Raw genomic sequence first — 72,089 nt, 5'->3', positions numbered from 1 at the left:
AAGGTAATACTTTGCTGATTAATTCTAACAGTTCTGCCATTGTTTTGTCTCAAGATGCACACCAGTAAAGTATTTTGTAAGTTATATATTTAAAAACTCCTTAAACGTCCTAATATAAATAAGACCTAGTCCTGGATTCATCTAAACTCTTTCTGGGTAACCAGACCTAATATTTTAACATTGTTATACATAAAACCATGTGTTTATTTTTGATACATTTTTTGAACCAATTATTATTGTCTCATTATTGTCACCGTAAATGCTTTTTCCCATTTAGCTCTATTTTTATTACCAAAAAATATCTTTTTACTTGATTATTATTATTACTTGATCATCATAATTTACCAAAATAACTGTTAGTAAAACACCCAAGGATTGGTTAAAACATTTTAAAATAATGTGATTTTTGTTCATTAAAATGCTATTTTTCTTCATATATTTTATCATTGGGGATTTCTTAAACCCTTGTATGACGTTTAAGGTGAAAAATTTAATATCAGCAAAGTGTAAAAATCTTGTCTAATATTATTATCGTGAACCCAATCTCAGTCATCTTGTGGAGCAAGTGTCTTGTCACACCTCTAGAAAATACATCTTGTTTTTTGTCATAAAAGATAAAAGGTTCTAAAAAAATAAACACATGGATACATGTACACTGGACTATAAAATTGGACTTCATTTTCGTGATATAGGTCTTAAATTTCATTCATTATGGCCTTAAAAAGGTGTTACGTTCAGTGTGTTTTTGTTTCGCTCCCTGCTTTTCCTTTTTCTGTCACTCTGCTACATCTTAGGTTCTGTTCATTGGAGCATCTTTCTGTCAACCATTATCTACGACCAATCTGATGGCTTCTGCCGCTTTAAAAGGAGGCGGGATTTTGTTGTCGGAATCACGAGAGCACCTGCAGCAAGCCAACCCGCATGTGGACATCTGTCCACTTGCACGAAAGCCTTTTGTACTTAATGTGTTTTAGTTTTTGTGTTTGCTTTTGTCCTTTCGATTTATTTTTGGTCATTTGTGTTGATGACTATTAGCGTGAATTGCTTCTGAGTTTGATCTTAGTCGCTGTACAACTTACCCATGAGTGCACTTGTTAAAAGGACGAGTAAATACCTGTGTCAAATCACAATTGTTTCCAACTACCAAACCATTTTGTGAGTACTTATACTGGAAGCCGAGCGTACATGGACAGAAAGATTACCCATTTGAAGCTACGTGAATTGTTGTTCATTACCTACTTTGGGAAAAGGCGTAGGTAAGCCTTTGTTATTTTCTAGTATTCTCTGTTAGAATTTAGTTAGGAGTGATTGCCGTTTATGTATTTTTGTTATTAATTAGGGAGTTTAGTTTGGGCGTCGCATACGCCGAAGATTTCGGTTTCTTTTCTACATTTTCTTTTGGTAGTGAGTTCAGTTAGGGGTATCAGTTATTTGGGGTTTTGTTTTTGATTATTTCCTTTATTTGGCGTCACTCACCGTTTTCCCTTTTCCCGTTTAATTTACCCTGGAGCACGCGTGTGAGTGCTATTAATAAACCCATGATTCTTCTTACAATTTATCCATTGTCTCTGGTTGTTTATTGTTATACTGTGTGGGTAATATCTCCTTTGAATGTTGCGACAGCATCCCCTACTAACTACATCTAGCACGTAACAAAGGTCTTAAAAAGTCTTAAATTAGACTTGGTGAAACCTGCAGAAACCCTGAAGACACTTACAAAATACTTGCAAGACACTAACTTAATACTAAACTCTGATTACACATGAGATTAAGCGAGTATCTGGCAAACTCGAGCGTCTCTTTTATAATAAACCCTTTAGACGCATGTGCAACAGGCACTTATTTTGACAAGACACATGATGCACATGGTTCACACAAGGCGGCAAACACATATTTCGAAATGATGAGCCACACACGACAGCTAAATGCATGTTGTGATGAGCTTCTCGTCAAGCGTCCTCGAAAAAGTCGTCACCGACCGCTAGGGGTGTGCAAAAAATCGATTCACATTTGAATCGCGATTCAAGCATTGCCGATTCAGAATCGATTCATAGAATTCCAAAAATCGATTCATATATATTTTTTTAACGCCGTGTGTTACTATTGTCCTGAAATTAGTTTATCTCGGTATTCCCATAGATGGCGCGTTGAAGTCACACTGATGCCTGCACACTCTTGTCACAGTGTTTCCCCACATATTGCTGTGCAGCGCTGCCCAGGTTAACAAGTGCCCAAGTATACCTGGCATCAAATTTTGTCTTTTTTGTTTTTCCGTGATGATGTCATTCTTTAATAATGACATTTTGTGTGCGACATAATGAGTTCGGTGTGCGTTCACGTGCTCTGTTTCTCAATGAATTGGGATGCGACGCGAACAAGCTCGTGTCACATTGTATCCTTCATTGTATCCTTTCTGAACTTGAGCAAAGTTTTACCATTAGAGGACTTCACGGAGCACCCGCGGCCCATATGGTTCCGGGTTTGTATTTGAAATGGTCAGTCGGGTCCGGGTCAGTCATAGTGTTTTTTTTTTTTTATGAAAATATTTTAATCGTTATTTGCATGATATATATATATATATATATATATATATATATTTTGCAAACAGAAAAATACAATATTTACAGATGAGCAAAAAATACAAGTACAAAGACCAACAAAACATACATAACATAACGGCCAGTAGAGTGTGTGTGTGTGTGTGTGTGTGTGTGTGTGTGTGTGTGTGTGTGTGTGTGTGTGTGTGTGTGTGTGTGTGTGTGTGTGTGTGTGTGTGTGTACCTATAATAGATATGACAGTTGAAATTGTTGAATAAAGGAGCAGAAGTATAACAGACGTAATTAGGAGTAAATAAACAAATAAACAAAATGGATAAGGAAAGTGATAATAGCAATAAAAATAATAATAATAATAGTATCAATATTAATAATAATGAAAAATCTATTAATATGAAATGGCAGATAGTAGTAACCCATACACATGCCCCGTTAACCCTGTCTATGTTGTTTTTTTTTTTCTTTCATCATTATGTTCAAGCATTTGTTTGTGTCAACTAGAGTGCAATGCATTAAAAAAGCAAGGCGTGCAGCATGGAACCAACCCGGTGCAAATCCGAGGCTGCCACGCTCAAGCCTCACTTACCCTATATGTGTTGTATTTTAATTTATTTATTAGTATTTTTTATATATATTTTTTTGTGTGTGCTTAAAAATTTTTATTTTAATTTTTAAAGCTTCAAATGAATGTGTGTGTGCGCACCTTGTCTAATGTGATGCATTAAAACCGCGAGACATGTGATGCATCGGCCGGAGACAAGAAATGCCGGGTGAGAGGACAAACAATGGCGCGAAAGCCCAGGGTCCCCGGCCCCACAACACACCCACCTACAAATAATGACATTCGCACATTGTAGGGATTGATATGCCATAGCCAATATTGGGTGAGAAAGAGAGAGTGAGTGAGAGAGAGTGAGAGAGAGATTTAAGTATAGTCTTAAAAGTATTTTATATATATTTGATATTAGTCAAAGTTTCTATCTCTTCCTGACCCCCTCCCCTCAATCATATATGATGGTGTGTCATTGGGGATGGCTTCAGACAAAGAAGGTCAGTAGATTTAAGACGGTTGGAAGTTAAGGAGAGATGACCAAGAGGGGTGTAATTCTGATGTATTGTTTTGAGTTGAGATAGACAAGTTTTCCATGGAGATGTACTCTATTAATAAATTTTTCCAAGTTGTAATGTGTATGGTGTTCCTTGATTTCCAGTTCATGAGGATAGTTTTCTTGGCGATAGTTAGGGCCACTAGGAGTAATTGAGTGTTTATATTGTTTAGATTAATTATAGATATGTCACCTAATATACAGAGGGATGGAGACAGCGGGATGTGACATCCCAAAAGGTTGGATAGTGAGTCAGTAATGTTTTCCCAAAAAAATTTAACTGAGGTGCAATGCCAAATAGCGTGTAAATAAGTGTCTGGGGTGTTTTGTGTGCAATGTGAGCATGTTTCCGAAGTGAAGCCCATTTTAAATAATTTCCGTCCAGTTAGATGATACCTATGAAGTACTTTATACTGTATGAGTTGTAAGTTGGCATTTTTTGTCATGGAGTATATATTTTTGCAGATTTGTGTCCAGAAATCGGCATTGGGAGAAATAGATAAATCTGATTCCCATTTAGCATTGGGTAGGCTTAATGTGTTGTCTGATTTGGATATTAATTTATACAATTTGGAAAGTAGTTTTTTGGGGGAGGATATATTAATTAACTCAAGGATTGGAGGGGGAAGGTCTAAATTAATTGTCTGAGTGTCGATTTTTGATTGAATAGATGATTTGATTTGTAAATATTCTAAAAAACGGGTCAGTCATAGTTAATTACTCTGGGTCCCGAGTCTGATTAATATTGTGTGTAACCCGAGTCGAACGGAGAGTGGCCGTGAGCGCTACCGCGCTAAAGCTGGCTCTTTTCAATTATTATTAATAAACCATATATTTTCTAAAACCTATTGCAATGAACGAGCAAAGCACAAGATGACTCAAGATTTACAAAACGCAAAGCTGTAATGTAAAGTCCACTGTCACTGGGACAGCAAGTAGACTTTTGAATCTGAAATAATGAGTGGATTTAGCTTTTTTTAATCGGCAAGAGAGAAATAGAAAGAGAGGCACTTTTCCTGCTTCTGCTCTATCTAATAGAAATAATAACCATTATAACACCACTCACATTTATAATCTATAGACCTGCACTGTCTATCATTAATATGCTATATTATTGTATTTAATAGAGTTTGATAAAAGGGGTCATCTAATTTCTTCATATCAGTTTTTATTTTTGCATAAAGACATAAAGTAATTTCAAACTACATTTAATTAGTTGTGTTTATTTTCTTTAAAATTGTATATCTACTACAATCAGTCACATAGGAAAAAGTAAACTACATTTACATACTGTGAATCGTTTTTGAATCGAAAATCGATTCTGAACCGAATCTTGAGGCTAAAAATCGGAATTGAATCGTGAAATTTTCTGAATCGTGCACCCCTACCGACCGCCAATAGTTTGTGTACCCATCAAGTTAATAAATTTGGTCAATCTATGTCGACTTGGCAATGCATTTCTAGGAATGATATATTTATGTATGCAGGGCTCAACAGTAACGTTATAATTGGATTTGGAAAGTGAAAAAAATGTGTTACACTCTGTACGTGGTGCTTTAATCCACCTCCCCTTATGTGCCCCAGGTCTCACTATACTGGTTAAATGGTTACGGTAGGACAATTAATGCACTGTTTATAAGTAAAACTATTGTCTGTATTGTGATATATTGTGTAAATAATTTACTTTATTAAAAAATAAAGTTGTCCTCCGAAGAGGGGGGGGGGTGTTGGCGGCCCAAAAAAAGGAAAGTGAAAACAAATGTACTTGCCTGACAGGAAAAGTAGCCTGATGATAAAGAGTTCCAAAAAAGATCACACTATTGCACATTCCACTGTTTAAACGAATAGGTTGAATGATTAAACTGGTGTTTTCGACTTGAAGTGATGCTACGCAGACAAAGTACTGCTAGAGCTATTAGAGAGCATACAGCTGTGTGCTATGGAATTGCTTTTGTGGTACTTTGATTTTATATTTAGGTTTGGGTGCGGTTCACATTTTAATTGGTACAGTACCTGGAATTCGGTAACAGTACCTTTTTCAGTACTTTACTTTCTGCGTAATAACCAAAGCATTTATTGCAGTCAAAAAGCAAGTTCAAACATCTAAAATGTAACATTTTGCTGTTTATTTAGAAAAGTTAGTAACAAAAGTTAATCTGTTCACTTTTCAGATGGAGCATGAAGACACCGGACCTAGTTCTGCACCACCACAAACTCCCAGCGATTAAGTGTAATAAAACAAAAAAGAGTTTTCTGTATAAGCCTATGTTTAAGAATTTGTTCCAAGTTTTTACTTATCCCTATGGAATTTATGACTAATTAGTTTTAATTTTGTAATAATTTTTTTTGTGTTCAGTTAATAATTACTTTTTGTAATTCATTTGTACATGTTTGTACCTTGTTAATAAAATATGTTGAGAGAATGGTTCAGACACATTATTTTAACATAAATATTAAAAAATGTGGGCATTTTAATGTTGACAGAATGTTTAAAATAAACGGCCTTGAAATGTTATATTGATAAAATGTAGGTGAGAAGAACGTTGCAGGAACGTTATGCTAACCTTGAAAAACTAGACACTTTAACGTTCTTTGAATGTTCCAAATAAACGTTCATAGAACGTTAGCCTATATTTTTAGTTAATTTTAGGGTTCAAGAACGTTGTAGGAACGTTCTGTTAACCATAAAATAACGTTCTAGCAAAATTAAGCAAACTGGACATTTTAACGTTCTTAGAATGTTCCAAATAAACGTTCATATAACGTTATATTTTTAGTTAGCTTTAGGGTTCAAGAACGTTGTAGGAACGTTATTCTAACCATTAAATAACGTTCTAGCAACGTTAAGCAAACTGGACATTTCAACATTTTTGGAACATTCCACATAACGTTCCCACAACCAAAACAGAACGTTAGGAAAACGTTCTCGGAACATAAATTGGTTAGCTGGGTCTGGTGTTAGCAAACCAGCACCAAAACACAACATATGCTGGTCTTGCTGGTATGCTGTTTTTTTTCAGCAGGGTTAACAGCATTTTGGGTTAAAAAATAACCCAGCCATTTTTAGAGTGTGTGATGATATTATATAGCCTACCAGATCTTTCAGAACCTACTGAAGCAAATTATGTTCTCAACATAACAGTTTGATTTTAAATAGTTTATTATGCTAATAATATGCTATCAGCAGTTTAAAGCATAGATTTAATACAGGCTAGATTGTAGCTATTATTATCTTTGGTAGACCCAGTGGCCATGATGTTAAAAAGAGCCTACATTTCCGCTAAGATGATCATATAAAATGCATATTTTATAAGCATATCACAAAGTTTCAGAGTTTAACGTTGTTACGTGATGGTAATAAAGAGTTAATTGTCGTCAGATTCCTCCTCCTACGTAACACTGTTTAGCCTACATAAACAAACCTGAAATATTTATTTGCGCTCATCTTCAGTTCAGCAATTGCGTCGGAGGTTTCGCGCGCAGCTCTTCAGAGATGGACGTGAGTCACGGATCCTCGGACACATTTTCCGAAATCATCGAGCTAAATGTTGGAGGGCAAGTTTACGTTACGCGGCATTCAACTTTACTCTCCGTGCCCAATTCTTTACTCTGGACCATGTTTTGTCAGAAAAAACCAAAGGAACTTACGACAGACAGCAAAGGACGCTTCTTTTTGGACAGGGACGGCTTTCTGTTCAGGTATATTTTGGATTACTTGCGGGACCAGACTCTGGTGTTGCCAGATTTCTTTAAGGAGAAGGCGAGCCTGCTTAAAGAGGCAGAATACTTCCAACTTCAGGAGCTGGCGAAACTCCTAAGACCGGCGGTCACTAAGGAGAACTCCGTCAGCGAGGAGGTGTGCCAGAGCGACCCGGAGGAGGCTGCTCTCTCCAGCGAGCTCGCTGGCACCGGCCTTCGCTCACCGACTCTGGAAGCGAAAAAAGCTGGCTACATAACCATCGGGTACAGGGGGTCCTACACCATAGGACGAGACATCCAACAGGATGCCAAATTTCGACGCGTGGCCAGGATAACCGTGTGCGGCAAAACGTCTCTCGCCAAAGAAGTTTTCGGGGACACACTGAACGAGAGCAGAGACCCAGACAGACCCCCGGAAAGATACACCTCTCGGTATTACCTCAAGTATAATTTCCTGGAGCAAGCCTTTGACAGGTTGGCAGAAGTGGGCTTTCACATGGTCGCATGCAGCTCCACGGGCACCTGTGCGTACGCGAGTAACGACCCCAGCGAGGACAAAATCTGGACTAGTTACACCGAGTATGTGTTTTGCAGGGAGCAATAGGGACTTTCGTTTGGACATTTTGTAACTGTTGCTTCACTTGTTTGAAACGCACCTTAATCCGTTACGCATCACGAAAGTGCAACGATGTCAACATGAGAAATATAGAACTCTGTAAACTTTGAGAAAGTTTTATGTCAAATATATATTGTGTAAGTAACGTTTTAAGAACAAACTGATCTGTTGTCTGTTTCCTAGAATACAAACATATTTACCAGCCACAGATGGCAATGTTTAGTGTTCAGAGACTGGGAGAAAACATAAGCCTACATTAAGTGATATGGCCTTATAAGAAGAAGAATACATAAGTCAATCTTATAGCATTCACATGTCTAATACTTCATTGTATCAATTGTTTATTCCTAAATTTATCAGTTTCCCTCATATCATGTGGAATTTTGATCCTCATCATTTCTTTAGACTCTAGAAAACTCACATAGACTCTAGAAAAAAGGCTGGGTTATTTAACCCAAGCATTGGGTAAAATACTGACAAGGTTGGGTAAAAATAACTCAGACATGTTTATATCTGAGCCAACAATGAGTTAAAACAACCCAGCATCTTAAATTACAACCCACTGGGTTGGGTTAGTCCCTTTTTGACCAAAGCTGTGTTGAAATTTTTTTTAGAGTGAACTTAAGCTCAAGGAACACAATAAACAATGTTAGAATTATTATATGTCATTCCTATAATAATCCATATAGACAGCAACCTGTTGCATAACAAATCTATACCTACCCCCTGCTTTCACTAACCCTTTACAGTTTTTTTCGATTGCTAAACGACAGTGGGCACAACTGGAGCTACATGTGCAAAACTCTAACTACAGTCTGCACTACCAAAAGTCACCTGAGCACAACTCTTAACATATGGCTCAAAACAGCTCCGTGCAGCCAAACACTAAACACAACCCTCACTGAGATAACACACACTGTCACTCACAACACACTGAGAGGAAAAACACTAACATCAAACACCAATACACAAAATACTAACTTTATATCTTTACAGTTTTAACAATTTCAGTGATGTCACACCAAGTAATGTTTTCTTTAAAGAATGATTTATTTATTGATTTATCACAATATTTTTTTTAGAACATCATAATTTTTTAGGGTAAATGAAAATTAGCAGTTTGCTTCAGTTGTCTGTAGTAATTTACGGAATTACAGTAATGAGAAAAAAGGTAGAAACTTAAAGTACATGAAAGGTAATATTATATATAAATGAAATATATATATGAAATTGGAATTTATATTTATATGAAATTGCAATCAGCAGTTTTTGAAAGGCACAAGGCTGAAATCAATTGTGTTTTGAATGTGTGATTCACAGTTTTGACAGCAGTGTGTTAGCATTTGAACAAAGTGCTGTAAATCCACAGTGTTGTGCAGGTTGTGATTAAAGTCATGGAATAAGTGTGTAAAGTTTTGAAAACTGTGTTCAAACAATGAAAAACGAACTAGAGTTTGGTCCACATGAACTGCTGCTGTGCAGACTGTAGTTAGAGTTTTGCACATGTGACTCCAGTTGTGCCCACTGGCGTTTAGCAATCGAAAAAAACTGTAAACCCTCTCATTGATAAGATCATGGTGGTTTTTGGTGTTTGTTTGGTGTCTAACGTATCACACCTTTACCTTTAAATCTTCTGTCAGCTTTACACAGCATAAACAAATTATAAAAGACATATGTTTGTTCAGAGACTCTGAATTTGGTATAAGATGATATTTGCTGTGAAACAAATGATTTAAGTGACACATTGTACAGTAAGTTACTGCAGTACACAATATTATGTTACAATTTTCTGAGACGAGCAGATGTTCTGTCACAAAGCATTGCAGAAACAGTTATATATGGTACCGAAACACGTTTTTATGGTAATGAAACAGTTAGTGTGCAAGGGCTCTAAAAGGAGATGTGAATGTGATTGTAGAAGAGACATTGTCTGGCCTGAGGAAACGAGGAGATGAAGTACTGTATTAAGAGACAGAGAAAAGGAACTAGGCCTGCCTCTGCTAGGAGTTCTGTGACTGTGCCCACACATAGACTTACTGTTTTACCTTGTTTTTTTTATATATATAAACACATTTTTTCTAATCTTTTAAAAACCCACTTTTTTATACAACTGTCATGAATTTTGTACAGTGTATGACTGAAAATGCAGAGCACCTGGGGTGTGTGTGTGTGTGTGTGTGTGTGTGTGTGTGTGTGTGTGTGTGTGTGTGTGTGTGTGTGTGTGTGTGTGTGTGTGTGTGTGTGTGTGTGTGTGTGTGTGTGTGTGTGTGTGTGTGTGTGTGTGTGTGTGTGTGTGAATAACACAAGGACAGTAACAGATTCTGTCTCTGGAGGAAGCTGTATAAAGAGAAAGAGAGAAATGAGCAGCAAAAAAAACAGAACTCAGAAACTCAGCTTTCACTTAAACACAATACACGCAGCAGTGCTAATGATACAGGACAAATGATACGAGTGCATTAATGTCAGTAAACTTATTTACATGGCACAAAAGGTTGCGTGATGGTTTTCGGATATAGTTAGAAGTATGAAATATTATTAAAATGGTATGGAAACCATCAAAGTCTATGAGAGGCCCTCACTAACATAGCAAAACAGAAAAATAATCAAATCAGTGTGTAATTGTGAACATCAAAATTGCAGCATTGTCTTTTAAAATATTAACTGTATTTGATGATTACACTGCAGTCATTCTACTAATAATAAATTACTAAACAGCTTGAAGGCTGTTGCATGCAACACCAGGGCTGATTGACTTCACAGTTTTAACTGTTGGTTCCTTCTTGATGTCACTTACACAATGACACACCATGATTACATTTTAGATGTTCCTCAAAACACACAAAGTCCTTCCTTGTGTTGTGACTGCAATGAAAGTAGATCTTTCCCCTTCTTCCAAACGCAGGAATATAAGCCTTAAATAAAAACAGCTTGTTAACAATAACATGCCTCATTATTGACTACATGTGCTACAAGTGCAACATTGCGTGTTAGATGGTGCTGCACACATTTGATGATAAACTACAGTAGAATTATGTTCTAAAAATAAAATAAAAAAGACAAAATGTCAAATGTCCATTTATTTAAATATCTCAGGGTCTCTTGTTGCTTGTAACAATTTAGTCGAATACTCTTGTCTCTTTTGCCAGACCAGATACATATACTGTGGCGGAGACAGCAGATTGTCCAGGTCAGTGCGTTCCTTGGGAGGCATTTTTTTATTCCGTCTATTTGAACATATTAATTTATTTATTCTGCTATCCAAAATAGGTTGTGCAGTAACTTGGAAAAAAATCACTCTGCTGTTTTAGATAGTGTCATGAAAAATTTTATCTTTACTTATTTTATCTTTACCAATTTCTACTGTTTTATGATTTGAGCATTTATTGCTGTTTGTTAAGAGTTTTATGGTATAAGCTGCACAAGTTAACAAAGCTAAATTTTTCTGTCTTGACCTTAAGTTTAGTTGGCTATGTGATATATAGTGATGGATAATTACTTCTTATTGTTCAGACTTAATGTTCTGTACAGTGGTAGAAATAGAAAGAACTGTGAATAAACAGGATGTATATGTGTTTTGCAAAACGGAAGTAGCCGAATATAAAATATGTGAGTGCAGAGCTTAAGTTTGCCCTTTCTCTGATCAATCTGAATTGTGCATATGAAAGTGCCTCTTTCAAGATATTAAAATCATTTCAAACTGTATTGGGTTCTGACTATAATTTTTCATGTGTTCAACAAGGTAAAAATTCCACAACAATGAGCGATGAGGATGGGATTGCAAAGCTGATGGACAAAATAATTGACTGATCATCCCAGATTAGCGAACCGGCTCTACCCTGAAGATTCAGGGATAGAGGATTATTTCTAATGAAGTCTACACTGACGTGATCCCAATGAATCTGATGTATGAATTGGATGAATAAGTTGAAGGGTGAGTGAATTCCGAATTGTCTGAGTTACGTAGAGACTGCGTAGGACTAGCTATCCAAAATTGTTTGGCGTGTAGAGACTAAACGGGAATTCACTAGACTGTGTGTCAAAAGAGGGGATGATGATTGCTCCACTAAGGGTTTTTCTCCTTGCAGAAGATGACTGCCACAGATATGTCTTACACACACAAAAAAAGTGTTCTCCCTTTGCAGAAGATATCATAGATATGATTAAAAACATGGGCAGAGGAGCGGTCAAAAGGAAGGCATGCATCCCATTCTAGAGGGGCCCTTTGACCATGTGATGTTTCACATCGTCCAAAGACAAGAAAATATTGTCTAGTACTGGTAGACATGTTCTTAAATTGATAAAGAAGAAACTGGCAAACCTTTGTGAGGAAACAGGCCTGATATTGGATACAGGCACTGCCTGTTGTCCTGATGTACACGAGAATGAGAGTAAGAGACAGGACCAAACAGCATACAAGATACTGCAAGACCCCCACTGTTTTGTGGGTTGTTGTCAAAATATCTGTTTACATGTCAAAGCAGCACTCCCGGGGCCAGCTAAGGGGCCATTGCACACCATTGTGCCAGGAGATTTAGTAGTAATCAAGGGTTTCAGGAGGAAGTAGTGGCGAGCTAAGCCATGAAAGTAGCTGATTGTGCCATTTGGGTGCATGCAACCATGGGCGTTGGAAGCCAACAAAAAGTGGGTGGGTCCCCTTGTCAAGGCCCCATATAAACAATTTAACCTACTGCAGATTTGATTGTTATATTCTTCTAATTAGTTTACTTTTAATTAAACAACGGCGTTTATTGATATAATTAATAGTTAATTGATATACAAAATAATTTGTGAGATGTATGCTATTTCATCATGTAAGCAAAGTTAACAGCGATTACAAGGTATTTCGTTTCATTTCTTTAAAGTGTTTTATGCATCGTCTGTACGTAGTCATAGCTCATAAATAGGCGGACTACGAATAAACCACGTTTAGCCCAGAAATAACCATGAATTTAATTACATGTTGTTTTGCCAAAATGATTTGTGAGATGTATGATATTTAATAATGTAAACAAAGTTCAAAGCAATTAAGGTATTTTGTTTCATTTCTTTAAAGTGTTTTATGCACCGTCTGTACTTAGCCACTATTTAGCTTACAAATAGACCGACTACGAATAACCCACGTTTAGCCCATAAATAACCATTAATTTAATTACATGTGGTTTTTGCCAAATAATTGTGAGATGTATGGTATTTCATTGTGTAAGCAAAGTTAACAGCGATTACAGGTTTGTTTAATTTTTATGCACCGTCGTACATAGCCACTATTAAGCTCATAAATAGACCGACTACGAACAAACCATGTTTAGCCCAGAATAACCTTGAATTTAATAAAATTTTGTTTTTGCCAAAATAACTTGCAAGATTTATGATATTTCATCAGGCATGCAAAGACACCAATGAATTTAAGATGTTTGGTTTTATCTGAATATCTGCTGTCACGCATAACATTCATTATTTGACCATATTTCAAAGATAAACAAAATCCAGTTACAACTCCGAACCGCTAGATGGCAGCAGTACACAAACACGAGGCCAAATCTCGCGAAAAAGATTTACGCTGTTTGAAAATCAACAACATCAGCGAGCAGCCAGGAGGAAAGCAATCTACCACACTCGTTTGGTCTTGTAAGTGTTTTTCTATTATTTTATTTTACATGTGTTTAAAATTGATTTACTTTATTTGTTGTTGGAATCGCTACATTCATGCGGGTAACTTAACAGTATAACGTAGTAAGTAACCCATGTTTTATAAAACCTAAACAGTACAACCTGAACACAACGTAATAAAATAGTGGAGGTAAATGAGTCTATGTAACGTTACACTGAAGATTAACATGAGTGATTTGTAGGCTGCTTTTTAGTAACAGCAGTAACTTTAACTTAGTAGCTAAGTTATTACTGTGTTGCTTACAGTAATGTAGGCAGTTGTGCTTTACAATTATGCATGCAGAGATAGATTGTGGGGGGAAGCTATTTTCCATATGGATTTAACTTACAGGCCTTCAGTTTGTTGGAAAAAAAGAGTTTTATTGTGTTAGTGGGGGAAAACTTGCAGGTCAGTGGGCATTAACCTTTAAGGTTGGTAAACACTTGTACACTGAAGCATACAATACTGTACAATTACTGACATAGGCATGTGCTATTCAGGTGTTAAAGGTGTGCGAAACTGGAGGGAGAAACTTGAGAGACCGTGTCGGTAGAATGCTGGACAGGTAAATTCTATAAACATGCAATATTAATCAGACATTGTGGTGTCAACACAGACTTTCATGTAGTCACAAAAAAAAAAAAAAAAATATGTCAATCAGCAACTGTTGACGACATTGTCTTTTGTATTTTAGAGTTCAACATAACTGGTGGTGGTCCACTGTAGAAGCAAGCATTTGAAAAAAACATCAGTTCTCAGTTATTAAAGGTAAGTGTGTTTGTATGTAGTTTAAGGCTGAATGGTGTTTCACAAAATAATACTTTTAATATGACATTAGGCTATGTGAGGAGAAATTGACGACAGTCCGGTACTGCCTTAATATTTTCTAATCATTAAAAGCCCCAGATTAAATTACTCTTTGCCGATACAACAGTTAACTCACTACAATATTGTTTAGATGTTTTATTTTTAGACATCTGACAGGTTTTATGTCCATAAGATTGTATTGTGAATATTTTATGCTTGGCATCTTAAAGGGCAGGGTATTTGATTTTTAAAAATACTAACTTTAGCCTACACGCACCAACCAGAAGCACACTCCTATCTCATTAACCAGTAAGACTGACAAAGTGAATAACATTACCAAAATAACCAACATAAACAACTGTTTTTAATCCGAAATAAATACAGCACGTTTAGAGATTTGAAAAGATAAATATCATTACATTAATTCGTAAAGGAACACAAACTACATAAGCAACACGTTTCATTAAAATACAATCTGAATCCATCAAAATAGAATCACACTGCATACCTACCTTTCCAAAAGAAACACTGCAACGCCCCTTTCAGACCTGTAGCTGTTTCCATCTTGCAGAAAAGCAGTGAACTTACCAATGTTAATTTGGGTTTTTGCTCTTTGCTCATCCCGATGTTTTTTTGTTGTTTCAAAATGTCTTTCGTTTTTTTAGCTCCTCTGTCAATTCAGCAGGAAAGTTTATTTGATTCTCCCTATTTTTACAGAGCGTGAACAGGTTGTGAAGTGGCATGCAAAACACGTTCACAGAGAGGGGCAAAAATTTAATGCGTCCAATTATGGGTCGGAATGAGATTTTGGCAGTATGATAACCGTAAGCAAAAATACCACGGTGTTGTGGTATTGCCATTGTGACACTAAAATGTGTTATTTTCAGATGTCTGCGTATTAAAACATCAACTTTTCAAATGGAAACAATACATTTTAATTTTAAGCAACAAACAACGTTTATGCCAGGTAAAAATAAAGCCTTTAAATTATAATATTCTTTCAATTGTAAATGTAAACATGAATTCAATTACATGATTTAATTCACTTTGTGTAAACACAGTTCATACATTGAAAACGGTATCACAGAAAATTTTTGTGGTTTTTAAAAAAAATCTCGGTATACCTTGAAACCGTTAACTGGCCCATGCCCACGTCCAATTATTGCATTCAGTCGGGGTTCAATGATTTGTTAAACGTTTTTTGGTCCTACGCCTTTTACAGATGACACAAATATATAAAAATACACATTTAGACCACTTAACGTAGTGATTGCTATCAAGACTTGAGGAGACTTTCAACCAGCATAACTAAAATGTTTCTGGATCAAAATCAGATACCCTGCCTTTAAGCCTCTTTTGCTAGTTCCAAAATGTAATTAAACACACGCAGAGAAACATGCACTTGTGTTTGTAGTAATGAGAACAGTATGATTACTGTTGTTGACCTGTCAATATTTATATATGACTTTTTCAAAAGAGAATGACTATCACATTTAACATAAAGCAAAAATACTTGTCTCATGCATTCTTTTCATATTTGGCAGATGCTGTGTTGAACAACTTCCCAGCAGCAACAGAACTGGAAGTGAAGGATGCAATGGGGGCATTTCAAACAGACACCAGGGAGGATGGGGGGGTATAGAAATTAGTACAATTAATATGCTGAAGTGAACTTAAGATAGTTTGTAAATGTTTAGATGTTATTTCATTTTTAAAATTGTATTTTGTTATTTATGCTTTTATTTTGTTACTGTTTTTATTATTTTTGTTAAAAGTAGTCTTTCTTCATTTTGTCTTATCTGAATTTCTATTGTATTAACAATATTTTTTGTAATAAATTGCATGATTGCATGTTTATGAGAACCTTTTTTAATGGATTAAAAATAATTATTTAGCCATTCTTTTGTTGTTTATTAGACACACACGTGTAGTCGTTTAATAGCCGTCTATTTAACGGCTAGTCTATTCTTGGGCTATGATAGACGTCTACTAGATTTTCACTGACAGCCCAAAATTAGCCTTGATTTAGCCTAGACCCACATTCACCGTCTAGACGTATATATGTAGACGTTTAATAGCCGTCTATTTGATAACTAGTCTATTCTTGGGCTAAGATAGACGTCTACTAGATTTTCACTGACAGCCCAAAATTAGCCTTGTTTTAGCCTAGACGTGAGGGGGGTGTTTAGACGGCTACTAGACGTCTATTAGCCGCAAAATTGCTTGCTGGGCAGTTCCGAGCAGACCTCTAGTGCAGCATAAAACACAATAGACTTTAATTTTATGGCAGTGGTCTCAAACTCCCGGCCCGCGGGCCATTTGCGGCCCGCCCTCCCCCTCTCTGCGGCCCGCGGCACCTTCCAACAATATAACATAATCTGGCCCGCAGAAAGATTTTTATTCACTTTGTTTCATATTCATTTCATTTTTACTTTAAACGTTTAAGGTTTCGTTCACATGTCGCATCTAACAACGCGCGTTAAAACAAGTCAAGGCGTTTCTTACTTTCTAAAGTGCTTGGGAGCGGAAGTTGCGTTCCGTGGCGTGGGTCGCGTCACCCGTTGTTACGCAGCCATGAGCCGCGCACGCTCCTTGATTGCGAGGATAAGGGAATGCGTGATCGGACTTTAATTCCTCATCTGAACCTTGCGTCAATCATATCATTGTCATCATGCGATCAGTTAATCTGGTCGGGACTTTGTATTCTTACTTCCGGGTGAATATCAGCTGTTACTCAGAGAGCTGCGGTGGGACTCATATCAACAAGTCACAGCTTCTAATGGAGACACCGCATAATATGAGGCAGAGCCGTAGATGTAATGCAACACATAAACTACAGATAAGAAAAATTGCCATCAAAGTGCCCAGGTTAAAAGAGGAAAGATGAGGAGAAACATACAGAGGATAAAAGTATACTGATATATATTAATGAAGTATAATATATTATTATGTAGCTTGCTATGCAATTACACCTAGCAGTATTATATTTTTTCTGTTTAACTAGCTTATGTAACATTGACTACCCATTCAGAAGTTTTAGGATCACTTTCACTTATTCATATTTTTCCACATATAATAGCAAATTCATTAAAACTGTGGAATAACAAAGATGGAACATAATAAAGTCAATGATATGACTGTAAACAATCCAAAATAAATCAAAACACAAACATTTACTGATGGTAATTTTTTATAATAGTTTATGAATGTATACAGAAATTTTATTTGTTAGTTTAGTGCAAGGTTTTAATAGGCCTTAGTTATTAAAGAGAAGGTTAAGAAATTATTTACTTATATAAAATAATGTATATTTAAAAGATAAAAGCCACTGCTTTTATTATACATTAAATAATAGAATTTTAAGTCAATTTACAGAAATATTGTACTTTTTTAACCTTAAAATAGCTCTGCGGCCCTCCGATTAAATGTCAATCTCAGAAATGGCCCCAAGCCAATTTGAGTTTGAGACCCCTGTTTTATGGACTCTAAAGTGAGTCAAGTGACATGGATTTAAGGAAGCAGCGTGGAAGGTTAAGGTTTTAGCTGAAACGCAGAACAGAGTTTATATATTAGGGCATTCCTTGAATGTATTTGACTGACGGTGCTCTGACAAGTATATGCTAAATTAGAGAAAAAGTGGGTCCATTATCATTGGTCTTAAAAAGTGGGTGGGTCTTGTCCCACCCACATATAATGGTTCCGACTCCCATGCATGCAACACACTGCAGAAAGGTCAAAAGCGATCCAACTGTGGAACCGCGCAAAGAACTATAGCCACTGAAAGGATGCATAGGAGGAACACACACACAAGGAACTATAGCCACTGATTGGAGAAGAGAATACATCAGGATCATCAGGAAACTGCTGTTGTTATTGTGCACTGCTGTCATTATAAGGGCAACTGCACAAGAGCTTATTATTATGTCACCTATTCGCCTTGAAGAAACGGAATGCAGGATTGATTACATAGTAGGGGAGATCGGGGCTGGTTGTCTCACGGGTTGGTTGTCACACTGCTTATTCCAGACATAATACATGGCACTGTGGTACAATTTTGATATCAATTTGTTAGCCTTTAATAGTTTACTCATTTGCACTTGTAATTTTGCTAAGCAGACACAAAACATTGAGGTGAGGAGAATTTTTTTTTATTTTTATGGGTCAGAGTACATTTTCATGTTGATGTTGTTTTTGTGTTGAGATCTTGGAAGATATTAGTCACTCAAAAACAAAACACTCATTAAAAAGCCAACAGTAGTAGCTTTATTTTGAGTCGTCTTTTAGCTATCAAGTTAAAGCCGTGTGGCAGCTAGCTTAGGATGCATAGCTGCCAACTCTCACGCATTCACCGTGAGACCCACGCAATTGACCCCATTCTCACGCTCTCACGCCACACATCCATTTTCTCACGCAGGCTCGTGCCCACCATTGGGATTCCCATTGAGTTTAATAAAAGACATTAAATAATTGAATAAAAATACCTAACTGTAAATACTGTAAAACGCCTATCTCTATCTGGCGTGCCTCAAACAGCATAAAGCACTCGTCAAAGTCAAAATGATGCGAAGACCAATCAAATCAGTTAAACCAGCTAAACCAGTGCTCGCAGTACTGACACTTTTATATTTTAGCGTACCTTCACTGTCTTTTGTGTGCCACCACTTCTCATGTTGCTGGTACTTTGCTGCAAAGAGTCAAAGAGCATTTCACTTTATGTGGTGATGCACAGGAAGTTCGGCAGTGATGACATCAGAGTACCGCGAGAGCAAGTCGAAATGTTACAAAAGGGTCCGCCTTTACCTTTGCTCTCGCGTTATTCTGATGTCATATGCCGATCAGTCAGCTCCGCACCAGTCGAACACACAAAACGTCAAGGTCTGGATGAAAAGCAGAGACCTGCCCGGATTCCACGCACGCAGATACCCTCAGAAAACAGCAATTTTAATCAACCATCACTCGCGTGTGCATGTTTGCAAGCAGTACAAGCGTGCGTGATGTTTGCGGTGACAGGTTTTAATAAAAGAGAAAAAAGTCTATAAAGTCTATATAAACTACTCATTTGGTTTATTTGATTGTGACAGTCCCTCTATCACCAATCACAAATCATCACTTTACGCTTCTCTTTCTCAGTGGATAAATTGAATCAAAGCTGCTTTTATCTGCAGTTATACATTTTACAGAGACCAGTATTCATTAGATTTTAAGAACTTTTTTGCCACTTTTATCAGAAGGAAAGCATAATAGAAGTGAATAAAATAATAGTAAAGACTCTAATCTCAGGCATTTAAAGCTCACGTAACACACGCTGTTTCTGCATTTCTGATATTAATCTGGAGTACCTATGGAGTAGTATGACATCCTTAATATCTCTGAAGAGTCTTTAGTTTAATCAGATTTATAAAAGAAAGATTAGCTTTACCGAATCTTTCCGATAACGTACGAAAAAATGAAGAAGGAGGAGTTATAACACGGGAGGAGCGAGTACGAGTCATGCAACACTATACAACACTGTTTTAACTTATGATTCACTACTTGTTCGTGTCATTTATATAATATACACGCGCCTATTTCCAACATAAGACAGAAGTCTTACTTACCACGTGTAACTCGTCATGAAAATCCACCGCATCAAACACACACACGCAAAACTCCGCTGCTAATCCGGATAATAAACTATATCCATTGTTTCCATAAGGCTGGATGTCTTCTCCTTACATCCAAAAACACACTTCTTGTTGTGCCATTGTTGACTTTTGAAATTAAACAAAGCTGAGTGGCGTGATAAGCTGTTAGCAAGCTCTAGCGTCTCCCGCTGACTGACGGCTGGGCGGGGTTTTCCGGGGGAAGTTTTCCGGCGGAAGCCCATATAAAGAAGTGATACGTATCGAAAACCCCTGAAACGTCATTTAGAACCGTAATCGAAAAAAATTAGCCGAAACTTGTACGAACCCTGGCGAAGTGCATTCGGCACAGAAATACTCTGAAACACGCCCAACTGCATTTTTGACACTTTGCCTACGTTTAGCAACTCTATAACTGTGTTAATAAGTCAGAATGCTTGAAATACCATCAAACCCCCCCTTTAAACTCAGTAAAAGCTTTTATTTCAATTTAATTTCTAAAATATGATTCAATTTGTATTGTGAACCATTTTAAAGCAGTCTTTTCCAACTATTTAACACAGAAATAGCTAAAATCCACACTATTATCAATTGGCAAATGGTTAGGATAAAAAATTATTACCACAACCCCCCCCCCCCCAAAAAAAAAATCTCACTCCAAGCTGAACTCAGAAGTTGGCAGCTCTGGGATGTTTGTCAAGAAGTCAGTCGGGGATGGTCGTCTCATAGCTTGTGGGGTTGGTTATCACATGTGAGTATTGGACATGTAGACCTTTTAAGACTGTTTGTCTGTTTGTTTGTTTTTGTTTGCTGTTAAAATAAAATAAATAAAGAATTAAATAAAGAGGTTTTAACACTTAAAATTGTTTCATTTTATTTCTCAATACAGTAGACAATTCAAGTAACTGATCACCCACTTTAATCCCATTGTTTAAACATAATGGGCATTGATGACAACTAGGGGTGGTATTCATAATAAAACTTATTTGCAGTTCCTAGCTTAAAAAACTAAAAAGTTACACATTATCTTTTCAGATCCCAATTTATCACTGAAATCCTATTGAACCTCTATAGGGACAACCAACCCGTGATGGGGTTGGTTGTCACATTGTGTCAGAGTGTCTTTGATGGTTAATTACTTCCTGTAACAATACATTCGAAAAGTAAAAAGTATACACATTTAAAGCCAAGACCCCAAGTTTTCATTTCATGTAGGAATTACTGCTGTAAGATTTTTTGAAGATGAGCAATTCATGCATGAGTAAAAATTGTGACAACCAACCTGGTCTCCCCTACAAATAATAAAGCAAAGATCCACACACCAAAGAGCTCCCAATTTACAGGATTTTATTAAATGACGTTTAGGGTCTTTTCGGTATAGTAAGTATAACACAGCTGCCCTTTTATAGTCCAGGTGTAATTTGATTACATTTATACAAACACCTTTACATCCAAAATTATATCGTGCCCATGTACAACATTTACCACAGCATATAAAAACAATTACATATACATGTCAACCTATTGACCTATTAGCCTTGACTGTATTGAAATAGTAGCCATCTAGGGCCAACCAGTAAATCTAGGGTGGTGTATTACAAATTGACATTTAAATTTTTGGGAAAGGCGTAGCCAATACCTATGGGAAAATTCGATGTATTTCTGTAGTATGTCATACATGGGACCAGGGGCCTCATTTACAAAATGCTTCGTAGAAACCATCCTACATTAGATCTTACGATCATTTATCAAAAATGCGTATGTGTGAATCATAAACCAAACGTATTGAACTTGTGCAAAACTGAGCAGTTTCAGATCTCCGCCTTTAAACGATGCCTTATTAGTGTCATAGACATATAAAAGAGCGCTTGTCAATGTTTAAACCCAGTTTTGAGGAGCAAAGAATGGCTTATATTTCCTGCTGCAATCGGACAAGCAAAAGTGCGTAAGTCTGCTCGGACTTGATGTGGCGCTAAGCACTTTTCCACGTCAAAGACAGTTTTTATAAATATGAACTTTGCCGTGGATTTTTGCGTACGCACACTTTACGATCAAATCTGAGCGTACGCACGCTTATAAATGAGGCCCCAGGTGTAAGCTTATATAGACAGAGAGGAAGACACAGAACGTTTTGAAGGGGGAGTTAAAAGGTATGGCCCAACAGGAGAAAGTGATGAGGGATGATTGTAATAGGAAGTGATGATTGAAATGAGTGTAAAGATTAAACAATAAAAGGTGTCCATGTCAGGGAAAAATCGTGGTGGACAATGGGAACAGATTATGGACAAGAAGTAATAATCACTGTAGTTAAAAGTCACAGACTGTTCTTGAAAACATGAGAGATGAACTGAGCCAGAAAGCAAATGGCTGGAGGAAGAGCAAAAACAGGAAGTCAAGCAAAGAAAGTTATTCTCAGATGCAAAAGAAATAAAGCTCATGCATTAGGCTTACTACAGAAAGAGGAAATGAATTTTAAAAAAGAGATGGTGGTGTTTGCAGATGTCACACAAATTAAAGGCATCCCAAGTAAAACGAGCTGATGTTTTACAGTGCTCACCTGTGAGATGGAGAGAACATTTTAAATGTGTAGTTATCATGAAACGATAAAAGGGAGAATCTTCATGGAAATTTTTATGTTTTTATCTTTACTAATTTCTACTGTTTTATGATTTGAGCATTTATTGCTGTTTGTTAAAGAGTTTTATGGTATAAGCTGCATAAGTTAACAAAGCTACATTTTTCTGTCTTGACCTTAAGTTAATTGGCTATGTGACATATAATATATATAATAACTGTCTTACTGTTTGGACTTAATGTTCTGTACAGTGGTAGATTTCTAAAGAGCTGCGAATAAACAGGATGTATATGTGTTTAGCAAAACGGAAGCAGCTGAATGTAAAACTTGTGAGTAGAAAGCTGAAATTCACCCTTTCTCTGCACAATCTGAATTGTGCAGACAGAAGTGCCTCTTGCAAGATATTAAAATAATAACTGTATTGGGTTCTGACTGTAATTATTAATGTGTTTAACAAGGTAAAAATTCCACAACAATAGTCAGATTGCACACACTGTCTAATGATCCTACACAAATTCAGAAAAACTCATAAAAATATAGGTTCCTAAAAGTTTATTTGTTGGGCTGTTTTGGTCCATGAAGAACCTCAAAGGGGTAATTCACACTGATCAAACGAACGCCAACATACACTGACATTTTAATTTACAGTTTTTACCAATTGCTTACACAAGTTTTCAAAACTAAGTCTCCTTTATTCAAAACTCTACACACAATTCTCAAAACTGCACACACAAAATGCAAAGTAGCTCACATCTCCTTCAAAATGCAAAATTGTATTCAAAATGCCATAAACACATGTCAGAATCAAGCATTTGCATCAAATGGCAAACACTTCTTTCATAATTATTTGATATACCGTATTAACACTGCTGTTCTAAATCTAAAGCTCTTTGGTCTTTCATGGGCTTATATCTACATTTCAAGACACTGTTCTACACTGTAGAATCTACAGTGAAAGAAATCTGCCGAGAGGGGTAACAAGTTCACTGGAAACACCAATGCAATGTAGAAACAGAAATATTTATAAGTCCAAACATTACTGTTGTATACATTAGCATACAACAAAACTATAAACATTTTCAGTTTTTTATGATTGCTTACACACAAAATCTTTTCATGTCACATGATTTTTGATTTTCTCACTCAAAGTGCAAAACTACATGCCAAATCTTCAAAACCATAAGCCATTTCTCAGCCTTTGACTTAGTTTTCAATTGCATAAAACACTTTCTTCAAAACACTACACACAATTCTCTGTCTAAAACACAAAGATCTATGAGGAAGTGACTTTGTGAAGTACGTATGCGTTATTCGCTGGCACTACCCAAGCTGGCTATGTACTCCGGTAAGAGAGTCGCTGCAACCTTGGTTTTATTCAACAGATTTATTGACATCCCATTCTAGCAGGCAAATACAGTGCTTTGTGGTAGTGCAAGTGTTTGTGTGTGTGTGTGGTTTTCTGTAAATAAAGAAATACAGAATATGTAAATATAACCTGTACCTAACAAATACACATATATACAGATTAAAGATTAATAAGTAACTACTCACTCTGCAGTATAATATTATATGCAATAAATAATTGCTATACAACAACTAAACAATACTGAGTAGTAATGGAAATTAACATAGTCCAATAAAGTAAAGAATGCAATTATATCTATTGGTCACTAGATGTCAGTCTAAGACCACAAATGAACATATTGTCAATATGCAGGTGCAACAGTCACGTGACAGACTAGTGGCGCAAACGGCACAATGAAATGCACTTCAACATTTACATAAGCAAATACCATTGCGAGTGCAAAAACTGAACTAATCCTAAACAGGATTATAAATAACAAATGTACAACATGTTACTAACATGCATAAATCAAGGAATTAACTATTGTTTCTAAATTATATATTAACAGCAAGTTATTATCATTACAGAAGACGTGAGCATGCTGAACTATAATTAATAGAAACACTATTATGTTAACTAGACAAATAAAGATACATGCAATACCATCATTGACATAATCTTGTGCACTTACGTTCTCAATAACGCACACGGCAACACAACAGAAAAGTATACAAATAACATGCAACTCAGGAGCAGCTGTAATCGTGTCTGCAGCGAACTATAAAGTAAAATGGCGAAATTGCCCATGTGCACAAATGCATGAGTCTAAGCAGTGACGTCAGCTCATCAGTCCAGCAGGGAGTTTTCCACAGCCGCCCCTGGATTCGTGGGACGAATGCGCAGTAACAGTAAAGTCACTGCTGGGCTAGGAAGAGCTAGTATCTTCATTGTCAGGCATCCTCTGGAGCTCTATCAGTTTGGCGACACGACGTGTGTAAAGTTTCCCTTTGATATTGATCTCTGCAGTGCGAACCTTGCCATCATCGCTGTGAATGATCCGTGTGATGCGTCTGACCGGCCATAGCGCTCTCGGGAGCTGTGAATCAACCACCATGACGACAGCATCTACAGCTAGGTCTGATGTTGAGTTCCGCCACTTTTGACGTGGTTGGAGCCCAGGGAGGTACTTGTGGGTGAACTGACCCCAGAAATGGTCAGCGAGTACCTGACTGTGTCGCCAACGGCGGCATCCTAACAGATCACTGGAGCTGTACACAGCTTGAGGCAGCGAAGCATCCCGCCGCCCCATGAGCAGAAGATTAGGGGTCACTGGATCAGGGTCGGCAAGATCCGATGAAGCATATCCTAATGGCTTGGAATTGAGAATTCCCTCAATTTCAATTAGGACGGTAAGTAGGACTTCCTCAGGGATAGCCTGGTCTTTCAGGATGGTTTGGAGAGATGCCTTCACAGATTTGATTTCCCTCTCCCATGTTCCACCAAAGTGTGGACCTAGAGGCGGGTTAAATCTGAAGGTGATGCACTGTGTTGCTAACTGTTTCTTGAGCGATGGTTCAAGAGCCTCAAATGCCTCCTGAAGCTCCTTGTCCCCACCGCGGAAGTTGGTGCCTCTGTCGCATAAGATCTCGAAGGGTTTTCCTCTTCTTGCGATGAAGTGGCGGAGGACAAGAGAAATGAATTGGTGTCCATACGAGGCAGTAGATCAAGGTGAACACACCTGGTAGTAAGACACTTGAACACAATGCCCCATCGTTTCTCCTGTCGCTGTCCTATCTTGACCATATATGGTCCGAAACAGTCCACTCCAGTCGACCAGAAGGGGGGCTTATTGAGTCGGGGTCGAGCGGCTGGGAGGTCTGCCATTTTAGGGATCACCGGTTTACTGCGCCACTTGCGACACTCCACACACTGTCGCTGTTTTTTCTTAATGGCTTGTCTCCCTCTAAGGATCCAATAGGTCCTTCTGATCTCGGCGAAGATTCGCTCAGGCCCTGCATGGAGTAAACGATCATCATAGTCTCGCACCAACAGCTGTGTAATGGGGTGATCAGGCGCAAGAACAATAGGATGAACTGAGTCCTCAGGCAAATCCTCTGCTTTACGAAGACGACCCCCAACTCGGATAAGGCCTAGAGTCTGGTCGTACTCTGGGGAAAGTGGACTGAGATGACTGGTAGGCCGGATAGGGTGAGAATGCTGCAGTGTGTTAATTTCCTCAGGGAAGCTTTCACTCTGCGCTCGCCTAAGAAGGACTACCTCCGTGTCCAGTCGGTCTGAAGCAGACATAGGGAGTGCTGCCGCCCCATGAAGGGACTGGTAAGTAGCCTGAAGTAGGTCAGACCAGGTATTGTACTGTGATGGGTCAGGAGTAGATGCATCAGAGACAGTCAGCTGTGTGGACTGCTGGCCATTGAGCAGGATGATCGTACAGGAAAGCTGGTCCATTCTTCCAGTGGGTAGGTTGTGTCAGCTGATATAGTGAATTTCCCTGTGTGATGTCATCCGCCGGGTTATGCTCAGATGAGACGTACCTCCAGCTAGTAGCATCTGTGAGCTCCTGTATTTCACCTATACGTGTCCCAACAAACACCTTATACTGAGACGAGTCAGACTGTATCCGGCTGAGTACAGTTGTAGAGTCTGATCACATTGTTGTCTGCCTAATAGGTATGGTGAGCTCAGTATGTAGCAGTTTGGCCAGTTGAGCTCCAGTAAGTGCAGCACTGAGCTCCAAGCGAGGCATGGAGAGCTGTCTCCGTGGAGCAACACGAGATCTGGACATAACGAATGAAACATGAATGTGTCCTTCATCACCTTCGGCACGCAGATAGGCGACAGATCCATACGCCTTCTCCGAGGCGTCACAGAAGATATGCAAGTCCACAGGAGAGTGATAAAGATCAAATCCGCCTGGCATGTAGCACCGAGGCATGCTAATGTTATGTAGATGAGACAACTCGTTCTCCCATGACTGCCATACAGAGAGGAGTTCACCGGTGATAGGCTCATCCCAGCCTTGCTCATTCCTCCATAGAGCCTGGATCAAGACCTTAGCCCGCGTGGTGTAGGGAATAATGTATCCGAGTGGGTCATATTGAGATGCTAACACTCTGTATACATTCCTCAATGTGGGCTCCATGGCTACTGCTTGGCGGTGCTTGTAAACAAAGGTGTCAGAGGGGCAGTGCCACCGGAGACCTAGTGTTGACTCCTGGGGATCAGCTCTGTCTGCAGTCAGCCACAGCTCGTAGCCCTCTGATCGTGCCTCGGGGGGAGATGAGCAATGACCTCTGGTTGATTACTCGCCCATTGTCTCATATCAAATCTCATATCATCTTGTCAATAAGCTGTTTTGCTTGTGATTGGGTACGAAGAGACTGCAGGCAGTTATCCACGTAAAAGGCGTTGATGACAGAGTCCAGTACCTCTTGATTGCCGGAGCTGTTGTCCTTGGCGTGCCGCTGCAGTGCGTATATAGCACAGCACGGACTGCAGGTAGTGCCAAAGGGTAGGACACGGCATTCATAGATATCAGGGTTACGGTCTCTCTCCATATCCCGCCAGAGGAAGCGGAGAAGTGGTTGATCTTCACGTAGGAGTCTGATCTGGTGGAACATCCCACGGATGTCCCCGCTTATGGCGACTGGATACTCCCTGAACCTGAGGAGTACACCCAGTAGTGTTGAACCAAGGTTAGGACCAGGAAGCAGGGTGTCATTAAGAGCAAGTTGCTGGTATTTGAATGAGCAGTTAAATACCACTCTGGCCTTTCCATTGTGGTGAACAATGTGGTGAGGAATATACCACGATTCATTGGATTGACTTGCCTCATCACTACTGATCTTCACAACGTACCCAGCCTTCACCAACTTGTGTATTTCCTCCTTGTAGACCTCAGCTAGATCTGGTCTGCCGACCAATCGCCGCTCAGTAGCTCTTAGAAGGGGCATTACTGCAGCTGGAGGAGCATGTAGCCTGGGTGACTCTGCTTTACGTAGAAGAGGCGTAGCATAGCGGGCTACTCCATCTACTGTGACTCGAATAGTTTGTTTCTCCAGTGTGCTGATAGCTACCTGGTCTTGCTTAGAACGCACAGCTTCCTTTTCAGATATGTATGGCAACGTGTCGGTTTGCCAAAGCCTTTCAACGTGCTGATGCAGGTCTTGAGCAGAAGACAGGAATGCTGTGTGTAGACAGGAGGCTTCTCTGGTGGGGTTCTGTAGGAAGTTGGTCTAGTATAGCCACCTGGAGGTCCCATCTGTACTGGACATACTGGAGTGATCAAATGAGGATGATCGGAACCAATGAGAAGCATGGGCTGTACTCTATTGAATCCACGTATTGGCACTCCACGCAGATGGTCATACCTCTTCTTTAGGGACTCCACTGGACATGACTGATCAGTAAGACTCAGCTCATCTGCGGTAAAGGCATGGTGTATTTGGTATTTCACCTGTTTGTTGGTCTGAGACGACACCTCAAATGATACAGATCCACCTTTAAGTTTCACAACATCCTGGCGAATGGTCCTAAGGGGCAAGACTTCTTCCTCCTTGTAGAGACCAAGATGTTTGGCAGCAGCTGGAAGGATGATGGTTCGTTCAGAGCCATCATCCAATACAGCATGGGTATCCAGAGTCCTGCCTCCATTGTGAAGCTGAACAGGGACTACTTTCAAAAGGACACGACTGGAGTGGCTAGCCTGGCCCACTTACACCATACTAGAGGTAGTGCTAACTGTGAGGAGTTTTCCAAAGATTTGCTTTCCTTTTCCAAACACAACCAATCAAAATGCTACACTTATTCACCAGGGACCGTATTCACAAAGAATTTTAAGGCTTAAAGTAGCTCCTAACTGGCGAATTTAGGAGCAACTCCTAAAAATACTGGGCGTGTCACTCCTAAATTTAGGACTCCTAATTTTTTTCATTAAGAGTAATTCACGAAGCATTTTAGCCCTAAAAGTAGCACCTAAGTCTGGGACAGCTTAAAAGAAGTTGAGAGGACTCCTAACTCACTAAGACCTATTCACAAAGGATCTTAAAATACCATTTTAATGCTGATCCTCCTTAACATGGACAGTTTCACCAACTAAAAAGCATTGCACATAACACTTAAAAGCACGCTTTAATGTAAGCATATTGTTTATGACATTTGTTTCATAATTCATTACATTCATGATAAGCAGGAAGTTTTTTAGAATTACATGAAACAATAATGAAATTAAATATTTAATATTATAGGCATACCTGTTGCCATGCTAGTCTGTTTAAAGGCTGCAATCTCAACCCTCTACTGCGATTGTTATGCATACCACCGCCTCTCGCAGTCGTCCGGGGTCCGCGACACAAGCGGGAATGCTGCATTGATCTGCAACAAATCCTCTCCCCAGTGATGCGCGGGTTGATCCGAAATGAGCGGATGCCTGCGGTCACCCGCGGTTACGAGTCATCCAAAAATATTTTTTATGATATTCGGGTCGCGGTCGGTCGGGTCGTTTGAAATAAAGATGGCAGTTAACTTTTTTAAACAATTACTACTTTAAAAAAATGCGGGCCAGGGAGCGGGTCAGGTACACTATTTATTTTTTATTTTTTGCGGTCCGAGTTGCGGGCGGGTTAGTTGAAAACGTTGGTCGGTTGCCGGTTGGTTTTTTTACATTGACCCGCTCATCACTTTCTCGCATGTCTCACGCTTAGTTTTGCTTGATATCTCAGTGCCGAATTTCCCTTTTATTACGTTTCTTTTTTCCAGCACCAACTGGGCCAGCAGCAGTAACTGATCCTGCATCCATTTGGGCTTTCTTTTCCGTTTTGGCGAGTTCATAATCCACCATCATTTATTTTTTACATTAGGCTTCTTTAATATGGGCAACATTTCCTTGCTTTAAGTAGTCTATTTAGGCTAATAGGATGTCAATTAATCAAGCAAGTGTTAATACAATGTCGTTTTTTATTATTAGGCAATTGGCGGTTTTCATTTGGGTATTAGGCTACCTTGATTTAATTTAATTCACGACTTTTCTTTTATATGCATTTTGATGGCATTACTATTATTATTTTGTGTAGGACACAGACATATTTAGGGCCCGAGCACACCAGTGTGAGGACCCTATTGTTTTTGCTTCTTTTTCTTCTCCGAAATGAATTGCATTTTTGAGGGCCTAAACATGCTCGAAAACTCATGAAACTTTGCACACGTTTCAGAAGTGACGAAAATTTACATGTGGTATAGGCGTCAGAAGTGGGCGTGTAGAAATGGCTCGATAGCGCCACCTGCAAAATTTCTTGAACACGTCAATATAACAATAATCAGGTACCATCATAACGCCACCTGCTGCACACAGGCGGTGTGGCACATCAATTTTTCTTTGAATATCCACCTACATTTACCCACTTTAATTCATATCCCCCTGGTTCACTGCTTTACTAAGACCATAGGGTGGCGGTGCACATGCGTGCGAGGGCCCTTCCATCGCTGCTTGCAGCTTTAATTCGATATTGTAATTCCATGATTTGGTGCGTCTGTATTATGTTCCGCATGACAGCCCTGTCATCTAACAACCAATAACCGTGGTCATTGCGAGGCAGCTTACTAAAGCTTACTTTTTCCTCACTAAAAGTAGGTCTGAAAGGCGTTGTGAATAACTTTTAAGAAAACTCCTAGCTAAAATCTTTTAGTGTCATTTAGGAGTACTCTTAGTGATAAGATAAAATGCTTTGTGAATACGCCCCCTTGTCACACAGACACACTCCTCACATGTGCAAACACTAATTGATTAACTGATCACTAACCAATCACTGCTTTACTCTTGTAACGGGGCGTGCTTTGAAGAAAGCGAGTGAGAAGGAGAATCCATTTGCAAAAGGTGTTTATTTGAAAAATCCCAAAAAGGGCCAGCAAACATATCCAATAAGGGTGATCCAAAAACGTAATCCAAAACAGGCACAAGGTCAAGGCAGGCAGAGTTCAATCAAAAATCCAAACAAACAGGCACGGGTCAAACACAGGCAGATACACAGGCAGAATACAGAAAACAGAATACAGGAACAGACTACAGGTAAACGGGTTGGTTGGGCTAAGCATTTATCAGCCAGGAACAGGTGAACAGGAAGTGACTTATATACAAAAACAAACAGGAAGTGTGAAATGTGACATGGCATGATGAGTTTCAAAATAAAAGTCCAAACAGAGCAGAGAATCAAAATACAAGTACAAATAACAAAAATACACAAAATACAAGACAAAACCTTACAGAACCCCCCCTCTAAAGGGCGACTCCCGGAGCCCAACATTCAAATTACAAAGTCCAATAGAGGGTGGGCGGGCGGGCCAGGACCTCTTGGCAAAGGCAGGGCAGTTCATGAGAGGTCCTGGGTCAAGAGGCCAGGATGGTCCAGGGTCGTGGGGCCAGCATGGTCCCGGGTCATGGGGCAGATGAGGACCTGGGTCATGGGGCAGGCTGGGACCTGGGTCATGGGGCAGGCTGGGACCTGGGTCATGGGGCAGGCTGGGACCTGGGTCATGGGGCAGGAATAGACCCAGATCACAAGGAAAGGGAGGATCAGAGTACACTTCGGCCTCCGCCTCTGTGTCCTCTGCCTCCCTCCTGTGTCCGGGTACTACCCCCCCCCCAAAAAAAACTTGGAAGAGCTTCCACAGACCAGGGTGACGATATTCCAGATGGTGGAGCCGACGAATCAGACGAGCCAGGTGAGCCAAGTGAATCAGATGAACCAGATAAACCGGGTGAGTCAGACGGGACATGTGAATCAGGCAGGACAGCTGAATCAGATGAGTCAGGTGGGTCAGACGAATCATGTGAATCAGGTGAGGCAGATGAATCAGATGGGACAGGTGAATCAGGTAAGCCAGATGAACCAGACGGGACAGACGAATCAGAGGAGTCGGGCAGATCAGAGGAGTCGGGCAGATCAGAGGAGTCGGGCAGATCAGAGGAGTCGGGCAGATCAGAGGAGTCGGGCAGATCAGAGGAGTCGGGCAGATCAGAGGAGTCGGGCAGATCAGAGGAGTCGGGCAGATCAGAGGAGTCGGGCAGATCAGATGAGTCGGGCAGATCAGATGAGTCGGGCAGATCAGATGAGTCGGGCAGATCAGATGAGTCGTCGAGTGGTTCAGGTTCAGGGTCTTGAGGAACCTCGGGAACAACATAGCAGAAGGCAGACCAAACGAACCACAGGGCTATGGCAAATTCAGGTAATATACTGTCCAGGAGACATACCTCAGTGGTAGTTGGTTCGGGCATGGCGGCCATCTTGATCTCAGGTGCTGGGTGACTAATAGCCCTCATAAGTGCCGGTGTGGTGGTGATGATGGCCCTCTGAATTACAGGTGCAGGGATGACGGTAATTCTCTCACAAACAGGTGCAGAGACAGGCAGGATGGCGGCCATTTTGGGAACAGGCAGGATGGCGGCCATTTTAGGCACAGGCAGGATGGCGGCCATTTTAGGCACAGGCCGGATGGCGGCCATTTTAGGCACAGGCAGGATGGCGGCCATTTTGGGAGCAAGCATGGTGGGGGCCATTTTAGGAACAGGCAAAACAGGCATGACATGGCGTGGCGTGTTGTGAATAGCCTCTGGTTTGCTATCCACAACACCCACCGTGAATTGAGAGCCACACAACAACAGAGCGTGATCAATGTAATGTTCCAAAGTCCAGTGTGGTGTATGGAGTGGCATGGAACGGGCAATATCACGATTTAATCCACAGTAAAAAATTTCTTTCAGGAAAGAGTCTTTGAAATCTACCTGATGTTGAAGTTCACAAAACTCTTCCACAAACTCCTCAATAGGCCGGTTACCTTGGCGCAGACAAACAAGTCGATCAGCTGGAGTCATGCTGCTGGTGGGAAGTTTCCAACCTCTGCTGGATTCCGGTTTGGGCTGATTAATCTGTAACGGGGCGTGCTTTGAAGAAAGCGAGTGAGAAGGAGAATCCATTTGCAAAAGGTGTTTATTTGAAAAATCCCAAAAAGGGCCAGCAAACATATCCAATAAGGGTGATCCAAAAACGTAATCCAAAACAGGCACAAGGTCAAGGCAGGCAGAGTTCAATCAAAAATCCAAACAAACAGGCACGGGTCAAACACAGGCAGATACACAGGCAGAATACAGAAAACTGAATACAGGAACAGACTACAGGTAAACGGGTTGGTTGGGCTAAGCATTAATCAGCCAGGAACAGGTGAACAGGAAGTGACTTATATACAAAAACAAACAGGAAGTGTGAAATGTGACATGGCATGATGAGTTTCAAAATAAAAGTCCAAACAGAGCAGAGAATCAAAATACAAGTACAAATAACAAAAATACACAAAATACAAGACAAAACCTTACAACTCTACAGTAGTATAGAAAGGCCTATAAATAGGTCAAAGGTCAAGATTACCTGTTTTGGAAATCTGCACCCCCTGCCAATTCCTGGACCAGGACCCCACACACAATTTACTGTATTCTACTGTAAAGAATATACTTTTGGTTGAAATGTTTTTAGTTTTGTTGTATGCTAATGTATACAACAGTAATGTTTGGCCTAATAAATATGTTCTGTTTCTACCCTTACGAAAAAGAAGTTTATTCAAGTTTGCTATAAGTATACTTCTTTTAAACTTAAAATAAGAAAGTATACTTTCAGTTAACTTTTTATGTACTTCTCTAAAATGTACTTTAGGTACTTTTCAGAAATATACTTAAACTGTACTAAAGTAGATTTTGGCGGAACCAAAAGTGGGAGAAGAGGTTCCGCCCGGACCGAATTTGACAAACACCGGCACTTCCGGGTATCCCCGGGCAACCCCAAATCACGAAATCCGCTGCAGGTGTTTGGAATGACGCAGCGACCACCGATTGGATGAGTTAGAAGGTGAGGAGGAGTATAAAAAGAGTGTGGAAATGCAGGAAGAGGCACGCGATTCGGGGGAGAAAACGCTACGAGTGAGTGGTGAGTTGGAACACAGAAGTGGAGTGAAATCAGGCTGAAGCTCTTGTGGATACGCTAAATGCACGAAGAGAGAGGACACCGACGATCGTCACAGGGGTGAGAGAAACTGTATGTGCAGGAAATAATACTTACCGGTTGTGTGTGTTGCACTGAAGGGTTGGCTGAAGAACGTGCTCAAGCGAAGCCTTTGCCGTGTCTCTGTACGTGGTGAGGACCTGTGAAGAAAGGAAGGAGAGAGGGAAAGAGTATTAACCTCTTAGACGTCGAGCCAGCCTCCCCCCCACTCTGGCAAATGGCATACCCAAAATAAAAAGGCTGTTGCTCATGCAACATACTGTCTACAAACATAACCAAGGTGTCTTTTGAAAGCTAACACTTCAAATTTCACTATTAGAAATGCAGAACTGTTCTAGCAATAACTATTTCATAGATATGGCATCAGAAATACAGCGTTCAAGATTTTTTCTCTTTTGAAAAATTTCCATTTTTACATTTCTATGGCAAAATAATTAACAAGCCAGTGGTAAATGAGCCTGAAAATATAATTGATCTACAACCACAGGTCTTGACAGTCTATTTTGAAAATTTGAAGTTGATACAAGCAAAAATGGGGTTTTTACAAGCTTTTTTGTTAGTGTATGTCAGGGTGTCTTTCCAAAAAAGCCACTTGGAGACTCCAAAGGGACACTTGGTTACCACCTTCTACATTGAGGTCTAACATGCTTATCTGACCATTTCCACACATTTTATTCTTGATTTAGTGTGTGACAGAACAATATACACTGTTTTTCTGAAAAATACTAACTTTATAGATGTATTTTAAAAGGCATTTATGGGCATTTTCTCTGTGTGCTACTTGAAGCCTCCAAAAGGACACCAGATTACTTACTCATATAAAATGAAACAATGTCTTTATTCACTTACATAATTTTGCATGGTTTAGGAAAATGTACAACATTATAGAACAAATTAAATTGTATGCATAGATTTTTTTATGTGTTTACAATATAGTAGTCATCAACAACCTGTGATAAAAAAGTATTGCACGTAGCTTGGCAGTGCTGGGACATGATTCAAAAATACAAAACTATTTACAAAGTATTGCACGTAGCTTAGCAGTACTGTGACATGAGTCAAAAATATAAACAATTTACAAAACAAACTATTTACAACATGTTGCACATGGCTAGGCAGTGTTGATACTTAGGTCCAACGGGACAAGCTGATTATGAAACTCAAAAAAGCAGTTTCTGTTTCTGTTCTGGATTATGGCTATCACAGTAATGTACCATCAGGCCTGCTCTATTCATACACAAAATTCACACTTTAAGATTATGGCTATCACAGTAATGTACCATCAGGCCAGCTCTATTCATTCACCAAATTCACACTTTAGGATAATGGCTATCACAGTAATGTACCATCAGGCCAGCCCTATTCATACACAAAATTCACACTTTAGGATTATGGCTATCACAGTAATGTACCATCAGGCCAGCTCTATTCATACACAAAATTCACACTTTAGGATTATGGCTATCACAGTAGTGTACCATCAGGCCTGTTCTAGTGATGCCATTTGCACACATTCACAATACTCTGTCAACAGTCTGCCTCAAAGTACAGTTTTTTTCTAAATAAACATGCACAAAACAGCATTGTATTTCACCTACCATAAAGTACTGGGTGAGTCAGATGGAGTAGACTCTATCTGTGTCCTTTTCTTTCCTCTTACCTTGGCAGCGGTGAAGGCAGGTGAAGATGTTTTAGACAGGCAGGAAAGCTTTGTCTGTGGTCCAGAGGCCTCTGGTAACCACTCTTCATCAGAAGTGTCAGCATCCCTATTTACATTTACAAATATGTTTAGAAATGCATCTTCTAATGCAACTGATAATATCATACAGTAGAACTATCACACATTCACTGCATATTCCTCCCATTTACGCAATAAGAACTTTTTACTTTTACATACAGTAAAACATGTGTCATATGCTTTACATAATAGTGTTTCTAAGTGATGACGCAATAAGATCTTTTTACTTTTACATACAGTAAAAAATGTGTCATATGCTTTACATAATAGTGTTTCTAAGTGATGCTAATGGCTACAACAAACTGTATTAGAAACTCACTTTCTACTGTAATAACAACTTAGAAAGAGCTTGTTACATATTGCGCTTTTGCGCATGTAAGTTACAAGTCTTCCTTCAAATACGTTATAACATTATATCGCTATATCAGCAATTGAATAACACCGTGATTACACGATGCATCAATGCACTCATAATGTATAATAGTCAAAGTAATAAAACGTCTTTCACTAAATAAATGTAATACGAAGTAAGAATAATACAGTACAGATCGCTGAAATAGTTATAAACTTACCGAAGACCATCTAAAAACATTTCCTCTTGTTCCGTGTCAACACTGGAAACACTTTCTTCTTCGGAATCCTCAACATTTTCTTCATCACTGCTTCGCATAAGTTCTTCCAAGGCAGCAGATGGAGAAAAAAACTTCTGTCCACGACGCTGGTCCATTGTAAGTAGTGCTAACAAGCAGGTGAATCTCAAGGCCTTATGTGTCACGAGCACGAGTGTGTAACTTTCTGGAGAGCTAATGTTTACGCACATATAACAACACTGTAATATGAAAGCCATTATGCAAATCTGCACATGGGCGTATCCGTCATATCATTAGCTACACGTCACAAGACACTACATGATTTCAATTGGTCATTTGTCCATTTTTTTTTATAAAAAACTGTTGCATACGCACAAGCAAACGCTACCTGGAGCACACGCCCCCTTTCACTATTTTACAAGTTTGCGAGGGTAGTTTTTATCAGAAATGACTTGAACTACTTGAACTAATTTTGTTTAGAACACTCTACTAGATGCGCTGACGAGTTTGGATTTATCGGAAAATGTGTTAGAAAGACATAATCGTCGAGTGAACGGGAGAATGACGTCATGTTTACTGGATATCAGGGATGTAAACAATGGACATATAAACCCTTTTTATTACCGGTCAGTGTGTTTTGTGCAAATATTTACTTTGGATATTGGATACTGGACTACTTTTCTTAGAAGAGCAATACATGTTACCATTATTTGACCAGACATCTCGATGCTATAACACAAAAGGTAAGGATTTGTCCGCTTTGTTATAGCTTTGCATTGTTTGACTATTCATACAGAATAACCAAAAACCCCTTCTAAGTTATTTATATTGTTGAATGCATAAACGCATATGAATCGGTGTACTTTTATCTTTCAAATGGTGTATTGGTTGACCACATTAGTTGACTAAGTATTGTTTACATGAGCAAGGAATGTAAACAGTTAACGTTCGGCTGTAATGGCGAGGCCGCCCATGATCTTTGTCTGTTAACTTGTTCACACGGGCACAGTGAGTACAGCAAATTAGCATCACTGACGTTGGATATAAGTACGATTGTGGAATAATCATCTGTTGTTTAAACGGCCCCGCCGTGCATGCTGAAGTGGGTGGGCGAGCCGAAGCCGAGCTGGTGTTATCTGCAGGACTACCACAACCTGGGTAGGTCATCGTTGAGGCAGCAACATCCAAGTCTCCTTTCGGGGTGTGTTGTGTAGTGGGTGAGTCTGTCTGTGACGTGTGTGCACCTGAAGCCTTGCAGTGTCGTGCCGTGTCTCTTGTCGTCTGTACTTGCCCCCAGGCTCGGAAGACCCTTGTGGAGACGAATGTGAGTTACCGCAGCGGTGCTCCCCAACCTCTACCACTGCCCGCTATAACCCCGGCCAATGGATGTGGATTGTGTCATCGAGTGAGGTACTGTGATAACCATTGTAGAAAATAACATATCATCAGAAGGGACGTTGAGAGTGTTGAATGAAGGACTAACTGCTGTGTGTGTACCCTATGGTGGCCATGTGAACTGAGCTGACCACCCCCCCCACGGTCTAGATCTTCACCAGCCTCTAGGAGGAAGGGAAGAGGACGTGTCCGCTACGAGGATGTGTCCGCTACGAGGACGAACATGGGACAGCTGCTTCCCCCTAAGCCCGGCCATCGAGGAAACACCAGCCCTATCGGGCTTCTCAAGTCACCGTCGGATGCCGGTAGTAAACCCCTCCCCCTCTCCACCTGTGTAACAGAGTCTAAAGGTGATGTATGATTCTTTATCATTATCAGAGATACTTACCTGCACCTCTAGCAAAAGCTATACTCACCTTGAGGAGCTCGTAAGCTGAACCAAGAGCCTTTTATTGTCAGAGTTACTTACCTGCACCCCTAGCTAAAGCTATACTCACCTTGAGAAACTCGTAAGCTTTTCCAAGAGCCTGTTATTGTCAGAGATACTTACCTGCACCCCTAGCTAAAGCTATACTCACCTTGAGGAGCTCGTAAGCTGAACCAAGAGCCTGTTATTGTCAGAGATACTTACCTGCACCCCTAGCTAAAGCTATACTCACCTTGAGAAACTCGTAAGCTGAATTAAGAGCTTGTGATCGTCAGAGATACTTGCCCGCACCCCTGGCTAAAGCTATACTCACCTTGAGAAGCTCGTAAGCTGAACTAAGTGCCTGTCATTGCCAGAGATACTTACCTGCACCCCTAGCTAAAGCTATACTCACCTTGAGAAACTCGTAAGCTGAATTAAGAGCTTGTGATTGTCAGAGATACTTACCTACACCCCCTAGTTAAAGCTACACTCACCTGGAGAGCTCAACAAGTTGTGTAGAGAGTCTGTGATTGACAGTGACGCCTATCTGCAGTCTGAAATAAGGTTGTACTTACCTGTACCTTGCGTTCCAGTCATATTTACCTCAGGGCCCTGGGAGGCCGAGTGAAGAGTTGGAAGGGTTCCCACACGACCCACCTGGAAAAGTAAACCTGAGCTAACCCACCTTTGCTGGTTACTTACCTCAGTAGAAGTCCTGTGCAGCCCCTGCTGGGAAGTCCGTTGGAGTCTAGAGTCCGTTTGAGGTCTCTCTGGACTGGATCCGAAGGAAGTTAGTTGCTTTCTGTCTCCCCCATTATACTTATCGTGTGTTTCTAATTCTGCCTTCAGGAGAAGAGAAGGGCGCCACGGGATTAAATTACACCGCAGGAGGTGTACAGAGACGAAGGAGCTCCGTCCTGTCCTTTCCCTGTGAACACTTCCACACTTCCCTTTTCCACTCTCTGGACCCCCGTCTGCTCCTGGAGGAGAGAGAGAGAGTTATTTTAGAGTCCCCTTTCCCCGTTCCCAAAGTTTTTAACTAATTTAATAAAGTTGATTTGAATTTTACTTATCTTTCTCGTGTGTTTGGTCATTGGGGTACTTTTGGGACCCCCTCGAGGTGGAACCTAGAGAGGGGCGTGACTCACACAGTCTGTGGTCCGCTCCGGCCTGTGACATATACTTGACCTATACTGTCTAAGTATATTTGGCCTATACTTGTTTACTGACATATACTTAAAAGTATAAAGTAAAAATGCAACAACGAAAGCTACATCAAGAAAGCTGCAAAAAGCCATATGATTAGCCCTGGTGAAAAATAAATATACATTATTGTATTTCAAGTATATTTAACTTTGCAGTGGTACATTACAAATATACTTAGAAAGAAATGTACCATCTTTGAATATATTGTAAGTATGCTTACAACATATTTGCTTACAATTAAACTTTTAACATATTGCAAAATATTTATAATTTAGTATATTTCTAAAAGTATGCTTCAAAAAATATATACTTGGAGTTAAAGTTCTGTGCAATTTTAAATACAAAAAAAGTATACTAATTTGAACTTATTTTAAAGTTTATTTTAGGTATACTTTATCTGTTAAAGTTATCATTATAATAATGCACTGACAGCATATTTATAAAGTACATTATTTAGCATCCTTTAGAAACAGTATATTTTAAGTAAATTTTGAAAGTATATGTAGTGTACAAATGTATATTGTCTTTATAGAGAATTATTTATCTTGACTAGAGATCAGTTGTTATAACTACAGGTGAGTTGTTATAACTTATAAAATTAAGTTGACTCAACTATATTTTATAAGTTGTGACAACTCATCTTTGTTGACATGACTTGTAAATTTAACAAAAAATTTTAAGGCAGCAAAGTATTTTTTACAATGTAAACTTTTAGTTAACTAGTCTACTCATACTGAAAGTGTACATGCAAGTGTTCTGTTAGTGTACTCTTAGTAAACTAGTTGTCACAATGAAGGGTTCAGAGTCAATAGCAAGTTCACAATGTTTATTTAGAAAGAGATAGGTGCAGAGCAAAGTCAATATTTCAAGAACCACACACGGCAATCACCCTCGACTCACTCTGGATGTAATCACTACTGCCGGTATGATGCACACACGACAGTAGGAGAGAGTGAGTCGACACTACAGGAAAATAGTCCAGTTCAGATCTTGAAGAGAGAGAGAGCCACCCACGCTCACATTCGATGACACCAGCACAATCACCTCACGCGACAGAGGGCATGATACATGCACGACTGAAGGTGGATGAAAGGCGGAGATGGAAGATGTAAAATCCAATGTTCAAAGACTGGAGGTAATCCACTGCGGATGCAGATGTAGCTGACGCGACCCGGAAGTAGCTGGTGTACCGCCTGAATACGAAGCGAACCAGCTGTTCCGAGCAACAATCAGAGTCAATAGAGTTCATATAATCCACAATGCTCGATACCTGGAGATAACCACACACGGGTGATAGTGATAGCTGAAGAAACCCGGAAGCAACTGGTGTACCGCCTGAATACGAAGCGAACCAGCTGTTTCCGAGAGTCAATATAGTTCAAGTTCATATAATCCACAGGCGAGAAGATCCCGGGTGAAGACGAGCCTCTGGATGCCGAAACCCAAACCTGAGGTAACTAGAGAGAACGCACAGATACGTCCGACAAGACAAGGCAAGGCAGCAAGACTGTGACCAAAACAATAAGCGTGCAACGAGAGACAGGACGGCGTGAAATATAAAGCAAAAAGTAAACAAGACACCACCGGTGAACAATTACCGAAATGAACAGGCGGGGTTAGTAAACACATGAGGAACCGTCACCACAGGTAAATAAACAAACACATACCCCACACACAACCATCGATCACCCAGAAGTCATGACACTAGTAAGTTACTAATTGTGTGCTGCAGGTATACTTGCAAGTATTCTTTTACTATACTTTTAGTTAACTTATAATTTACTACTCAACTTTACTTTAAGTGAACTTAACATCATACTATAAATATATATATATATATATATATATATATATATATATATATATATATATATATATATATATATATATATATATATATATATATTGATTGCACTAGAAGTACAATACATGTTCCTGTGTATTAATTTTTATCCTTGACATGTACCTTTTAATTGTACTTCCAACTTGAATCTAAATCTTTCGTATGCTATCAGTGAGCTAATCAAACAAAAATGATAAATAAAAAAATTATAAATATATATTATATACTCACTTTGAACATTTGATATGTTATCTATATTCCATTGTGAATAAAATATAAGTGTGAGGGTTTGGAACGGAGGAAAAGAGAACCCATGCGCAGACGATATCGGGGGGTGAACATAGAACATTTATTATATAAAACAGGAAAACAAAAAGCCCACGAGTGGGCAACACAACATTAAACATGAATTTACAACACTGACTTAACATGAAACACTCTGAAGAAACCATTAACTGAATGAACACGATAGACTGCAAAAACATGACATGTATGAACACAATGATCCAGCACAAGACAAGAGACAAGAGGAGATTAAATAGGGCAACTAAACGAGGGCAACACAGGTGCGAGGGATAACAGATAATGAATAATTAACAGGGAGAACAAGGGGGGCGGGGACTGGAGACGTGACACCAGAGGCACATGCCACAATAAACCAGGCATGAGCCTCCACATGAAACAAGAGACTGTCAGAACCCTGCCATCACTATAAAACAAATATAAAACCAGACTCTCGTGGCAGAGTCCTGACAATAAGTATATGAGATTTGTAAATTATTCCATTCCTTTTTTACTCACAATTTCTACAGTGTCCCAACTTTTTCTGATTTGAGGTTGTATATATATCTATATATATGGCTGAATCCCCTGAATATTAACTTTCGTTCTGGACTCCATTTCCCATTATCCTGCATACCTGGACTGATTACTCTGCCACCTGAGGCTCTGTTTACACGTACATGGTTATTTTTAAAAACTGAGAGATTTACCTTCGTTTGTGCCCCTCGTTTACACGCAAACGGAGAACTCGCCTCTGAAACCGATTGTTTCTAAAAACTCCGGCCAGAGTGGAGATCTTGAAAATCTTCGATTGCACGGTTGCATATAAACTGAGACAAACGGATGTTTAAACAGGCAACCTCACAGAGTATGCGCCAGAGCTCGCACCTACGTCAAAAGTGCGACCTATGTTTACATGTGACTGCTACTCTGAACGCTTCCAAGATCACATTTCTGTTCGTGCAAACTCGTTTGGTGTGTTTGTATTTGCAAAAACAGCTGCTCCATTATGTCGAGGAGCAGAGACGAGTGCTCGGAGGTCAGCAATCTTGCGCGTGTTTGACCACATGCGGCGCTGCAAGAACCGACAGACGGATGATGTCAAAGTACCGCGAGAGCGATTCGAAATTAGACCTCTACGTATGATTCCTCAACTCGCTCTGGCGGTACTTTGACATCATCGTTCACCTACTGCAACAACTCCTCCCTCCAACATGAAGAACCAGTTCGCGTCACCACCAGCGCTGCCGGTGATTGGCTTATGTGGGCTTGAGCTTCTCTTGACGGCATATATGCACGGGTACGTGTAAATAAACACTTTTCTGAAAACTGACATGTGTGCACAATATTATTTTTGAAACCAGAGAGGTTGAAATGTCCGTTTATGAAAATAACCGCCCACGTGTAAACATAGCCTGAAACTCATTGGACAGCCTATATAAACTCTCTGGAAACATTCAGTCAGTGCAAAGTCTTGATTTGTACCGGCTGTCATTGCTGAGCGGTTTGCCTGCCTGCATATCTATCTGTATTTATTGATCTTTATCTGTTTTACCCGGTTTATGAGTATGTTTGTTGACTGCCCTGACCCTTTTGCCTGTTTCATGACTACGAGATTTGCCTGCCCTACATTGCTGTGTTTGCTGTTGTTTGACCTTGCCTGTTGGAATATGAGTGTTCTTAATAAAAACCTGAAGATGGATCCTCAGTGTCAAAGTGCTTTGTTACACAAGCAGTATGCAATAAGTAACCTACTAGTTTACTAAGAGTACACTAACAGAACCCTTGCATGTACACTTTCAGTATATGACTAGTTAACTACTAGTTAACTAAAAGTATATTAAAAGAACACTTGGAAGTATACCTGCAGCACACAATAAGTAACCTACTAGTTTACTAAGAGTACACTAACAGAACACTTGCACGTACACTTTCAGTATATGACTAGTAAACTACTAGTTAATAAAAGTATATTAAAAGAACATTTGGAAGTATACCTGCAGCACAAAATTAATAACCTACTAGTTTACTAAGAGTAATCTAACAGAACATTTGCATGTACACTTGAAGTATAAGTCTAGAAAACTACTAGTATACTCATGAGTTCACTTGCAGTACAAATGAAGAACTAATTGTACACTAGTTGTACACTTAAAGTTGACTACTCTTACACTTATAGTACACTTAGAAGTATATTTTTATATACTAAAAGTGGGCCAATTTAGTCCCAAGCGGTATTCAAGCAGTACACTTACAAGTTTACTACTAGAACATAAATGTGAGTACACTTACTACATAAAGTATACTTAAAACTATACTCCAACATTACTTAAGTATACTTAATAAAATGAACTTGAAGTGTACTTCTTTTTCGTAAGGGTACATTGCTTTGGCATTTCCGGTGTACTTGTTACCCCTCTCAGCAGATTACTTTCACTGTAGAACATTGTATTGAAATGTAGATATAAGCCTATGAAAGACCATCTGTGTGACCTGGTGAATAAGTGTAGCATTTTGATTGTGTTTGGAAAAGGAAAGCAAGTCACTTCCTCATAGATCTTTGTGTTTTAGGTAGAGTATTGTGTGTAATGTTTTGAAAAAGTGTTTTATGCAATTGAAAACTGAGTCAAAGGATGAGAAATAGCTTATGGTTTTGAAGATATGGCATGTAGTTTTGCACTTTGAATGAGAGGTTTAAAAAATCAAGTGACATGAAAAGATTTTGTGTGAAAGCAACCATAAAAAACGGTAAGTTGAAAAATTTGTCTGTGTTTGTTGCCGATCATCAGATCATTGTGAATTAGCTTCAACACCCACAGAACCTCTTTGTTGTATAAAATGTTCTTTAGTGTAATAAAGATTATTGAGACCATAAAAATGCAAGAAAGAAATTATTCTTTCAAGAACCTTTAATTGAAAGGTTCCTTGAGGAAAGGTTCCTTCTTCTATGGGATCACTGCGAAGAAGTGAAACTGAAATTGCCATAGTTACTAAGCAGACAAGATTTAAGAGTTAGTTTGCTTCTGTTAAACGGCCTCTGAACCATAAATGTCATAAAGAAATATAACGTTCCTACATGTTAAATATTTTCACATACTGTTTATTAGAGTGAGCCAAGTGCACAGTTATAAATGGTCCAGAGGACTTTTGCAGCACTAAATGGTTGCAGACATTATGTGCCTGTCATAAACTGCAAGGAGCCTTTGCCTCTCTGTAGACCAAAATCGTAGCGACAAGGATTGATCAATACAATCTAATCAGGCTGGGCTTCCCCTGCAAGCTCAGGAGGTTTATACCTTTATGCTGTTTGTTTACTGATCAACACAGGTCAGTGGCTAAAAAAGCCTGCCTGGGTTGTCAATTAAAGAAATTAAGGTAACGCTTTAGATTACAGCCCGGAAAGTACTGGGTAAGTACAGTGAATTTACAGCGTATGTTTCTGTAATTATAGTTTACTTATGAAGTACGTACGTGTAATTATAAGGGAACAATTTATAATATTTGGGGAATAAAGGGGTAACAACCAGGAAAAATACAAATAATATATGCAGTAAAGTACTGCGTAAGTACAGCGAATTTACAGCATACTTTTCTGTAATTATAGTGTACTTATAAAGTACATACATGTAATTTTAAGGGAACAATTTATAATATTTTCGGAAACAAAGGGGTAACAAGTGCCACTTTAATTTACAGCCCGCAGATGTTGTATTTACTCTTTAACTAAGTGAAACAAGGGGGTAACAAGTGCCACTTTAATTTACAGCCCGCAGATGTTGTATTTACTCTGTAACCAGTGCCGGCCTGAGCCTCTTGGGGCCCTAAGCAGAATGTGTTTGGGGGCCCCCCTCCCACCACGCGGACACAAATGTCACGCTCTAATGTTACATTATAAATGAATAATAATTTAAATAATGAAAAAAATCTATACTTAAATAAAATACTTTATTTTTCAATGTGTCATGTCATATTAACAGGCTATGGAATGTTAACATTGGCCAAAAAGAAAAACCTCATCTGCTGCATCATCAGCTGTGGAGACACTGACACTTGATGAAACATCAGGGGCGGGTGGAGTTGGTTGTGCTCCAACGTACTTCAACAGTGTTCCTGAAAAAAATAGCATTGGATAAGTGCATAGTTGATCGAGCAGAATGAGTTTATTTTGCTTATTTTTCATTACTTACACAACAAGCAATAAATAAATAAATATAGGATAGCACTGTTACATCACTACCCACCATATAAATAAGATTGAAGTCCATTTTCATCACAGAAATCTCCCTACCCAACATGGTATTGGTATATATTCTCATAAAGTCCAATACCATCTCTTACCAAAGATCTTAGACAGAGAGCGCATGTGCTTTGCCTATGAAGCTGGAACGTTACCGATGTTGGAACGTTCACTTCAACACATACAGCAATGCTAGCTAGGGGTGTGATGGATCACAAAACTCACGGTTCGGATCACATTATGGTTTTTGAGGCACAGATCTGATCATTTTTCGGATCAGCAGAATAAGGGGTTGGAAAAACTAATAAAAAAATGAAGAAATTACTTACAAACATTTATAAAAAGAACAAAGTTGCCAGTAAGTAAGGGCTAAAATTAGCATTAGGTACAGAAATCAAATCAAATGAATCATAACACTATATTGTATGAATTAAATATAATTATTCTTTTTTAGAGCTACAGAAGTGATTTTCTCTTTGTCTTGGAAGGTTTGATTAACATTAATGACACAGACTTAAGTAGGTTAATTAAGGTTACTGTCTCTTTAAGAGAAGCACGGACCTGGTTTCTGCCTAATCTATACATAAACCGTCTAAAGACATAAACAACTGTTTTTATTGGAAAAGAGTACTTCGGAGATCATTTTGTTTGTATGTGCCCTGTCAAGAACAGAAAGATTTTATGTGTGCCCTACTAAGTGCACTTATACGCGGCGCGCTCACACAGACGGAAATACAGACGGCGGAGCATAAAAACGTTATGTTCTTTTCAGTGCTCTATTCCTCAAATATATGTTAATGGACTACAGTATGACACAAAATAGCGTAACTCTCTCTAAAGTTTAAACATCAAGTGTTAGTGTTCTGATCTCTGAAGGGAGCTGGGCTGGACAATTTAAACCGCATGGGCTTGCAGAATACTGCTCACTTTAGCGCCTTTTTGCGGGATAAATTGTTTAAAATCACTTGAAATGTTAACTTTTGCAAGCCTTTGAAACACGTGCAAATGATAAACTTTCACTATTTAAGCGCATGCGAGCCGAACCGTGGGTCGATCACGGTCACAGATTAACGTCGATCTGTCACACCACTAACACAAATTAAACATACTGTATATAATCATGCAAACATACCTTTATCTTGCTCTTTTTTCTCATCCTCGGTCCTTTTCTTTGTTCTCTTTTCGGCCCCAGAGGGATATATCCTTTTTTTTGACATGTCAAATGGCTCATCATTGTTTACAGTGAGTGACGACGTTGTGCACTTGCGCGCCGACGCGCAGGTGTCTATGTTGCGCCTGACCAAAACTGGCTCCCCTTGGACTTAATACCTCCCTGTGTAATTGGCTGCTGGATTTCCTTACAGAAAGATCTCAGTTCGTGAAGGTTGGGAACAACACCTCCAGCGTCATCTCTCTTAGTACCGGCTCCCCCCAGGGCTGTGTACTGAGCCCACTGCTCTTTACCATGATGACCCATGACTGTTGTGCCAGGTACAGTACAAACCATATCATTAAGTATGCGGATGACACGACAGTGGTGGGTCTCATCAGTGACAATAACGAACTGGCCTACAGAGAGGAGGTAAAACATCTGGTGAGATGGTGTGATACCAACAATTTAATCCTGAATGTCGACAAAACAAGAGAGATTATCGTCGACTTCAGGAAGAAACAGCCAAGCCATAGCCCCCTTCTCATCAAAAACGCCATAGTGGAGCAGGTGAGCAGCATCAAATTTCTGGGGGTGCAGATCACAGATACGTTGACATGGTCTCTTAACATCTCTGCTCTTGTAAAGAGAGCACAGCAGCGTCTGTACTTTTTGCGTCGAATGAGAAGGGCAAATATCCCCCCTCACATCCTCACCACTTTTTACAGAGGCACAATAGAGAGCATATTGACCAGCTGCATCTCTGTCTGGTTTGGGTCCTGTAACGCCTCAGACTGGAAATGTGTGCAGAGAGTGGTGAGGACTGCGGAAAAAATCATAGGGACAGCACTCCCCCTCATCGACAATACTGCTGGCAGCCGCTGCCTGACCAGGGCTCAGTCAATTATAAAGGACCCTTTCCATCCCAATCATGCTCTGTTCTCTCTGTTGCCCTCTGGGAAGAGGTTCAGCAGTTTTAAATGCAGAACAACAAGATTCTATAATAGTTTCATCCCTCATGCAATAAGACTGTTGAACTCCCAGTGAAATGAATCCTTTTATGCATGTGATACTGGTCACTTATACTTATGTGAACCTTGTATTTTTGCTGAATTAGTGCATGTGGCCATTTTTATGTATATTAGTTAGGTTTTTTAACTAATTTGTATATTGTATTACATGTGTATTTTTTTTATTTTTTTTATGCTCAGAGCCTTGCAACGAAATTTCGTTCAACTGTACATTGCAAAATGTGAAGCTGGATGACAATAAAGTATGTCTAAGTCTAAGTCTAAGCACTGCAGACACATAGTTGTCTGCAAATCAAAATTTTCTTGTCTTTAATTATTCATTTATAAATTCGTATTCATTCATTCATCCATTTATATTACCTGTTTAAGTTATTTAATTGTATAAAAAATAAAAATAAAAAAACGATTGGGGCGGGGGCCCCCTGGTGGCCAGCGGGGCCCTAAGCCGCCGCTTGGTTCGCTTATGCCTCGGGCCGGCCCTGTCTGTAACTACGTGAAACAAGGGGGTAACAAGTGCCACTTTAATTTACAGCCCGCAGATTCTGTACTTACTCTGTAACTACGTGAAACAAGGGGGTAAAATTTTTTGACTTAGACTGTAACAACACAAAACAGTAACTACAGAAAATACACTCTTAGAAAGGATATGTTAATTTTTTACACATCTTTGTGTGTTAAGTTTTTAACACATTATGTGTAATTTTAACACATTATGTATCATTTTGTGTTAAAATATAACACAAGTTGTGTTAAAAGTAACACAAAATGTTTTGTTTCCATAATAACACAGAGATGGGTGGATTTTGGGACAATGCATTTAGTGTGTCGTCCCAGAATCAACACTAATGTGTTGTTTTTAACACATTCGTTCTAAGAGTGTGGTTCTAGTTTTGCTTACTTTGTTTTCACCATAGTTGCCTTGCCTATTTTTAATTTTGCTTGATGACCCAACAAATTCCTGTACTCTTTTTCTTTCTTAAGGTAAGTAACCTTTATTGAAAATCCTAAATAAATTGTATCGTACTAATAAATAGCATAAACACATTAACTGAATTTCAAGTTTTGTTGTTTAGTAATCTAAAATACTTACTGCATATAATATTTGTATTTTTCCTGGTTGTTACCCCTTTGTTCCCCAAATATTATAAATTGTTCCCTTATAATTACACGTACGTACTTCATAAGTATACTATAATTACAGAAACATACGCTGTAAATTCGCTGTACTTACGCAGTACTTTACTGCATATATTATTTGTATTTGTCCTGGTTGTTACCCCTTTATTCCCCAAATATTATAAATTGTTCCCTTATAATTACACGTACGTACTTCATAAGTAAACTATAATTACAGAAACATACCCTATAAATTCGCTGTACTTACGTAGTACTTTCCGGGCTGTAATCTAAAGCGTTACCGAAATTAAATATCCTTAGCGGATTATCTGGTTTAGTGAAATTTAAAAGTGAACTCCAGAATGAATCACAAGAAAGGATAAAAATTGTGAGAAAAACATCACCATGACAACCACTCTTTAGGGTGTTTACGAAGTCGCTTTATGACTGCAGAATCGGTGAACAATTGCACCTGTAAATACCTGTGTTGGTATGGCATGTGTATACCCTGGGGAACACAGTGTACTGATAAAAATGTCCAGCTTGAGTTCTGTAAGTTGCTTTGAAAACAAAAACTTGGAATTTTATCTTAGTATGGGTAGAGTCTGATCTTAGAACAGTAGATCTTCATATATTTCCAATTTCATTTTTAACATTATTTTTCTTTTATGTGAAATGGGCCCAGGAGACCAAATGGCCTATAATGTGCAGGCTAAAAGAACATTAGGTTGGCTATCTGTATATAGCACAGTGGTCACAAAGAGGCTTGGAAAATAGGAATCTTGTGCTAGTCACAGTGTGGGTCTATACACAGGAGGAATTTAATTTAAATGCACTATGAATTGAAGCCACCCAAATCCCCCTGTATGAAAGCAAAGTCTTAAAGAGGCTTGTTCTTTCCCCTGGCTGAACATTTGAGTTTGAAATTGGTCAGTCATATTTTCATAGAGTAGGTTTGATTTGAAACAGTGCTCACTTATGTTACTAAGTGGTTGAAACACTAAGCTAAACACACAAAAAATAGCTACACAGAAGTAGTAAATATGCGGCACATGTTGTCACATAAAAATGATTGATGGTGACCTTTGACCTCAGGGAGGGGGTAACCTTTGACCTCAGGGGAGGGGCTGACCTTTTGACCTGCGAGGGAGGGGTGACCTTTGACCGGACCACCCACGTCGTGAACCTTTGACCTCCGGGGAGGGGTTAACCTTTTGACCGGACCTCCCACGTCGTGAACTTTTGACCAGGGCCACCCACGTCGCGATGAACTTTTGAACCGACCTCCCACGTCGCGATGAACTTTTGAACCGACCGCCCACGCTGCTCTGAACTTTTGAACCGACCGCCCACGTAGCATTGAACTTTTAACCGGACCGCCCACGTCGCGTTGAACTTTTAACCGGTACACCCACGTCACGTTGACATGTTACTTAGAAATTAAGTGTTCTTTCTTTTCTTTTAAACGTCATCCTGGCTTATGTTGGACTTTAAGGCGTCCATTGCATGTTCATAATTTAGAGGAAAGGCACAAGATACAAATATCTAAGTTCAAATATTTATTGATCAGATATGAAAAAGTTTAACAGCGCGCTGGGTCGTCTCAAGTGGCGAACAACCAGCTCAGGAAGTAACATGCATATTTATAAAATATGTGACGTCGATCTTTCTTCAGAAAATCTCCACCCACAAAGGCCGTTCCCCTCGTCCATCTGACTCCATCACCACACCCAATTTCTATCTGTTAGGGAAGAAATGACACACACACACACACACAAAGAACAAACACAGGAGATTCTGTTTCTTCAAGGTTGAGCTGCCCTGCCCCCATTAGGTTATTCTGTATGCAACCTTCATTTAATTGGTTAATACACATTTATCAAAGACAACATCTTATATTTATTACATCAACTATTCAGTGATTAATACTGATTAAATAAGAAATACATTGCATATTTTATTCTGTGAATATTAAAACATTGGTTAATAACATGGATGTCTGTTTGCTTTTCTCCCTCAGGCCCCTCTCTTATCTTAACAATTTCCAGACGTACATTCCTCAGCATATGCTGTTTCTCCCCCAACCGAAACCACACAGACAACTTTCTTGTACTCAGCACAGAAATCTTTGTTGTAACAATACACATTAATTAAGATTATAAACAGCACGATTAGTAAAACAAAATCAAATCCCACAATTCCCTCTCTTGACCTCTGAAAGAGGTCACACATTTTCTTCTCCATCCTCCTTGAGGTTCTGTACAACTTCATTTTTGTGGACTCAAATCCACACAGGAAAAGTAAACTATAATATTATACGAAACTTTAAGAAAATCAACAGAAATGTAAAATGTAATAATTATAGAAAACTCAAAACTCTTAAGCATTAAAATGTTAATCAGGTTATAATGAATATATGGCAATTGTGATATTCAGGTCTCTAAACCCTTCTGTCAGGATTTCCAGCACTTTGTGGAAATCCAATTTATCCAGGCCACACCCCAGCCGGGGAGTGGATACACTTGTTATGTTTTCTTTCTCACACCACTCTCTCATACATCTGAGGCTGTAGGTAAAACTCTCATATGTTGGTAAATCAGTACAATTTTGTTTTATTATTAAATGAAAAATCAATCTGCCGTTGTCCTCATGGGTAACTGCACATTCACCTATGTGTTTGTTCTGTCTTACAACCTTTTGTGTACCGTACTTCGCTTTGAACTGTACGGCTATACCTGCTCCGTAGGCACAATCTGTGCTCACACAGTGTGCTAGGGGTTCTGTTACTGGGCTGGAAAAAATGTCACCTTTTTTATGCACAATTTTACAGTGTGTTTGACTTTGTTGTTGGTGTTGTGTGAGTGTTACCACTGATGTGTTACCACTGATGTTTCACTTCCTGTTTGTCCTCTCTGTATTCCAGCTGATTCACTTTCACTTTCAACACTCTCCCTCTCTTGGACCTGAGTCCTCAGGTCCACACCTGTGTCTGTTAGAAACCCAATCATCATTTTTAACAGCTGGGTCGTTCTCACAATTTCGTTGTTTGGTAGCCTGGCAGGAAAAATGTTTAATCAGAGCAGTTAGTTTTTAGGAATAAACATCATCAGTTAGTGGCAGGATATGGTCCTTCACCAGGGCATTCCTCGGACCCGGAAACTGACGACCTGTAAGCAATTCAAATGGTTGTGAAACCAGAAATCCTGTTAACAGAAGAGCGAATAGACATTAATGCAATTGGTAATGCCTCAAGCCATGTTATTTTTGTCTGTGCACAGATTTTGTCAAGTCAAGTTTTAATGTCAAAGTCAGGTTCACTATTTCAGCTTTACTCTAACATTGGGGTGATAAGCAGCCCCGAAACTATATGTCAATTCCATTGCGTGTTTGTCAGTTTGTCAGATCTAACTTTGTCTTGGGAAACCATGGTTGGGGATATAAGTGGTGTATTAGGCAGTTGACAACAGCCACTTCATTAGGTACCTTCACAGCCTGTAGTATGTGTCAGGCTTTGCTATCATTTACTATAGGCCGGCCTTTCCTGGTTTCAAACCCACCTATCTGCCATATGGCAGTTCCATATATACTGCACCAATCACATATGCAGAGTCACTATAAATAATCACCCTCTCTTCACCAGTGTAGTGCAAGGCTTTGATAACAGCTACCATTTCAGCTCTCTGTGCTGACTGCTTACCCTCCAATTTACCACTCACTCTAGTCACAAAATCACCCTCAACCTGTTCAACCACTGCAAAACCTGCCGTCAATGGGTCATCTGCTGCTCTGAAACAACAACCATCTGTAAACAGTATGATTACCGGTTGGGGAGTTGTCAATGGTACCGCGAACAAACCATCTCTCAATTTGTTTGCTTTTTCAGTCAATGGTATAACAATTATATTTAAGTATAATAATAATAATTTTTATATCAGTCAATGGTATGCAATCATGTGGCTCACCCTCAGTGATTAGATCTGCCATGTGAACACCTCCATGCACATATATGATGTCTGGGCTGGCAATTTCCTTAAATACAAAGTTTGTTACAATAATCAGTTATTTTTCTATTCTCACAGCTTTTCTTGTTTACCTTTTATAGTGTTCTATGGTGTTATCTTTTTTTATTTTTTTATTTTTTTCTATTTTAATTTCCTTTCTGCCATAGCTGTTCTATGCCATTTATATTTGCTTTTTAGCTTAATACCATCATTTGAGTTCTAACTTCCTCTGTAGATATCAAATTCAACTATGCATTTCTTCCTGTCAGATTAATAGGAGTCTGATTTGATTTCAGAACAGGTAGTCACACCTAACAACAAAGTTCTTGATCAGCCTTTAAATTTGTCTAGCTGATTTTCTCATAAAGATTGTCTGTGTCCCTACATTATCAAGGTCTTTGCTAAACATTGAACGGCTGTTTACTCCTTCCCCCTTTTCACTCAACTGCTTTTATGAAGACGGAAAGTTCATTGTCCAGTTTTTCTCCTGTCTCCAAGAAAAGTATTGTCTTTGTCAGTCTCCTTTTGGACTCCACTCAGTCTTTTTTTGTAATCGTCTTTGAACATTGTGCAGTGCCCCCTTCACTGCTCCATATAGTCCCATTCATATAGGATGTGTCCACAGTTTAGTTTATGAGTTCTTCTCTCTTTTGCTGCTCCAACACTTTAATGTCACACACAGTTTTTCATTGTCTGTTTCTTGCCAGCTTTTATTCACTTTCTTGAATGTCAAAGGATCAGAGCTTTCAGCCTTTCAAGGTTTAACTTAACCCATTGCAAAATATTGCCTTTCAATTTAAAATAAAATTTATTTTGTGACCACCTTCCATCATCAGATGAAGACTCCTCTTCATTTTGTTAAATCTTTTTTTCCTTTATACAATTTATCTGTGTCATTCACTTTTTAATAATTTTCTGTCCTTTTTTAATTGTTCATCTTTATTTCCACATTTAATAACTTGGTCTCTACTATTTTCTGTAATTTATTGTTTTTCTTTCAAAGCTTCGCCTCTGTCTTTCTGCTAGATTTTGCTTAATCCCATTTATGGTTTTAACAGACTCAATATATCACAGACACACTACATTTTCACACAAATAAAATCTACATCTACATTCAGTTCACCGCTATTGATTTGAAAAACAGGCTGTTGCATTGGGGCTTTGGCTTTACCATAAGGAGGAGGTGTGGGCAAATAGGGGTAGATCGATTTCACTGGGGGTGGAGCTGGAGGAGGAGCCGTAGGTGTCACACTTGAGTCTGGCTGACTGTTTCCTTGTTTAACTTCCTTTTGCTTTGCAGCTGCACCACTGTCAACTTCCCCTAACTAATGCAACCTCTTTTTGTCTTTTCTTAACATTTTTAGGATCAGTTTGGGCCATCATTAATTTAAGTATTTTTTGCCATTGCACATACACCGGTGAACACACATATTCATCACACTCTTTTTGAAATTCAGCCACAATATATATCAACGTTCAATACACGGTACAAATACTATTACAATACAATTTCTCAGACAAAACCACAACAATAACAATAAGACGTCAATTTTCTTTTCCAGTATTCGTGGGCCTTACACCTCACGGGCTGCTGTACACCCCCTACGGCTACAACCGAGTCGGTATTTTATAACACCTAATGTATTAAAGGAATCCTCAACCCTATATTATATTCTGTTAACTTACACCGCCATTAACAGTATTCGTAGGAATTTCACCTAACGGGCCTTTCACCCCTCTTTTGGTACTTTATAGCGCCTAATGCACTTATGGCCTCCAACCATAAATTACAATATTCGTAGGATTTTCACCTAACGGGCCTTTCACCCAAATTGGTACTTTATAGCGTCTACTACGCTAAGGGCCTCCAACCCGATTTTAATAAATCTCTTAATATCTATAAAAATAAAAGTTTTTCACTCTGATCATTTCGTATTATTTAAATAATTAATTTCAGTTCGGAGCTCCTTATCAACACAAGTAATTTGGTATATTCAAACAGCAGAATTCGATAAAACAGGTTTCTGCTTACCTTGTTTTAGTAGAGCGCTCTTTTTGTGTTGAAATGGAGCCCTCCCTTACTCTGGTTTCTTCAATGTGAAACCCTCCTTCCTCTCACTCTCTCCTTTCCCCCACAACACGTCGGCGGTCACCAATTGTTGGACTTTAAGGCGTCCATTGCATGTTCATAATTTAGAGGAAAGGCACAAGATACAAATATCTAAGTTCAAATATTTATTGATCAGATATGAAAAAGTTTAACAGCGCACTGGGTCGTCTCAAGTGGCGAACAACCAGCTCAGGAAGTAACATGCATATTTATAAAATATGTGACGTTGATCTTTCTTCAGAAAATCTCCACCCACAAAGGCCGTTCCCCTCGTCCATCTGACTCCATCACCACACCCAATTTCTATCTGTTAGGGAAGAAATGACACACACACACACAAAGAACAAACACAGGAGATTCTGTTTCTTCAAGGTTGAGCTGCCCTGCCCCCATTAGGTTATTCTGTATGCAACCTTCATTTAATTGGTTAATACACATTTATCAAAGACAACATCTTATATTTATTACATCAACTATTCAGTGATTAATACTGATTAAATAAGAAATACATTGCATATTTTATTCTGTGAATATTAAAACATTGGTTAATAACATGGATGTCTGTTTGCTTTTCTCCCTCAGGCCCCTCTCTTATCTTAACAATTTCCAGACGTACATTCCTCAGCATATGCTGTTTCTCCCCCAACCGAAACCACACAGACAACTTTCTTGTACTCAGCACAGAAATCTTTGTTGTAACAATACACATTAATTAAGATTATAAACAGCACGATTAGTAAAACAAAATCAAATCCCACACTTATAAGGCCATATTCATGGTGAGAATAAGCTGTAATTATATAAAGTAAGATTAGAAAAGATATTTAAAATGAACTTTCTCTAATAATCTTAGCACTATGTTTGGATACGACTGATTAAAAAACATGTTCAAAAGTATCAACATAATTAAAAAGGTTTCTCACAGCGGCAGATGAAATGCAATCTAAAAGAATAAAGAACAATGAATTCTGTCAAGATGAACATTTTGTAGGATTTTCTCTAGAGAGTAAAAATTGATGTGTAATTTTTAATTCTGCATTTTGTATAGATGAACTGATTTTCAAAACAGAAGTTATGTTTTTCAAATAAACTATTCAATACAAAGATATGGTCTTCTGCCACTTACACAGATCGTAGTCCTTAAAGTTGCATTCCTGAGAGATGCTTCCACTCCGAATCGTAAATCGTTTTGGCAGTGCCCGTGTGAGGGCCGAGATATTTTGTTTTTTAACTAGTAAAGCATGTCCAGACCTCCTGCGATAGCAGGACAGTGTTTATACAAGGGGCCTGCATTAATGCAGCTTGCGTTGCTTTCATCATATTAATAAGTACAGCATAAGTAAAGACAAAAAGACACATATTACAAAACATTACCTGTCTAAAAACTGAGACTTTTAACTTTAGGTTATTAGTATATTAGGTTTAGTATAGTTTTCAGACTTTCAGAAAGAACTCATCAACTTAAAGAATAAAGCACTTATCAATTACATTTATTTTAATCTCAAAAACTCAAGTTTACGTCTAGTATTTATTATTGCACCTGAAATACAAGTACCTGAGACATGCTCACACTCCTTAGCCAAAACACTAAAACTTTTAGTGCTTTTGTATTTAATATAATATTTGACAAATTACCCCATACAAGACAAACAAATTAGATGCATTCATTGAACACAACATACACAATATTACTTCATTATGTGCTTTGATCCCCTCATGCCTCTGTCTCTGTTGTTCTCAGTTAGTAATGTCTATAAGACAGAAGTTAAAAATCAAACTACTTACACATTTAAATTTAAAGTCTATTAAACTCACACTACTCTTTACCCAGAATAACATGTACTTCTTTCGTGGTGACAAAGCGAGGTGATGATCCTTACATATGAAATACCTGCACAAAATCATCTAGGTATATTCTTAAAGCGACATTGGTTTTATAACACCTTAATATAAGAATAATAATTAATATAAGAATAATAAATCAGTATATACTATAAAGATTCACTTTGCTATCATTTCCAACTAATGTTGATTTATTGTTTTGTACTCAAAACATTTGAACTTCAGTCAGCTTTTTGGGGGGCTGAGCATTAATTTACTTTTTAAAGATTCCAACATCTAGTTGATTTTTAACCCTTACCTATACATGTTGCTTGGCTCACTGTAAACCCGGCATGCTTACCGTTATGTTTACCTTTAAATAACAGAGAATATAATAGCACTTACCCCATAAAAACAAAACAAAAATGTCATCACAGAAAACAGTAACAAACCATCTGGTAAATCGAGTGTTGTAGAACAACGAGTGAAATCTATGTGTTAGTTCAGATTAAAAATCGCTTTATTACATACAGCTCCACAAGGCAAAACAAAGATGTCACGTAGTCCATCATGTTACACCGCCAGTTTGATTATTGCGACCACCGCGTCCTTTAGTGCACTAGGGGCATTATGGGAAATGTAGTCATTTTCACAAGGCGAATCGAACGGTGTATATGTTAAAGGTGCATTGTGTTACTTTTAAAAAAGACAAAAATGCTAAATAATATACATAACTATATTATCAGTGGTGTATAATGAACTGAATTGTTTCTATTACCTAAGAACGAGCCATTTTTATCTACATACACCGCGGGTCCCCTTATACGGAAGTCACCGTCATATCTCTACAGTAGCCGTAAACGTACAAACTGCTCTAAAGAGCACGTTTCTTCCCTACGTTGTCTCAGACGATGACATGTTTGTCGTGCGACAGCTACCATATGGGTTTTAAAATTGAAGAGTGAGTTGTCTGTGGCAATTCACAATCTCACCACTAGATACCGCTAAATTCTACACACACCACCACGTTTCCAAGATGCATTACGATCTAAGCCATCGCACTGGAAGAGAGAGTACATCATGAGACATATTATTTACCATTTTATTGTTGTTGTTGACACAATTTAATGTAAAGTGGAAGATCTTATTAATTTATAAAAATAACAGCTTAAAGATAACTATTAGGGCTGAAACTAAAAACCCTCATATTAGCTGTGTACATTATGAAACTGATTTTATTTCACCTGTTTTACAAGTTAAGAAAAATTTAAGCGTTCCACATAAGAAGCAAGAATTCCTTTTCCTACGGGTGCATAGAGCGGAGAGGATGATATAGAAAATACCGGGAAAGACCTTTCCCACTGACACTTTAATATTCTATAGATTCATAACTCACACCGATGACTATGTGATGAGGGGCGTGTGAATTGCTGTGTTTAGAGGGGACGGGTCAGGATTTTTAGGTTACAAATCAGAGCCTGAAACTTAGAGCTCTCACACCTCAGATACGACGCTCTTGCAGGTTCGTATAGCAGCATATTTGAAGGCTACTTTCAGGAATTCTCCAGTAAATTTTTTAAAGCAAAGTTTTTAACACGGCATAACTCAACTGTGCAGGATTCAAGGAGTTGCAGACGCTATTTTTGAGGACGCTGCAAGGACGACCGGAAACTTAACAAAATCAGGGAGAGACTTGTGGACGAACATTGTGTAAAGCTGTCTACGACGCTGGATTCTTGAAAAGAGAGCACAAATGTCACTTGAGCGTGATCACAAACGCAAGACGGCCCACGTGTGCGGTCCTCCGGTTTTTAAAGAAATGCTTTCAGAACACTACAGGAGTGAGCTTGTTAATCTTTTTTATGCTGTAATATCTGCAAATGCTGATGTGTGCTTGCCGCAAAATTACTGCAAAACTGATGCCGAGCGTGTAACCAACCTCAAGAAAAAAAGAGATGTCGTAAAAAATCTGGACAAGTCTTTTGATAAGATGGTTCAAGTGTCTGTTAACGCCGATGAACCGATCAACGTGTTTATCAAAAAAGCCCTGAATGCTATGTATGAATGTAATGATGAGGAGTTTGGCATTGCTGACATCCTCCTCATGTCTGCATATGTAATAGATGTATGTGTTGCCGTAGCGACAAAGAAAGACCAAATCAATGTGCGTGAAATTGTTGAAATTGCTGTTGACTTTATAATCGACAAAGGTCTTGGCGCATGCACAGACTTTCTATTGTATCTAGCAGTGGGGAACCTTCAGGGCCTTCTACGCCTTCAGAGAAGGCCTTAAAAAAATAATAAAAAGATTTTTTATAAATAAATAATAAATAATATAGTATTCAATAAAAATATGTTTTTACATTTTTAAATTTCTATTTAATTCAATTTAATACAATACATGTTATATATTTTCGGTTACACTTTATTTTGATAGTCCACTTTAGACATGCTACTAACTATAAATAACTTTGCAACTACATGTCAACTAACTTTCAATAATTTGCAACTATACGTCAACTAACTGTCATTAGACTGTAATGGTTGGGGTTAGGGAAGAGGTTTGGGTTATTGGAATAAGTTGACATGCACCTGCAAAGATGCTTATAGACAGTTGAATGTCTGTTGAGATATCATCCCAATAAAGTGTTAGTAGATATTAAGCAGACAGTTTACTAATTCTCTAAAGATTGGTAGTTGATAAGTAGTTGCAAAGTTACTTATAATTAGTAAAATGTCTAAAGTGGACTATCGAAATAAAGTGTTACCATATTTTCTCTCATCTATGTTCTAACGTTAAGCTTACTGTCAGGTTCATGTCATGAAAACATCTAATCCAATCAGAATCGTCTGTCTCTATTAAGGCCCGGTTATCTGGCTCATTCATTGGTTAGGACTTCATGAATCCCAGGGAAGGCCAAGCTATGTGTTTTGGTGTGGAGAGTGACGGGCAAATTGACCAATCACGTTTTGATTTCAAGTGGGCGGGTAAAAAACAAAACATTGTAAGCCTTCATGAAGTCCTAAGCATGCAACAAACTGGATGCGAGCTGCCGTAAAACACCAAAGATGAAGATCATAGACCGTTAATATTAATACAGTCTAATGGCCCGAATTTCTGCGGTGAGAGTGGTTGAGGTAAATGGCGGAAAACGTGATTGACGTTGTGGCTAGCTTGATAGGGCTGAGGTAAAAACTAAATTACTTAAGCGCGTACTCGTGAAGAGCACAGCTGGGAGAAGCGCGTGCAGAGGAGACTGTGCATATGACGCGAACACGAGAAAAATAATGGGTTTAATTATACTTTTACTTCCTGACAGTTTTACTTGTTACGTGAGGATAGTAATGACTGACAGACGACGCCGAATTACACACAATATAATTTCCTAACTAAATCTGAGAGAATGCGAAAACATTCAAACATTTTTTTCCTCGCTATACCCGATGGGCAGGGCGGAGATACATTTTGGTAGCCCGACAAGAATTTGCAATAGCCCCGGGACCTCGGGGCTCGGGCTAGCGATTTTGCGAGCCCTGGATATCTTATAACAACAGATATAAAACCACAAGGAGGTGCACTGAGAACGCAGGGTGCTATATTTCCCCTTATGAAAAAGACTAACAAGGTATCCTACAGCTAAATATAGACTTCCAAAAAATAAAAAATAAATTAAAGAACATAATTTAAGCTTGTTAAATGCAAATTCTGTCTTTACAGAGCAGCAGAGTCTGTATTTGTGTTTATCAGTTAGATTTTTAAACTTTAAAACTGCATTTAAAGACAGACAATGCCCATTCTGTAATTTAACTTTGCGTGCTCAGAATTTTTACACGTTGACTGTATGATTTAACGAAATACGAATAGCCTAGTATTATGGAGAGGCATTTGCACTTCATTGCATATTTTGAAGGCCCAGCTGAAGTACCCACGGTTCGCCACTGGTATCTAGACAACATCATAACCTTTGGTGATGATTGAAAACAATGCGAGTTCCTGGGACACATCGTACACCTGAAAACACATTCACTTTTTCACGACCTACCTTTAAACATTTGAACATGGTCTTTTAATTTTTCTTCACATTCTTTCCACCTATTACCTTAATTTTTCTTCACATTCTTTCCACCTATAGTTTATTTGATAAGTTCTGGTTTTAGCTCTTAGAAAGTTTCTGATAAATGTCTGTGTGAAATGTTACCACAACATTCAGTCATTTGGACATTTAGACATCTTGTTCATACAAAGTGCGACACTTGTTATGTTATGTAAAAATAAAAGTGACTTGCATCAGTATGAAAAGCTAAATTCACATGCATGACCTGATACAAATTTGGTGATTTTGTTACTTGGTGATTTTTACATAGACACGCCAGTTACTTTGCATAACCTATATAACTCTATGAATCCTGTGCTTCAATAACTGAATCATGCCAGCATTTTTACTCAAGAATTTTAACTTATCAGGACCATTTTAAGCACATTACAATATACCATAATTTATTTACCATTCGTAAAACATGCGTAGTTGCAACACTACCATTCAGTTAGACTTTACATTTCTAGACTGTGTTTTTTCTCAAAGGTTGCTTATATTTACAGACAACACACTACACCTAAGTGTATCTTAACAATGGCAAACAGGAATACCAACGTTTGCAAACAAGTGTAGTTAAGCACTTTGATTTTTGACATGATTCACAGAAAGCAACAGTGAATCATCAAAACGTTGCTAGTTTTTTAGCTTCCGAAAGTTTACATTTTTACTTGCAAACAAACCAGGAACATTATTCATCTGAACACTTTCACCAAACCTATGTCTTTGCTGTATTTATTTAGACAATCTTTTGTTTTCATAGTTTTGATCTGTTCATGTTAAATTTCTTCTGTATATCTTCTAAAGATAAATATGGTCATTGTCCTTGGGTTTTCTCAGATTTCATAAACCTTTGAAACCTTCTTTGTCTTAATGCCATCAATGTATTTATTACTTATCCGTTATTTGCTATACTGTATGTCATATTTTTGAGTTTACACCATTCATTTTTACAGAAAGTTTCAGAAACTCACATTTACATGGAATTATGATACATTTTACTTTTAATGCAGTTCTAAACGTAGGTTCGGGAGGAGCCTAAACATTCAGGCCTGTCAATCATCATCATCATGGGCGTATATAAGGCAGCCTTCAGGCCTTCCTGTCCAGCTGCTTTCTTTTCCGGATTTTGGCCCCGCCCGTTTCCGGAATCACATCTACACAACGAGCTCCAGCTCCTACTAACTTGGGAAATATATTTTTAAATACCAATGCAGCAGCTTTTTTAGTACCCGCTCTCACTACCGCTGTAGTTGATGTCAGGGGCTGTGCTCAATATTTTTGCATTTCGGATGTTCTTTTACACGACAACCGCATGCTCGATTGCAAACGCTGTTTGACAACAGCGACGTGACATCATGCGCTTCTGTTAATTCCGTCTACGCATGCGCGATCGACCAAAACAACAATGGCGGCCCACAGGACTGTGTTGCACTTGTTTTCGCGTTTATTAATCCATTTTCCATCAAAGCTAACAATTATCGGAGCTTTATAATCCAGAGTTAATCGTAATGAAACCTACCTTATTGTCAATTCAATCAAACTGCTCGTTTTTTCGTTCTTCTCGATAGTTTTTTTTTTTCTCTCACAGCTCTGTAGAAGAATTCGCTACACGCTCCCGCGTTCTTCCATCCAAGGCAACACCGCATTCCACTGGCCCCGCATGCATACATGATGACAGTCTCCGCGGACGGGCAAGGATCCCACGCAATGGTCTACAACGAGCCTCCGCTTTTCGCGCACACGAAGCCGAAAGTATACTAGGGACGTCCGCGTATGCGCGCCGTCCGCATGACGTCATTTTCGTCATCGAGAGGGTCCGCGGCCGGCCGCGCGGACCGTCCGCGTGCAGCCCAAAAGGCGAAAGGCATGACGCGCTAACTGTTGCACTTTTCTTTGAACCGACAGCATTGAGCAATTGAGTTCAAAAAACCCAACACAAAGCTAAGGATAGAAAAAGTCGTCTGTCGGAACAACCCTATTGTTGTAACACAAAAACTTGACACATATAAGAACATGAACAAAATAACAATCTCATAAATATGTCTTTATTAAACTTTCATTTCATTTACGTTTTTACTTTTCAAGCAATGCAGAAATCGGATTGTAGTTATTTCCTCATCCAGGGTACATTCTTTATAAATATAAGATAGCCTATCTCGTGTTTTAAATGGCAAGTTTCTATACTTCATAGTAAAGACGCATATACATTAAATAGCATTGTATTGCATGGATCAATCAAAGAGATTTGTTGCAGGCTTGCCTGCTCACACGGGCTCGCCACGAGTCCGGTTAAGTATTATTTAAAGCTGATCTTTCTGTCGCTTTATCTCTACCGCAGTAGGGATCTCTGTTTCTCTTCGTTACAGAACCGCCGCTCGCACTATCACGGTAAGCTAGTCCACTTTCATCAACCTAATAAGCATATAATGTTTATTCGTTAAATATATTGCTTCTTCATTGCTTTAAATATTATTCACAATTGATTAGAACATCTCAAAAAACGCGGTTCGGTTGATGCTAATTAGTGCTTAATTAACAGGCGACCTAACCCCGGTCTCATTGCTATTCACAATTTGTCCAACAGCCAAACCACAGTGTTTATTAAAACATTTAAACACGCTTCGCAATTTGAAATCGTTCCTCGGTATTGTCTCTCATCGCCGCACCATTAAATTGATATCAGGTCATTAAATATCACGCCGCGGAGTTATGCCAATAAACTTTATAGATTTATGGACTAAAGAAGATTTGTCTGTATTAACTCACCTCGTAACCAACTGCAGGACTTCATCCCTAAACGCCGGTTTCTACTAGAAGCGCACATAATTCTTTACCATCAAATAATTTCCACCTGTCTCACCTAAAGTTCATTCCCTCAGCCGCAGCAGCAACCACAAACACCGCTCCCGCACTTGATTTCATTTTCAATCTCAAGGCCAACAGCAGTTATCTGACCAACCGCAATAGCGCCAGTTAAAATCCATTTCTCACTGCCGCAGCAGTGTTCTCGGACTCCGATTATTCACCAGCCCCAGTTAAACTTGATTTTTCTCCACCTCAGTAATTTCGTCCTCTCACGATACTTTGTCAGAGAAAAGTGTCAATTTTTTCTATTTGCAGTTGTGATCCCGGTTTCGTCCTATCACCCAGCTTTTAAATTAATTTTACTTCATTGTTTCAGCAATGTATTCGGCCACTTTCACACTAATTCGTCAGAGTAAATTTACAATTTTTCTTCCACAGTAGTGATCCAGCCTCCATCCTAACACCCAGCTTTAAATTTATTTTACTTCATTGCCGCAGCAATTTCGGCTGCTTCTCCCTTGATAATTGTCAGAGAAAATAACTTTTTCCTACCACATCAGTGATCCAGGTTTTCTTCATCACACCCAGCTGATTAAATTATTTTTACTTCATTGCCGCAGCAATGATTTTGGCTGCTTCTTTTACGATCATTTGTCAAAGATCATTTTTATATTTCTCTACCGCAGCAGTGACTCCTGTTTAAGTCCTCACTCCCAGTTTCTAAATTAATTTTACTTCATGGCCGCAGCATTTATTAATTTTTCGGCTGGTTTTTCACTCTAATCTGTCACAAAATGTTCTAATTTTCTCTCCCGAAGAAGTGATTCCTGTTGGCGTCCTCAAACCCAGCTTTTAAATGAATTTTACTTCATTGCCGCAGCAATGATTTCGGCTGCTTCTTTCACGATTATTTGTCAGAGAACATTTTTATATTTCTCTACCGCAGCAATGATCGTTGTTTTCGTCTTCACACCCATTTTTTAAATAAATTTTACTTCATTGCAGCAGCAATGATTTCGTCTGCTTTTTCACAATAATTTGTTAGAAAATGTTTAAATTTCTCTACCACAGCAGCGATTTCTGTTTTCGTCCTAGCACCCAACTTTTAAATTAATTTTATTTAATTACCGCAGCAATGTTTCGGCTGCTTTTTCACGATAATCTGTAAAATATATATATATATATATATATATATATATATTTCTCTACCCAGCCGTGATTCCCGTTTATGTCCTCGCACCCAGCCTCTTAAATTAATTTTACTTCATTGCCACAGCAATGATTCGGCTGCTTTTCACAATTATCTCTCGGAAAAAAATGTATTTCTCTACTGCAGCCTTGATTCCTGTTTTCGTCCTTGCACCCAGCTTTTAAATAAATTTTACTTCATTGCCGCAGCAATGATTTCAAGCCGCTTCTCCCACAATAATTGTCAAAAAATTATTTTCTCTACTAAATCAGTGGTCCAGATTTTCGTCACCACACCCAACTTTTAAATTCATTTTACTTCATTGCCGTAGCAGTGATTTCGGCCGCTTACTTCACTATAATTTGTCAGAATTTTTATTTCTCTTTACCGCAGCAGATCCTGGCCTTCGTCCTCACGGCCAGTTTTCAATAAGCTTTAATTTAAAAAATGTTAGGGGCGAGAGGGAACTTTCCCCTGTCGTCGACAGTCTTAAATATAGTTTATGAACTTCTAGCTCCGTTCTTGGATTTTTTGTTTTGTTTAGCTAAACTTTACTTTTGAGAATTGATCACAGATTAAAGATCAATTGTTCACAAAACGAGAGCACCTTACGTTTGCAATCTAGGGCACAGTCAAACTTACAACAATGGCTGAGCCGCAGTATTCATGTATGTGGGTGCGTCTCCGTGTACCGGTCGATAGCCTGCAAACGAGCCGTTTGCTCTTGCGTTCGTAATAATTTTTTCATACGAGAGTGCTTCTACATTGCTGATAGCACACATACACGTCTATTTGATGTCTACGCTACATTTTCACCTGCAAGATGTAATTTTTGATGATTAAATTGCACATCTGCAATACATGACTCGCCCTTCTCAAATTCTCACTATACCCGCTGCAGAGATGTGGTGCGTGCGCGACGCGAATGCTCTGCTCATGAAACTGATCAACGATTTTTCTATTGAATGCCAAATTCGGAAAGTTTGACTTTGGTTCATAAAAGCAAAGCGGCTGGCTGGCAGCAAGCCAATTGGGCGGCAGGCTGCCGTGAAATTTTATTCCAGGTTGTTATGAGATGTTTACTCACCCAGATTTTTTTTTCCCCAGAGCTCCAGATCCTTATCATGCTTTTTCAGTCGTACCCGTGCTGTCTGGGTGTCCAGAGGTGTCATTTCAAACGCATCCCTGATAGCACACGTACATCTTGAAGATGTCTATTTGATGTCTGTGTTTACATCTGCAAGTCACATTATTTAGATTGTTTGCTCATCTGCAATACGTCTCTGGGACGTTTCCTAAAAGATGTCATAGACATATTAAAGATGTTTTTGATTTATAATGTATGTAAAGCGCTCATGTAAAGCAGCTCTTTCTAAGACCTTTATAAGATGTTTTAACACACCAAATGTATTCCACTTCTCCAGACATCAGACATCTTACAGTCGTACCCGTGCTATCTGGGATTAAACGGTGCCGTGCTAGCTGCAAAGCTAAGTGGATCACGTCTTTGGACTTTGATCTCACAGCGTAGTCTACGTATTATAACAATCGAGAAACACTGCTTTTTTCCCATAAACTGACCGGCCGCAGATGCATATTCTATAACATCCATATATTTTTTATACATATTCACGCTTTTTCAATTCATGCATCGCCTCGCAGAGCCATCTGCAAGGCGATGTAACAAAAAAATGTCAGTCTTCCGTTCCAGTTTTAATTTTATTCTTATTCTTTATTCTTATTTGTTGACACTTATATCAACGAGAAACCCCGGGACCACTAGCTTTTTTTATCTGCCCAGTCCCACCACCAGCAAAGGTAAGCTGCATGCTCCCACAAGGTTCGAGTTGGGTCCCGCTGGTCCCACCGGATACCAACCTCTTAACACAGTTCTCTAAAGTAAGCAGACGAGCCCACAAAATAGTCACAAGATGTTCTTATTTTGCGTTTTTCCTCCTATAGAAATTTATCCTAAATAATATAGTCCGTCGCTCCAAAAAACGTGTTCACGATTGTTTCCAATGTTCGTGTGTTTTTTTGCGCAGTTATTTGTCAACAAAAATCTAATGAACATGTTGGCTAATTATCAACCACAATCAGCCTCTAACAACCTTTCGCTCGATACGCATTGATTTCAGCAGTGATTTTGTCCCGCTCATACTACCACAGTATTGATCCCAGCCGATCGCGCTCTTATTTAACAGTTGCCGCAACCTTTTTTCTCACTGCCTTAGTAGTGATCTTATCTCGCTCGCTCCGAAGCCCCAGACAGCGCATTTCCTACTCCCGCAGGAGTTATTATTTGTTTATTTGACAGGGACCATACAAGCAAACATAGTTACAATACATAGCCTGTAACTGATGCGTAGCATATACAGATGTGGCCTTTAAAAATGCGCGTTTCTGAGAGCAGAATGCCGCGGAGACTTCCGAAATTCTGCGAGATCCCGCAGAAGGGGAGTTCGGTGGGGGACGCAGGAAATATAAAAACCTGTAGAGGGCAGGCGTGTTTCATGTAGGCCATACTGACGACAATGTGTGTGATCAACTTCATGCTTAGCGTATACTGTATGATATTGAAGTAACATGACACGGATTATCAATGTTTAGGCGATAGACTTTGATGTCATACAAATGCATGCTTTTTGGCAAACATTTTGTTGGCGAAGTTTTCTTTTGCCAGTTACATAAACAGTCACATATTCTTCATAAAAATCCGACTCTAACGCGCATCATTTGTCTTATTTTTTCCGTGTACTTACAGTAGAAGAGACGTGATGTATGATAATCGAGTCTTATAACAAAATAATTCGCGAAGACCTTTGAAGAGACCGAGCGCATTTACGCAATATCATTAACTAGTTTATCTAATTTTACATTTAGTTCATTTTTGCATCTGAACGTTTTAATAGCTTTAACATGGTTGTGTTGCACTTTTCTGCATTACTGAACAGTAGGCTACTTTTTATATTATCATGTTTCCATTTACATGGTATGAAACACGATAAAAAGTATGCAATGGTGTTTAATACATTTCACTGAGAATTTGTATAATATGTTATACTTTTGTACTAAGGAAATAAAATCATATTGTGAGTGTAAATATTCATAAATTGGAGGAGTTTCTGAGGTGTTTGTCATCGGCAAAATGTGCAGTTTCTTTGTTGCTGATTAAAAACCGTTGGCTATGTGATTGTTTAAAATTGACATTTTTTCTACTTATTATTAATTTATTTTTTGCCTACATTTACTCAAATAATATCAATGTGAAAATATAAGTAATTCATACTTCAAGTTAGGCGTAAAACTTACACATTTTTGATGTCAAATAGAAATAATAATAATTTGAAATATGCAATTATTACAGTTTAAAAAACTTAAATATATTACTCTGACCTTTTTAAATATATTGACTAAAATAATCTGTAAATGTAATACTTATATTATTAAGGCGTATACATCAAATAATATATGTACATTTTACACAAAATATCTGTTCTATTTTAAGTAATTTATTTTCCAACTAAAAAAATCGCATAACTGCATTAAGAGATTTTATTAAGTTACTTTAATCATTTATTTTAGAGATATTTACAAAGCCACTGAATCATTTTTAACAGTGTGTACATTATGACCTTACGGTAGACTATTATTAAATGCATATAAATAAAAATATGTAAAACTAAATAAAAAATATATCATACACGGACTGTATGTAAGCATACGTTTTCTTGTTCGGTGCACGTGGGTTTAAATGCCGTTTTTCTAAAGAAGAATTTTAAAACTTTATTGGTGGTAGTTGAGAAGAATTCCTTTTTCCATTTCTAAATCATTTTGAGCGCAATATAAATATATCATATTTTTATTCTTATTATATAAGAATACGCAATTTTTACAACATTTTTAACATATGGAAAATATACGTTAAGCATGTTGTGTGAATTTCCTAATTACAAGCTTTTGATGAAATTGCACCAAAACTAAACGTGCATAAAAACATAAAAAAGTAATTTAAATAAGCGAAAAATCTTTTTTATGAGCTCAAAATGTTGAATATAATGTGCTATTGCTGAAAATTGCCCATCTCTAAAGGAGAATATTCATCTTTAAAGTTGAAGAAACAAAAAAGTACTGACAAGCTGTCACGGTGATCCGTGTCATGTTTTGTTTGTCTCTCCGATTACGTCACCTGGACAATTCATGGACTGATTCATCACACCTGTTCCCTGTTAAGTGTTGTGTATTTATACTGCTGTCTGTTTCTCACCTGTGGCCGGATCAATGTCATTGTCATTACGTTCGTGTCTGTTCCTGTTCCTTCTGTTGGATGTTCCTGTGTTCCTTGTACTGCGTGTTCCTGTGTTATGGTTTTTTTTTTTTTTTTTTTTTTTTTTTTTTTTTTTTTGTGTTATGGTTTTACTCCTCGTGTTTTATTTCTGTTCATTTTATATTAAATGTCAGTTATTTCATGGTGAACCCTGCACTTGCGTCCTGATTCCTGTTTCCCAGTCATGACAGAATGATCCGGCCAGACTGGACGCAGCGGGTTCACGGAGGGCGGCTCCCCCAGGAGTTTCGTCGAGGGGGAGTAGTGACATCGGGGTTCATTCTCCACCAGCCCCGATGTCTCTTGGGGACCACCGTGAGCAATCGCTCGCTCCTGCGGGTCTGCGGGAGGAGGATCGGCCCAGGCGGTCCCCCAACGGTTGAGTCGTCGACGGTCCCTCGGAGGACCACCGTCCCGCTCGTAGGGGGATCCGGAACGGACCACGCCCGATCTTTTCCCCGGGGTGGCTACCGAAGTGAGGGTCCCCATTTCCGCGAGGGGACGGGAGATGACTTCCGGGGGGCATCGGATCGTCGGCGATTCCCAGGAGGGGGGTAATTCGCCTGCCTCGGTTCTCGGAGCGATCGCTCCGGTTCTCCTGGCGCAGTCCGGCCCACCGTCCTGTTGGTTTCGTCCCGGTGGCTGCCGGCAGCGCCAGGGTCCTCAAGCCCTCCACCCCTCCCTTGGACTCTTGCTACCAGACTTTTGTGTTTGTTTTGTTCATGTGAGTGTCTGGTAGCCACTCGTAGAGGGAGGGGTCATGTCACGGTGATCCGTGTCATGTTTTGTTTGTCTCTCCGATTACGTCACCTGGACAATTCATGGACTGATTCATCACACCTGTTCCCTGTTAAGTGTTGTGTATTTATACTGCTGTCTGTTTCTCACCTGTGGCCGGATCATTGTCATTGTCATTACGTTCGTGTCTGTTCCTGTTCCTTCTGTTGGATGTTCCTGTGTTCCTTGTACTGCGTGTTCCTGTGTTATGGTTTTACTCCTCGTGTTTTATTTCTGTTCATTTTATATTAAATGTCAGTTATTTCATGGTGAACCCTGCACTTGCGTCCTGATTCCTGTTTCCCAGTCATGACACAAGCATTCTCAAATATAGCCTATATATTCTGCATGCACTCAGTTGAGAAGAATTCCTTTTTCCATTTCTAAATCATTTTGAGTGCAATATAAATGTATCATATTGTTATTCTTATTATATAAGAATACGCAATTTTTACAACATTTTTAACATATAGAAAATATACGTTAAGCGTGTTGTGTGTATTTCCTAATTATAAGCTTTTGATGAAATTGCACCAAAACTAAACGTGCATAAAAACATAAAAAAATCATTTAAATAAGCGAAAAATCTTTTTTATGAGCTCAAAATGTTGAATATAATGTGCTATTGCTGAAAATTGCCCATCTCTAAAGAAGAATATTCATCTTTAAAGTTAAAGAAACAAAAAAGTACTGATAAGCATTCTCAAATATGTATTTTCTGCAAGCACTCATTTATCCATAATGATGTAATTTATTTTTTAATAACATATTGTCTCTGGACACCAAGACCATGTCTATGGGTTCAAGAATAACAAAATATTGGCCATTTGAAACTCGAAAGTCATCACTTTATTTTGTCCCATTGTTTTCCATTTTGCGGGTGATAAAACTCCTGTGCACGTCGTTCAAATTCATTGAAATTTTGTTCACTTGTAGTTTAGCAAGTATGTATAATACAATTTCAATAATGTTTTTACACTGCACATCGTCTGAGGAAATCCGAAGTTGCGTCGAGGGGAACCACTGACAGCCGCGACAGCAGAGATTGTCACGTAGTACCTACAAAAGGGTACCTGCAGCGATATCATTCTGGCTTGGTGGGATGTCAGCCAGCGAGAGTCCTCTGATTCTGGCCTTGTTCTTTTACTCCTCAGAGTCTAAAACCAGGAGGGCATATTAAGTATTCATTGTATTTTCATTTTAACAGAGCAGCTATGGTTGCGCGTTTCACACACCTCTCCAAACCACGTTGTTAACACTATGCTTGTTCGACTTCATGCGGCGCCACAAGAACCGACAGCCGGATGACGTCAGAGTACCGCGAGAATGATTCAAGAAATCATATTTCGCCTCGCTCTCGCGATACTGTGACGTCTTCCGGCTGTCGATTCTCGGGGCGCCGCATGAAGTCGAACAAGCCTATTGACAGCAGCAAAAGCTACGCATGCGCTTTTAACTTGTAAAACTCAAAGGTGTATGGGTAATGTAGTCTCTGCTCTCGGTGGGACGAATTAGGTAGCTTGCATTGTGAAGGGCGCTTTGAAAAGCGGCAGCGCAGCCAAAGGATTAAATTAAGCCTCTGATTTAAACAGATGTGCAAATGAGCGTTCTGGTACGCTAGAAGTACGTTCTGGGCGCAGGGAGAGGTGGTGGTACGCAAGAGCTATATTTGGAAGTGGCGGTACTGAGTACTGGCGCCTACCGGCCCACATTAAAGCACTGGCGGTAGCAAAGGTAGACGGCCCTTTGAAAAGCAAAAGAAAGCTGATAAAAATGAGAAACCCACACTGAAATAAATTGGAGTAGGATTTAGGCTACTTAACAAAATCTAAACATTTTTCACTCAGAAAAGGCTAGTAAATATAAACAAAATTATCAGCAGCTTTAACTTTATTACTTTTTTAATTTTAATTCACTCTTTGTTTCAGCGAT

At 38.9% G+C, this 72,089-nt stretch overlaps 1 protein-coding gene and 1 long non-coding RNA gene across 3 annotated transcripts; both read left to right on the top strand.

Moving 5' to 3' along the window:
* Positions 1-7,072: 7,072 nt before the first annotated feature.
* On the top strand, positions 7,073-9,647 carry kctd12.2 (potassium channel tetramerisation domain containing 12.2). The gene has a single exon (XM_065295784.2). The coding sequence runs from the start codon at positions 7,156-7,158 to the stop codon at positions 7,963-7,965; it is 810 nt and encodes a 269-aa protein (XP_065151856.1). The 5' UTR covers positions 7,073-7,155; the 3' UTR covers positions 7,966-9,647.
* Positions 9,648-12,142: 2,495 nt separating this feature from the next.
* On the top strand, positions 12,143-16,162 carry LOC135786236 (uncharacterized). 2 transcript variants are annotated; one of them, XR_010546925.2, is made up of 5 exons: positions 12,143-12,815; positions 13,450-13,602; positions 14,125-14,189; positions 14,319-14,392; positions 15,976-16,162. It is a non-coding gene; the product is annotated as an uncharacterized lncRNA (long non-coding RNA). The 2 variants fall into 2 exon arrangements; XR_010546924.2 differs by having other exon boundaries at positions 12,143-13,602.
* The last annotated feature ends 55,927 nt before the right edge of the window (positions 16,163-72,089 follow it).

Source organism: Paramisgurnus dabryanus, chromosome 4, assembly GCF_030506205.2.
Source record: "Paramisgurnus dabryanus chromosome 4, PD_genome_1.1, whole genome shotgun sequence".
Classification (NCBI taxonomy): domain Eukaryota; kingdom Metazoa; phylum Chordata; class Actinopteri; order Cypriniformes; family Cobitidae; genus Paramisgurnus; species Paramisgurnus dabryanus.
The sequence above is the reverse complement of the archived record's forward strand: the minus strand, read 5'-3'. Positions and strand labels throughout refer to the sequence as shown.

Bases quoted from the DNA above. Each gene is read 5' to 3' on its own strand.
- kctd12.2 (XM_065295784.2), top strand. From the start codon at position 7,156: ATGGACGTGAGTCACGGATCCTCGGACACATTTTCCGAAATCATCGAG.